The sequence below is a fragment of the Coregonus clupeaformis genome, unplaced genomic scaffold, assembly GCF_020615455.1.
Source record: "Coregonus clupeaformis isolate EN_2021a unplaced genomic scaffold, ASM2061545v1 scaf0984, whole genome shotgun sequence".
NCBI lineage: Eukaryota > Metazoa > Chordata > Actinopteri > Salmoniformes > Salmonidae > Coregonus > Coregonus clupeaformis.
In genome coordinates this window covers 53859-125477 of record NW_025534438.1, presented here as the reverse complement: position 1 = coordinate 125477, position 71619 = coordinate 53859, and the positions used below count along the sequence as shown (strand labels likewise).

The window sequence follows — 71619 nt, the reverse complement described above, 5'->3', positions numbered from 1 at the left end:
CCCTTCTCCCCCGCTTGCTCAGTTTGTCCGGGCGGCCAGCTCTAGGAAGAGTCTTGGTGGTTCCGAACTTCTTCCATATAAGAATGATGGAGGACACTGTGTTCTTGGGGACCTTCAATGCTGCATAACTTTTTCGGTACCCTTCCCCGACACAATCCTGTCTCGGAGCTCTTCCCCAGATCTGGGCCTTGACATAATCCTTCGACCTCATTGCTTGGTTTTTGCTCTGACATGCACTGTCAACTGTGGGACCTTATATAGACAGGTGTGTGCCTTTCCAAATCATGTCCAATCAATTGAATTTACCACAGGTGGACTCCAATCAAGTTGTAGAAACATCTCAAGGATGATCAATGGAAACAGGATGCACCTGAGCTCAATTTCGAGTCTCATAGCAAAGGGTCTGAATACTTATATAAATAAGGTATTTCTGTCTTTTTATTTTTAATACATTTGTAAACATTTACAAAAACCTGTTTTCGCTTTGTCATTATGGGGTATTGTGTGTAGATTGATGAGGAAACACATGTAGTTAATCCATTTTAAAATAAGGCTGTAACGTAACAAAATGTGGAAAAAGTTAAGGGGTCTGAATACTTTCCAAATGCACTGTACAAACCAATGGCTTGAGGGCCAGTCGACATGGTTTACTGTTGGACTAGTCCTGATTATAAAAGGCTGTCTTCAAGAACAATGGCATCTCCTCCAGGACTTGATGTAGATTAGCCTGGTTCTGAATGCCATCTCCTCCAGGACTTGATGTACATTAGCCTGGTTCTGAATGACATCTCCTCCAGGACTTGATGTAGATTAGCCTGGTTCTGAATGCCCCAATGACATCTCCTCCAGGACTTGATGTACATTAGCCTGGTTCTGAATGACATTTCCTCCAGGACTTGATGTAGATTAGCCTGGTTCTGAATGACATCTCCTCCAGGACTTGATGTACATTAGCCTGGTTCTGAATGCCCCAATTACATCTCCTCCAGGACTTGATGTACATTAGCCTGGTTCTGAATGACATTTCCTCCAGGACTTGATGTAGATTAGCCTGGTTCTGAATGACATCTCCTCCAGGACTTGATGTACATTAGCCTGGTTCTGAATGCCCCAATGACATCTCCTCCAGGACGTGATGTAAATTAGCCTGGTTCTGAATGCCCCAGCCTGTTTTTCTACGTCTGTGAAAACCGACCCTAAATATGAATGAAACAGTAGTGGTGTGATGTGTTCATTGATTCAGGTTGTTATTGTTACAGAATGTGTTCTTAATGCAAAGATTAACAATACAATGAAGACTTTTACTGTAGGTCACTCTGAAAGAAGTCTGTTTCTAAATGTCTGAAATGTAAATGTGAATGAACAAATGTAGTTATTTTGTAACCTGCCTCTCTCAGGTGCTGTGTTAGGGGCAGGGCGTCCGGCTGAGAGCAGTCTGACTGGTTCTACAGAGCAGCAGCTGGGTTCTGTACGGACAGAGTTTGTGAGACGAGTGTCAGGACCTGTCCTGGAAGGTCTGCTGGACGGACTCCTGCAACACACAGTCATCAACCAGGAGGAAATGGAGTCAGTAAAGGTGATAGCTGAGAGGGCAGAGAAGGCACGTGACATCATCGACATGGTGTTGAGAAAAGGAACTGACGCATGTTCCAGGATGATAATCCTTCTTGGGGAGCTGGACCCCTGTCTTTGGACACAGCTTCAGATCTAAAGTTGTAGCCAACCCCTGGGTGTGGGGAGACCAGGCAGGGTGGTTCAACATGGTCTTGGTGTCTGTTGCTTTAATTCAGGCTCCTAAAAATGTACAGAAAATGTAAATCAAACATGACCACTATAATAGCAATAAACTAACCAAAGGTCCAGCCACACAGCCTCTCTCCTTCTGCAGCCTCCTGGAGGTGTGGATCTTCTAGCAGGAGGGTCAGTTAGTCCTCCACTAGGTACCTAGCTGGACCCCTATCTAGCAGGAGGGTCAGTTAGTCCTCCACTAGGTACCTAGCTGGACCCCTATCTAGCAGGAGGGTCAGTTAGTCCTCCACTAGGTACCTAGCTGGACCCCTATCTAGCAGGAGGGTCAGTTAGTCCTCCACTAGGTACCTAGCTGGACCCCTATCTAGCAGGAGGGTCAGTTAGTCCTCCACTAGGTACCTAGCTGGACCCCTATCTAGCAGGAGGGTCAGTTAGTCCTCCACTAGGTACCTAGCTGGACCCCTATCTAGCAGGAGGGATCAGTTAGTCCTCCACTAGGTACCTAGCTGGACCCCTATCTAGCAGGAGGGTCAGTTAGTCCTCCACTAGGTACCTAGCTGGACCCCTATCTAGCAGGAGGATCAGTTAGTCCTCCACTAGGTACCTAGGTATGGACCCCCTATCTAGCAGGAGGATCAGTTAGTCCTCCACTAGGTACCTAGCTGGACCCCTATCTAGCAGGAGGGTCAGTTAGTCCTCCACTAGGTACCTAGCTGGACCCCTATCTAGCAGGAGGATCAGTTAGTCCTCCACTAGGTACCTAGCTGGACCCCTATCTAGCAGGAGGGTCAGTTAGTCCTCCACTAGGTACCTAGCTGGACCCCTATCTAGCAGGAGGGTCAGTTAGTCCTCCACTAGGTACCTAGCTGGACCCCTATCTAGCAGGAGGGTCAGTTAGTCCTCCACTAGGTACCTAGCTGGACCCCTATCTAGCAGGAGGGTCAGTTAGTCCTCCACTAGGTACCTAGCTGGACCCCTATCTAGCAGGAGGATCAGTTAGTCCTCCACTAGGTACCTAGCTGGACCCCTATCTAGCAGGAGGGTCAGTTAGTCCTCCACTAGGTACCTAGCTGGACCCCTATCTAGCAGGAGGGTCAGTTAGTCCTCCACTAGGTACCTAGGTATGGACCCCTATCTAGCAGGAGGATCAGTTAGTCCTCCACTAGGTACCTAGCTGGACCCCTATCTAGCAGGAGGGTCAGTTAGTCCTCCACTAGGTACCTAGCTGGACCCCTATCTAGCAGGAGGATCAGTTAGTCCTCCACTAGGTACCTAGCTGGACCCCTATCTAGCAGGAGGGTCAGTTAGTCCTCCACTAGGTACCTAGCTGGACCCCTATCTAGCAGGAGGATCAGTTAGTCCTCCACTAGGTACCTAGCTGGACCCCTATCTAGCAGGAGGGTCAGTTAGTCCTCCACTAGGTACCTAGCTGGACCCCTATCTAGCAGGAGGATCAGTTAGTCCTCCACTAGGTACCTAGGGATGGACCCCTATCTAGCAGAACATGTTGATACAACTCTGTCTCTCTCTCACACCAACACACCTACCTACCTGATGTCTGTGTATTTTAAACTTTAGATTTTAAATTTCATTGTATACGTATTGTAAACATGTATTGTATACGCATTGTAAACATGTATTGTATACGCATTGTAAACATGTATTGTATATGCATTGTAAGCATGTATTGTATACGCATTGTAAACATGTATTGTATACGCATTGTAAACATGTATTGTATACGCATTGTAAACATGTATTGTATACGCATTGTAAACATGTATTGTAAACATGTATTGTAAGCATGTATTGTATACGCATTGTAAGCATGTATTGTATACGCATTGTAAACATGTATTGTATACGCATTGTAAACATGTATTGTATACGCATTGTAAACATGTATTGTAAACATGTATTGTAAGCATGTATTGTATACGCATTGTAAGCATGTATTGTATACGCATTGTAAACATGTATTGTATACGCATCGTAAACATGTATTGTATACGTATTGTAAACATGTATTGTATACGTATTGTAAACATGTATTGTATACGCATTGTAAACATGTATTGTATACGCATTGTAAACATGTATTGTATACGCATTGTAAACATGTATTGTATACGCATTGTAAGCATGTATTGTATACACATTGTAAGCATGTATTGTATACGTATTGTAAGCATGTATTGTATACGCATTGTAAGCATGTATTGTATACGTATTGTAAGCATGTATTGTATACGTATTGTAAGCATGTATTGTATACGCATTGTAAACATGTATTGTATACGTATTGTAAACATGTATTGTATACGCATTGTAAACATGTATTGTATACGCATTGTAAACATGTATTGTATACGCATTGTAAACATGTATTGTATACGCATTGTAAACATGTATTGTATACGCATTGTAAACATGTATTGTATACGCATTGTAAACATGTATTGTATACGCATTGTAAACATGTATTGTATAGGCATTGTAAGCATGTATTGTATACGCATTGTAAGCATGTATTGTATACGCATTGTAAACATGTATTGTATACGCATTGTAAACATGTATTGTATACGCATTGTAAGCATGTATTGTATACGTATTGTAAACATGTATTGTGATGTTATTGGAATTGACTTACTGTATTTGCATACTCACTGTGAATGTGTCCGGGAAAATGGCTCTGAGAATTTGGCATTCAACTTAAAACCACAGAAATGTATTTTATGAATATATTGTACAGTGTTGGCCTGATAGAGGTTAATGAGAGGGGCTGGATATCAACACAACCACCTCAGTCTATCAGCAGTTTTCTCAGTGAGAGCACATTGACCATTGACAGACATAAGGAGCTGTTCAACCTCTCACCCCTTTACCAATGACTTGAGAGTGGCTGAAGGACATATAAGGAGCTGTTCAACCTCTCTCCCCTTTACCAATGACTTGAGAGTGGCTGAAGGACATATAAGGAGCTGTTCAACCTCTCTCCCCTTTACCAATGACTTGAGAGTGGCTGAAGGACATATAAGGAGCTGTTCAACCTCTCTCCCCTTTACCAATGACTTGAGAGTGGCTGAAGGACATATAAGGAGCTGTTCAACCTCTCTCCCCTTTACCAATGACTTGAGAGTGGCTGAAGGACATATAAGGAGCTGTTCAACCTCTCACCCCTTTACCAATGACTTGAGAGTGGCTGAAGGTCCAATCAGCCCCCATCTATACACAATGTTTTACTAAATGTTTTATAACGTTGTTTTTTTCTATGTGTATCTACCTGCCCAGGGACTACAGCTAAATCTGGCACATTTACAGAAATGTTGATTGATGTGCAGTATCCCTGTCAAATACATGTTGTACATGTCAATTAAAAGGAATGTATTGTGACTTAGAATGTTGTTTAACAATATGGAAAAAAGCAATAAAGTCAACCGCCTTTATAGCACAAATAATATTATAGCACTGACATTTGTTAACAGCATTGAAAGTAATTACATTTACATTTTTAGTCATTTAGCAGACGCTCTTATCCAGAGCGACTTACAGGAGCAATTAGGGTTAAGTGCCTTGCTCAAGGGCACATCGACAGATTTTTCACCTAGTCGGCTCGGGGATTAGAACCAGCGACCTTTTGGCAGTAATGATTACTAGACAGTTGTCATGGTAACAGCAGTAATACAAAAAACATTATTTATGATGCTACTATTAATAATAATAATAATAATAATATTATAATAATCAATTTTAGAAAACACTTTAAAATCCCATCGTTAATTAGATTAGATGAGTTTATTAGTCACATGGAGAGGGACGCAAAATCTTATGCTCTGGGCTCCAACAGCGCAGGTCAAAATAAATCAAATCAAATCAAGAGAAGTGAATGAGACCGTTGAGGCCGTTGGGTGGTGTGGGCAGGGTAAGAGTCTGTTGGCTGGTGGGGGGGCAGGGTAAGAGTCTGTTGGGTGGTGGGGGCAGGGTAAGAGTCTGTTGGGTGGTGGTGGGGGGCAGGGTAAGAGTCTGTTGGGTGGTGGGGGCAGGGTAAGAGTCTGTTGGGTGGTGGGGGCAGGGTAAGAGTCTGTTGGGTGGTGGGGGCAGGGTAAGAGTCTGTTGGGTGGTGGGGGCAGGGTAAGAGTCTGTTGGGTGGTGGGGGGCAGGGTAAGAGTCTGTTGGGTGGTGGAGGCAGGGTAAGAGTCTGTTGGGTGGTGGTGGGGGGCAGGGTAAGAGTCTGTTGGGTGGTGGTGGGGGCAGGGTAAGAGTCTGTTGGGTGGTGGTGGGGAAAGAGTAAGAGTCTGTTGGGTGGTGGTGGGGGCAGGGTAAGAGTCTGTTGGGTGGTGGTGGGGGCAGGGTAAGAGTCTGTTGGGTGGTGGTGGGGGGCAGGGTAAGAGTCTGTTGGGTGGTGGTGGGGGGCAGGGTAAGAGTCTGTTGGGTGGTGGTGGGGGCAGGGTAAGAGTCCGTTGGGTGGTGGTGGGGGCAGGGTAAGAGTCCGTTGGGTGGTGGTGGGGGCAGGGTAAGAGTCCGTTGGGTGGTGGTGGGGGCAGGGTAAGAGTCCGTTGGGTGGTGGTGGGGGCAGGGTAAGAGTCCGTTGGGTGGTGGTGGGGGCAGGGTAAGAGTCTGTTGGGTGGTGGGGGCAGGGTAAGAGTCTGTTGGGTGGTGGGGGGGCAGGGTAAGGGTCTGTTGGGTGGTGGGGGGCAGGGTAAGAGTCCGTTGGGTGGTGGGGGGCAGGGTAAGAGTCTGTTGGGTGGTGGGGGCAGGGTAAGAGTCTGTTGGGTGGTGAGGGCAGGGTAAGAGTCTGTTGGGTGGTGGGGGCAGGGTAAGAGTCCGTTGGGTGGTGGGGGCAGGGTAAGAGTCCGTTGGGTGGTGGGGGGCAGGGTAAGAGTCCGTTGGGTGGTGAGGGCAGGGTAAGAGTCCGTTGGGTGGTGGTGGGGGCAGGGTAAGAGTCTGTTGGGTGGTGGGGGCAGGGTAAGAGTCCGTTGGGTGGTGGTGGGGGCAGGGTAAGAGTCTGTTGGGTGGTGGGGGCAGGGTAAGAGTCTGTTGGGTGGTGGGGGCAGGGTAAGAGTCCGTTTGGTGGTGGGGGCAGGGTAAGAGTCTGTTGGGTGGTGGGGGGCAGGGTAAGAGTCTGTTGGGTGGTGGTGGGGGCAGGGTAAGAGTCTGTTGGGTGGTGGTGGGGGCAGGGTAAGAGTCTGTTGGGTGGTGGGGGCAGGGTAAGAGTGTGGTCCTCTGTAGCTCAGCTGGTAGAGCACGGCGCTTGTAACGCCAAGGTAGTGGGTTCGATCCCCGGGACCACCCATACACAAAACATTTATGCATGCATGACTGTAAGTCGCTTTGGATAAAAGCGTCTGCTAAATGGCATATTATTATTATTATTATAAGAGTCTGTTGGGTGGTGATGGGGGCAGGGTAAGAGTCTGTTGGTTGGTGGGGGCAGGGTAAGAGTCCGTTGGGGAATGCCCACAGGGGGAGCAGCAGGGGGGGTGATATGTGAATGAAACAGTAATAAAGCAGAATAATATGTAGATATTTACTCCATTGGGGGGTGTGGCTAGGGTAAATGAGGAAGTGATCCATGGTGGCCATCAGTAACAACAAACCAGGTATGGTTTTATTTACATTTACATTTACATTTTAGGGGGGTAGAAGGATTCCTTTATCCTATCCCAGGTATTCCTTAAAGAGGTGGGGTTTCAAATGTCTCCGGAAGGTGGTGAGTGACTCCGCTGTCCTGGCGTCGTGAGGGAGCTTGTTCCACCATTGGGGTGCCAGAGCAGCGAACAGTTTTGACTGGGCTGAGCGGGAACTATGCTTCCGCAGAGGAAGGGGAGCCAGCAGGCCAGAGGTGGATGAGCGCAATGCCCTCGTTTGGGTGTAGGGACTGATCAGAGCCTGAAGGTACAGAGGTGCCGTTCCCCTCACTGCTCCATAGGCAAGCACCATGGTCTTGTAGCGGATGCGAGCTTCAACTGGAAGCCAGTGGAGTGTGCGGAGGAGGGGGTGACGTGAGAGAACTTGGGAAGGTTGAACACCAGACGGGCTGCGGCATTCTGGATGAGTTGTAGGGGTTTAATGGCACAGGCAGGGAGGCCAGCCAACAGCGAGTTGCAGTAGTCCAGACGGGAGATGACAAGTGCCTGGATTAGGACCTGTGCCGCTTCCTGTGTAAGGCAGGGTCGTACTCTCCGAATGTTGTAGAGCATGAACCTGCAGGAGCGGGTCACCGCCTTGATGTTGGCGGAGAACGACAGGGTGTTGTCCAGGGTCACGCCTAGGCTCTTCGCACTCTGGGAGGAGGACACAGCGGAGTTGTCAACCGTGATGGCGAGATCATGGAACGGGCAGTCCTTCCCCGGGAGGAAGAGCAGCTCCGTCTTGCCAGGGTTCAGCTTGAGGTGGTGATCCGTCATCCATACTGATATGTCTGCCAGACATGCAGAGATGCGATTCGCCACCTGGTTATCAGAAGGGGGAAAGGAGAAGATTAGTTGTGTATCGTCAGCGTAGCAATGATAGGAGAGACCATGTGAGGATATGACAGAGCCAAGTGACTTGGTGTATAGGGAGAAAAGGAGAGGGCCTAGAACTGAGCCTTGGGGGACACCAGTGGTGAGAGCACGTGGTGCGGAGACAGCTTCTCGCCACGCCACTTGGTAGGAGCGACCGGTCAGGTAGGACGCAATCCAGGAGTGAGCCGCGCCGGAGATGCCCAGCTCGGAGAGGGTGGAGAGGAGGATCTGATGGTTCACAGTATCAAAGGCAGCAGACAGGTCTAGAAGGACAAGAGCAGAGGAGAGAGAGTTAGCTTTAGCAGTGCGGAGAGTCTCCGTGACACAGAGGAGAGCAGTCTCAGTTGAATGACCAGTCCTGAAACCTGATTGGTTTGGATCAAGAAGGTCATTCTGAGAGAGATAGCAAGAGAGTTGGCTAAAGACGGCACGCTCAATAGTTTTGGAAAGAAAAGAGAGAAGGGATACTGGTCTGTAGTTGTTGACATCAGTGGGGTCGAGTGTTGGTTTTTTGAGAAGGGGAGCAACTCTCGCTCTCTTGAAGACGGAAGGGACATGGCCGGCGGTCAAGGATGAGTTGATCAGCGAGGTGAGGTAGGGGAGAAGGTCACCGGAGATGGTCTGGAGAAGGGAGGAGGGGATGGGGTCAAGCGGGCAGGTTGTTGGGCGGCCTGCAGTCACAAGTCGCAGGATTTTATCTGGAGAGAGAGGGGAGAAAGAAGTCAAAGCATAGGGTAGGGCAGTGTGAGCAGGACCAGCAGTGTCATTAGACTTAACAAACGAGGATCGGATGTCGTCAACCTTCTTTTCAAAGTGGTTGACGAAGTCATCCACAGAGAGGGAGGAGGGGGGGATTCAGGAGGGAGGAAAATGTGGCAAAGAGCTTCCTAGGGTTAGAGGCAGATGCTTGGAATTTAGAGTGGTAGAAGGTGGCCTTAGCAGCAGAAACAGATGAAGAAAATGTAGAGAGGAGGGAGTGAAAAGATGCCAGGTCGGTAGGGAGTTTAGTTTTCTTCCATTTCCGCTCCGCTGCCCGGAGCTCTGTTCTGTGAGCTCGCAGTGAGTCATCAAGCCACGGAGCAGGAGGGGAGGACCGAGCCGGCCGGGAGGATAGGGGACACAGAGAGTCAAAGGATGCAGAAAGGGAGGAGAGGAGGGTTGAGGAGGCAGAATCAGGAGATTGGAGGGAGAAGGATTGAGCAGAGGGAAGAGATGATAGGATGGAAGAGGAGAGAGTAGTGGGAGAGAGAGAGCGAAGGTTGCGGCGGCGCATTACCATCTGTGTAGGGGCAGAGTGAGTAGTGTGGGAGGAGAGCGAGAGAGAAAAGGAAACAAAGTAGTGGTCGGAGACTTGGAGGGGAGTTGCAGTGAGATTAGTAGAGGAGCAGCATCTAGTGAAGATGAGGTCAAGCGTATTGCCTGCCTTGTGAGTAGGGGGGACGGTGAGAGGGTGAGGTCAAAAGAGGAGAGGAGTGGAAAGAAGGAGGCAGAGAGAAATGAGTCATATGTGGACATAGGGAGGTTGAAATCCCCCAAAAACTGTGAGGGGTGAGCCATCCTCAGGAAAGGAACTTATCAAGGCGTCAAGCTCGTTGATGAACTCTCCAAGGGAACCTGGAGGGCGATAGATGACAAGGATATTAAGCTTAAATGGGCTAGTGACTGTGACAGCATGGAATTCAAATGAGGAGATAGACAGATGGGTTAGGGGAAAAATTGAGAATGTCCACTTGGGAGAGATGAGGATTCCTGTACCACCACCCCTCTGACCAGATGCTCTCGGGGTATGCGAGAACACATGGTCAGACGAGGAGAGAGCAGTAGGAGTAGCCGTGTTTTCAGTGGTGATCCATGTTTCCGTCAGCGCCAGGAAGTCGAGGGACTGGAGGTTGGCATAGGCTGGGATGAAGTCAGCTTTGTTGGCAGCAGAACGGCAGTTCCAGAGGCTGCCTGCGACCTGGAACTCCAGGTGAGGGGTGCGTGCAGGGACCACCAGGTTAGAGAGGCAGCAGCCGCGCGGTGTGGTGCGTTGTTTGTGTAGCCTGTGCAGAGAGGAGAGAACAGGGATAGGCAGAGGCATAGTTGACAGGCTGTAGCAAATGGCTACAAAAATGCAGAGGAGATCGGAATGAAATGAGCTAAGCATCTGGGAGAGGAGAGAGGGGGGCCTCCCTCACCAAAAACTTCTACCTCAGAAACTAAAATTGTTTCACTGAACCACCCGAACAAAAACTCTCCCAACTTCCACCTTTAGAAATCAGAAATTGTTGTGAACCACAGTTGTTCAATGTTTAAAGGAATAGACTCAACCCACTTTATTCAGCTAGCTAACTATGACACCATAGCTGACTAGCATGCTAGCATCCAATAACACACAGTTTACTTTACATTTTTCTCCCCTCTTATCATAGTTTTGTTTTTGTCCTGTTGTGTTCTAAAATACAATTCTGGTACAAACTTCCCAAAAATACTAATGTGTTGTTTGTTAAACTTTTATTTTCTAGTTTATTTTATGCACTTTGAGATTATTCTTGTTTTCAAAATAATGATTATTATTACTATTCATTACATCATACATAGGCGCTAATCTGTACATAAACCATGCAAGGGATCATTTCCACGCAAAGTGTGAGATTTATCAATATAAATGTTAGTTTGAGAGTGTTCAGCCCCATGACCACGATCAGTGCCAAGTGGTGGAATAAGGGAACTGCTTGTCAAGCGTAGAATGGGGAAAGGGAGATACATAGTAGGTTGTACAACTGAATGAATGAATTCAACTGAAATGTGTCTTCCGTATTTAACCCCTCTGAATCAGAGAGGTGCTGGGTCTGCCTTAATCGACATCCACGTCATCGGCGCCCGGGGAACAGTGGGTTAACTGTTCAGGGGCAGAACGACAGATTTTTACCTGGTCAGTTTGGGGATTCGATCCAGCAACCTTTCGGTTACTGGCCCAACGCTCCTACCCGCCAGGCGACCTGCCGCCCCAAAATATACTGTATGTTGAAAATGTGTGAAATTGTGAAAGTAATAATGACATTATTTTATGTAATTATATTGACATTGTGAATTCATGCAACATGTCTTGACAGGCTATAAATAATTTGACCACATCAGTGCATTTGTAACGTTAATAATCCATATAAAGTACAGTCATTTGTTAAATTAGAGGTACGTGTGAAAGTGAAACTATTGTGTAAATCCTATAAAAGACTAAGATAATGGAAATCCAATGAGAGATGGCTGATCTGCTCTGTTGGAAGATCTGGCACAGCTGCATTTCACAGAGAGCACGTTTTTAGAGACAGGTAGGACTTTTTAGCAGAAAGTACAGATTGGCTCATCAGATATCGTTTCCCAAAACCAATCTTATAGGATCATTGAGAGGATTTAAGACCTACTTTAGAAAGGCAAACCCATGCCATTCGGGTGCACGTCAAAGTGTTATCCATCCTCGGGTTTTTGGCAACAGGGCACTTTTCAGCCGGAGCTTGCTGATCGGCCAGCGGCATCTCACATCCCTCGAAGAGTCAATGTTTTGGATGCAATCATCAGCAAAAGGTACTGTAACATACAATTTCCACCATCGCGCAACAGGTAAAGAGGGGTTTCTTTGCATCAATGGGTATTTTGGGGGGTTTGCAGAGTCATTGTATATCATTGGTTACCCATCCTATCATGTTACCACACAGATATGACCGTCTAGCGTCCTTCTGCCAAACCTGGGTGTTGTCACAGGGCCCTCCCTTGGTAACACTGCAAAACATCACTAAATCAAATCCTGAAATAAAAGAATAAAAACCCACTTTTACGAGATAAAATATGAATTTATGAGCTGACTACTTGCATTAAGTGTATGAAGACTTTACATTACATACATATATACTATAAACCTATACGTGGTGAACCCGCCCACTGTGTTGAAATAGGAAGTACATTTATAAGGAAGTAGAGGAAAAAATGGACGCTATCGGTCGAAGAAAAATGTTTCTGAGGTTTGTAGCGTTCTTTTACAATTTGATGTAGAAAATTGTTTTGTAAAAGTTAGGCCATCGCAGAGAGAGGTGATTTAGGGGGTAAGACATCCGCAGAATTGTTAAGTCATTAAAATACTGATTTCAACGTTCAATGTCGATCATTTTAGGCTTACTTACATTGTCGCTGATTCATATTGATTAGCCTAGTCAATATGAATCAATGTTATATTATAGGCTACAGGGCTATGAGGTAGGGTATGGGCGATTGACTGCACATGATCGTGATTATTATATTTGCGCTCTTTCACTTCCCGGAGAAAGACGTGTTTCAGGTAAACTAGTTTCTATGAAAAAAAGTCAGTCTCGTCAATTCGGCGAAGTAAAAGTGACGTGCAGCAATGGGCATTGAAACGTTTTTTTTTTCCGAGTACCAAGTTGCACTGAAGTCGAAAGTCGGAGAGTTCCCAGTTGTTCCCAACGCAGCATTAGGTTGAGAAAGATTTGTGGTGACACAGCTCAGAAAGGTGGTCAACTGTTTTGCTCACTTCAGGTGGGTGGTCACTAGTTACCACAGACACAAAGTCAGAAGGCCTGCTTACGGGACCAATCATTAGGTTGCGGGCAACGCTGCATTCTCCAACTGGCATATCTCCAGTTCAAGTTTTGAGGACCAAATAACGAAATACATTCGGGAACAAGAATTGGCAACGTCACAAAAATTCAGAACATTAGGAAAATACTAAAGTATTGGGCAAAAGGGTAAGTTGACGTTTTAATTTTTTAGATAACTAGTATTTAACTTTTGCTATTCTCATCTAACATGAGCTAGCTAGCAAGCATAAGGGTTTGCCAAACAGTGTGGCATGAGATACACTACATGACCAAAAGTATGTGGACACTTCCTTGTCGAACATCTCATTCCAAAATCATGGGCATTAATATGGAGTTGGTCCCCCCTTTGCTTCTATAACAGCATCCACTCTTCTGGGAAGGCTTTACACTAGATGTTGGAACATTGCTGTGGGGACTTGCTTCCATTCAGCCACAAGAGCTTTAGTGAGGTCGGGCACTGATGTTGGGCGATCAGGCCTGGCTCGCAGTCGCCGTTTCAATTCATCCCAAAGGTGTTCGATGGGGTTGAGGGCAGGGCTATGTGCAGGCCAGTCAAGTTCTTCCACACCGATCTCGACAAACCATTTCGGTATGGACCTCGCTTTGTGCACGGGGCACTGTCATGCTGAAACAGGAAAGGGCCTTCCCCAAACTGTTGCCACAAAGCTGGAAGCACAGAATCATCTAGAATGTCATTATATGCTTTAGCGTTAAGATTTCCCTTCACTGGAACTAAGGGGCCTACCCCGAACCATGAAAAACAGTACGCCAAACCCAAATTTGTCCATCGGACTGCCAGATGGTGAAGCGTGATTCATCACTCCAGAGAACATGTTTCCACTGCTCCAGAGTCTAATGACGGCGAGCTTTACACCACTCCAGCCGACGCTTGGCATTGCGCATGGTGATCTTAGGCTTGTGTGCAGCTGCTCGGCCATGGAAACCCATTTCATGACGCTTGTGCTGACGTTGCTTCCAGAGGCAGTTTGGAACTCGATAGTGAGTGTTGCAACCGAGGACAGACGATTTTTACGCGCTACTCGCTTCAGCACTCGGCGGTCCCGTTCTGTGAGCTTGTGTGGCCTACCACTTCACAATAACAGCACTCACAGTTGACTGCCGCAGCTTTAGCAGGGCAGAAATTTGACGAACTGACTTGTTGGAAAGGTGGCATCCCATGACAGTGCCACGTTGAAAGTCACTGATATCTTCAGTAAGGCCATTCTACTGCCAATGTTTGTCTATGGAGATTGCATGGCTGTGTGCTCGATTTTATACACCTGTCAGCAACGGGTGGGGCTGAAATAGCCAAATCCACTAATTTGAAGGCGTGTCCACATACTTTTGTGTGTGTGCATGTGTGTGTATGTATGTATGTATGTATGTATGTACAGTTGAAGTCGGAAGTTTACATACACTTAGGTTGGAGTTATTAAAACTTGTTTTTCAACCACTCCACAAATGTCTTGTTAACAAACTGTAGTTTTGGCAAGTCGGTTAGGACATCTACTTTGTGCATGACACAAGTAATTTTTCCAACAATTGTTTACAGACAGATTATTTCACTTATAATTCACTGTATCACAGTTCCAGTGGGTCAGAAGTTTACATACACTAAGTTGACTGTGCCTTTAAACAGCTTGAAACATTCCAGAAAATGATGTAATGGCTTTAGAAGCTTCTGATAGGCTAATTGACATCATTTTAGTCAATTGGAGGTGTACCTGTGGATGTATTTCAAGGCCTACCTTCAAACTCAGTGCCTCTGCTTGACATCATGGGAAAATCAAAAGAAATCAGCAAAGACCTCAGAAAATTGTAGTCCTCCACAAGTCTGGTTCATCCTTGGGAGCAATTTCCAAACGCCTGAAGGTACCACGTTCATCTGTACAAACAAAAGTACGCAAGTATAAACACTATGGGACCACGCAGCCGTCATACCGCTCAGGAAGGAGACGCGTTCTGTCTCTTAGAGATGAACGTACTTTGATGCGAAAAGTGCAAATCAATCCCAGAATAACAGCAAAGGACCTTGTGAAGATGCTGGAGGAAACAGGTACAAAAGTATTGATGTCCACAGTAAAACAAGTCCTATATCGACATAACCTGAAAGGCCGCTCAGCAAGGAAGAAGCCACTGCCCCAAAACCGCCATAAAAAAGCCACACTACGGTTTGCAACTGCACATGGGGACAAAGATCGTACATTCTAGAGAAATGTCCTCTGGTCTGATGAAACAAAAATAGAACTGTTTGGCCATAATGACCATCATTATGTTTGGAGGAAAAAGGGGGTGGCTTGCAAGCCGAAGAACGCCATCCCAACCGTGAAGCACGGGGGTGGCAGCATCATGCTGTGGTGGTGCTTTGCTGCAGGAGGGACTGGTACACTTCACAAAATAGATGGCATCATGAGGAAGGAAAATTATGTGGATATATTGAAGCAACATCTCAAGACATAAGTCAGGAAGTTAAAGCTTGGTCGCAAATGGGTCTTCCAAATGGACAATGACCCCAAGCATACTTCCAAAGTTGTGGCAAAATGGCTTAAGGACAACAAAGTCAAGGTATTGGAGTGGCCATCACAAAGCCCTGTCCTCAATCCTATAGAAAATGTGTGGGCAGAACTGAAAAAGCGTGTGCGAGCAAAGAGGCCTACAAACCTGACTCAGTTACACCAGCTCTGTCAGGAGGAATGGGCCAAAATTCACCCAACTTATTGTGGGAAGCTTGTGGAAGGCTACCGGAAACATTTGACACAAGTTAAACAATTTAAAGGCAATGCTACCAAATACTAATTGAGTGTATGTAAACTTCTGACCCACTGGGAATGTGATGAAAGAAATAAAAGCTGAAATAAATCACTCTCTACTATTATTCTGACATTTCACATTCTTAAAATAAAGTGGTGATCCTAACTGACCTAAAGACAAGGAATTTTTACTAGGATTAAATATCAGGAATTGTGAAAAACTGAGTTTAAATGTATTTGGCTAAGGTGTATGTAAACTTCCGACTTCAACTGTATTCATGTTTAAGTTATTTTGATTATATTTATATTATTATTATATCATTTATATTATACATCTTCAGTAAGGCCATTCTACTGCCAATGTTTGTCTATGGAGATTGCATGGCTGTGTGCTCGATTTTATACACCTGTCAGCAACGGGTGTGGCTGAAATAGCCGAATCCACTAATTTGAAGGGGTGTCCACATACTTTTGTATGTATGTATGTATGTATGTATGTATGTATGTATGTATGTACAAAAAAGTATGTGTGTACCTTGTTGTCAGGGACGCTAGGGAAGAAGGGAGGAGGATAGCGTGTGATGGTTGTTCCACCAATTGAGGACCTTTTTGAGTAGTGTAACCTTTACTCCACCTAATCTTAACATTCTGTCAAAGAGTTCAACTTAATAAAAACATGTTTTCTCAACTCAAGATGTTAAATATGTAAAATGAATAAATTGCTATAGGTAGTGCCAAATAAAGTAACAGTGTTGAAGTTATAATCTAAAATCAGCCAAAAATCAGCCAATTTCAAAACTTGAAATTTCTGTGAAACTGTGTACGTTTTTACTTGTGAATTTTGAAAATAAAAATAACCACTTTACATTTAGAACGGTTGGTTTTATTACAGCTAATAAAATAAAATCAATGATGGATCACTGGATAAAAGAAATGCACGTCTCTCGTCTACCCCTGCAAGTCGGTCAGCATACGCGTCATAACACTCATCTGATTGGAGGCTTTGTGGCTGTGGTAACTAGTGACGACACTTCAGGTGCGCTTGATTTAACTTAGCCGGTGCGCTGTTGCGCATCGCGAGCCACGGCCTCAATGATTGCTCTGCACACACAAACTTGCTAACTAACTAGCTAGCTAGCGCTGGTCGAACATTAGGTAAGCCAACTCTCTGAAGTTCAAAGACCTTCAAAGTTCCTTCCACAGGTGGTGAAGTAATTAAATGTTGAGCTAAATAAAATAAAAATAGAGAGATTTCAGAGGTTTAAAAAAAGGAACAGAAAGGAACAATAGAAACTGTTACTTTTTTTTGGGTTTGAACCGGTTCAGAACTTAATTTTGCTGTTCTAAACAGTGGAACAGAACAAAATAAATTATGGTTCTGTTCAGAACAAAACAATTGGAAAATAATTTCAGTTCCAACCCCAGGTTGTTACATTTTAACTGACAAATGCTGTTATCAAGGTCATTTCACTTAGCAGATGACGTCGTTGTGTGAACTCTGTGACAGTAAAAGTCTTGTCATTGTTAATGGTTCTTCAACAATGTTCAGAAATATTGACTGTTCTGTTATTTCTTATTGTAGCTGAGTGAGCTGTGACTTACATCTAAAATGAGTCTCTCTGGGGAGAGAGAGGAGGGGACCACTGCCTCTAAAATGAGTCTCTCTGGGGAGAGAGAGGAGGGGACCACTGCCTCTAAAATGAGTCTCTCTGGGGAGAGAGAGGAGGAGACCACTGCCTCTAAAATGAGTCTCTCTGGGGAGAGAGAGGAGGGGACCACTGCCTCTAAAATGAGTCTCTCTGGGGAGAGAGAGGAGGGGACCACTGCCTCTAAAATGAGTCTCTCTGGGGAGAGAGAGGAGGGGACCACTGCCTCTAAAATGAGTCTCTCTGGGGAGAGCGAGAAGAGAATCACTGCCTCTAAGAGGAAGTATTCTGAAACAGAGGAGGGGGCCACTGCCTCTAAAAAGAGTCTGCCTCAAGACACCAGTTCTAAGAGGTAAGAGATCAATTGTAAATATATACAGTTATTTTAAAGATGTACAACTAATTAAAGAGAAGTGTTTCCAAGTTACATAACAGGTAGGTAGGGCTGTGGCGGTCATGAAATGTTGTCAGCCGGTGATTGTCAAGCAAATAACTGCCGGTCTCACGGTAATTGGCCGTTAATGAACATAAACACATTTAGCATCTCCTGGCTTCCACACACAGCCTACAAGCCACTGATGCAGACCTTTGGAACATCTACATTTAAAAAAGTATAATAAATCCATGTAATATAGCCTACACCATCACAATAAATCCATTATTTATTTTAGATAGGTCTAAAATAACATGATATGAAGAAAATGTAGTCTATTTCAGAAGAACAGAATGGCATACTCTGAGTTGTCCTTATGTTAGGCCCTGATCTGGCTATGCCATATGGCTGTGGGCTACACTAGTTCATTTAGCAGACAAGATTGGCTTAGAATTCCATGGCATTATTTTATAGTATGAAGAATACAATTGAACATAGCTGAATAAAATAGAACATATATTTTCTCCAAACGATTTGAGGGAGTGCGCACATGCGGCTATTCTGTGTTGAGCGGTTAACAAAGAAACAGGTACTCCTGTATGCTTAATGTAGAGTTATTTATCTACTTTAGTTGTGATACAAACGTTGGGCCATATGTTTTGATTTTTAAAAAATTCTAAGGCTGCATGATGAGACTCTCTAATGATGATTTGAAAAAAGGTATCATGAAATGCATGAGCTCTGCTCTGTTTTTTTGCGCAGGCTGTACACACTTCATCAGTCTCTCATTCACAATTTGACAAACACTTGATATTCCTCGAATTTCCTGGCTGCATCCCCATTGTGTGGCCGTAATGCACCCTAAACAAATCCATGCCTTTTGTGGCCAGTGGCCGTTGTGCCCTTGGCTGAATATAATAATTATAATTCCATTCTCCCGGCTGCGTGCAGAAGCACCTCTCACTCACATGGCCCTCCGTCATGTGATCCGGTCTTTCTCACAGGCTCAAGTGAAGACCGACACATCGGGGACAGAACTGCGCATGTCCAATTCCGAGGCGCATATTGAAGATATTGGAAGAACTGTCCACAATTTATTTTCGTCAGCCAACAAGATGAGTAGGCCTAACGAACAGCAAAAGCACTAGCCTATGTCAATCTACAATCCCCATAGTACAAAAGTTGACCTGTTCTGTGCGAGAAATAAATATTCCAAAAAACGGTCTGGGATCGTTGTGGGATGCGATAGATCCCAAATTAATACAACCACTAGCATCAAAAAACCTGTTTTAAGCAATGAGCCTGACGCAACAGATGAGAACGTTTAGCTTAAAATGTTGAAAAGCTATTAGACTATTTATTCATTTCAGGGTACTAGGAGGTAACTAGCCCCCTGGGCTAACTTCTCCCCCCCGTAATTCACATTAAGACCATAAGATGTCGCCAAAATATTTTTCCAACACTTTCCCTGGCTGCCACTGCTTTTGCTCAACAAAAAATGTCCTCTATGTCATCACAACTTTTGGAGATATTTCAACAAAACGATTTTGTGGTAAATTGATCAAATTTTTTTAAATGGTAGAAGTTGGAGATGTATTCCAATGAAGTTAGATCTATATTTGTTTTTTAAATATACAAGTAGGTAAGCCTTAAGATTAAATAATCCACTTGTTTAGAGAGAAAAATGTAGATAATCTTTGAGTAAAGTAGTAATATGTTGGATAAGTGTGTTGGGGGCAACTCGCCCAGGGGGGCTAGTTACCCCTTTATGGTTATGAATGTGTTTCTACCTGTCATCTAGACATTGACTAGCCCAGTTAGTGCTAGTTTATGCTAACTTGCTAGCTAGCAACTTCACTAGCAGTAAATGCTAGGAGTGCTAGCTAGCAACCTTACTACCAGATCGTCTGAGGTAACATACATTAAAAAGAAAACGTAACTTGATTGCAATTGTAAATGTTTCCACTAGGGACTGATAGCTTTACAATTAATGTTACTTTATAACCTTTTAGCTATTTTACATAGAATTTTATGTCATATAGCTAGATAGCTAGCTACGTTTTTAAGAGAGAGCTTTTCAATTGGCATCTATCCCCCTGTTTTCAGTCACAGGTGGGGACTGGATTAGATGTGAGCAGTGAAGGAGGTGGGCTCATGAGTTGTGTTCCAATTTTACTGCGGATAGTTTTATTTGTGACCTATGTACAAATTAAAATCGTGCAATAGCAGAGCATAAGCGAGTTGACACATCAATGTTACACTGAGTTAAGTTATTGTTATTAAATGTTATATTCCAATGTTATTAGTTATATTCCATTCCAATATTATATTCCAATGAATTTTTTTTTTTTTATGAGTTAAAAACAACTATTGAAAACCTTTTGCTCCTGAATGTACTTTTAAAGACTGCTGGGATTTAAAATCTTGCATTATTCAAATCATATTTAGTTATAATTGTACATAATGGATTGTTTGGAAAAGGAACAACAAAGAAAGAACAAAGAAAATTAAAGGTGAGTTAAAAAGAGGGATTTTACATCAATCTCCCCAGGGCGGATATGAATGCTGACATGTTCAACACCATTTCCCCCCCATATTTTATTTAAATAATTAAAATAAGACAACTAGACTTAGCTTTGAAGTGTAACTTACTAAAGAATTTCTAAATAAAATGGATTAAATGGATTTTAACACACTTGTGTGATCATCGTCTACCCTCAGACCCCTTGACTTTTTCCACATTTTGTTACGTTACAGCCGTATTCTAAAATTGATTAAATTAGTTTTTACCCCCTCATCAATCTACACACAATACCCCAAAATGACAAAGCAAAAAAACAGGTTTTTAGAAATTGTAGCAAATTTATTTAAAAAAATACAAATATTCAGACCCTTTACTCAGTACTTTGTTGAAGCACCTTTGACATATATTACAGCCTTGAGTCTTCTTGGGTATGACACTATTTATTTTATTTTATTTTTATTTCACCTTTATTTAACCAGGTAAGCCAGTTGAGAACAAGTTCTCATTTACAACTGCGACCTGGCCAAGATAAAGCATAGTAGTGCGATAAAAACAACAACACAGAGTTACATATGGGGTAAAAATACATAAAGTCAAAAAAAAATACAACAGAAAATATATATACAGTGTGTGCAAATGTAGCAAGTTATGGAGGTAAGGCAATAAATAGGCTATAGTGCAAAATAATTACAATTAGTATTAACACTGGAATGCTAGATGTGCAAGAGATTATGTACAAATAGAGATACTGGGGTGCAAAATAAATAACAATATAGGGATGAGGTAGTTGGGTGGGCTAATTTCAGATGGGCTGTGTACAGGTGCAGTGATCGGTAAGGTGCTCTGACAACTGATGCTTAAAGTTAGTGAGGGAGATAAGAGTCTCCAGCTTCAGAGATTTTTGCAATTCGTTCCAGTCATTGGCAGCAGAGAACTGGAAGGAATGGCGGCCAAAGGAGGTGTTGGCTTTGGGAATGACCAGTGAGATATACCTGCTGGAGCGCAGACTACGGGTGGGTGCTGCTATGGTGACCAATGAGCTAAGATAAGGCGGGGATTTGCCTAGCAGTGATTTATAGATGGCCTGGAGCCAGTGGGTTTGACGACGAACATGTAGTGAGGACCAGCCAACAAGAGCGTACAGGTCACAGTGGTGGGTAGTGTATGGGGCTTTGGAGACAAAACGGATGGCACTGTGATAGACTACATCCAATTTGCTGAGTAGAGTGTTGGAGGCTATTTTGTAAATGACATCGCCGAAGTCAAGGATCGGTAGGATAGTCAGTTTTACGAGGGCATGTTTGGCAGCATGAGTGAAGGAGGCTTTGTTGCAAAATAGGAAGCCGATTCTAGATTTAACTTTGGATTGGAGATTCTTAATGTGAGTCTGGAAGGAGAGTTTACAGTCTAACCAGACACCTAGGTATTTGTAGTTGTCCACATACTCTAGGTCAGACCCGTCGAGAGTGGTGATTCTAGTCGGGTGGGCGGGTGCCAGCTGCGTTCGATTGAAGAGCATGCATTTAGTTTTACTAGTGTTTAAGAGCAGTTGGAGGCTACTGAAGGAGTGTTGTATGGCATTGAAGCTCGTTTGGAGGTTTGTTAACACAGTGTCCAATGAAGGGCCAGATGTATACAAAATGGTGTCGTCTGCGTAGAGGTGGATCTGAGAGTCACCAGCAGCAAGAGCGACATCATTGATATACACGGAGAAAAGAGTCGGCCCAAGAATTGAACCCTGTGGCACCCCCATAGAGACTGCCATAGGTCCAGACAACAGGCCCTCCGATTTGACACACTGAACTCTATCTGAGAAGTAGTTGGTGAACCAGGAGAGGCAGTCATTTGAGAAACCAAGGCTATTTAGTCTGCCAATAAGAATGCGGTGGTTGACAGAGTCGAAAGCCTTGGCCAGGTCGATGAAGACGGCTGCACAGTACTGTCTATTATCGATCGCGGTTATAATATCGTTTAGGACCTTGAGCGTGGCTGAAGTGCACCCATGACCAGCTCGGAAACCGGATTGCATAGCGGAGAAGGTACGGTGGGATTCGAAATGGTCGGTGATCTGTTTGTTAACTTTTCTAGAGTGTCACCCCCTTTGAAGAGGGGGATGACCGCGGCAGCTTTCCAATCTCTGGGGATCTCAGACGTTACGAAAGAGAGGTTGAACAGACTAGTAATAGGGGTTGCGACAATTTCGGCGGCTAGTTTTAGAAAGAAAGGGTCCAGATTGTCTATCCCAGCTGATTTGTAGGGGTCCAGATTTTGCAGCTCTTTCAGAACATCAGCTGTCTGAATTTGTGTGAAGGAGAAGCGGGGGGGGCATGGGCAAGTTGCAGCGGAGGGTGCAGAGTTGGTGGCCGGGGTAGTGGTAGCCAGGTGGAAAGCATGGCCAGCCGTAGCAAAATGCTTGTTGAAATTCTCGATTATTGTAGATTTATCGGTGGTGATAGTGTTTCCTAGCCTCAGTGCAGTAGGCAGCTGGGAGGAAGTGCTCTTATTCTCCATGGACTTTACAGTGTCCCAAAACTTTTTGGAGTTAGTGCTACAGGATGCAAATTTCTGTTTGAAAAAGTTAGCCTTTGCTTTCCTGACTGCTTGTGTATATTGGTTCCTAACTTCCCTGAAAAGTTGCATATCGCGGGGGCTATTTGATGCTAATGCAGTACGCCACAGGATGTTTTTGTGCTGGTCAAGGGCAGTCAAGTCTGAGGAGAACCAGGGGCTATATCTGTTCTTCGTTCTGTATTTTTTGAATGGGGCATGTTTATTTAAGATTGAGAGGAAATTACTTTTAAAGAACAACCAGGCATCCTCTACTGACAGAATGAGATCTATATCCATCCAGGATACCTGGGCCAGGTCAATTAGGAAGGCCTGCTCGCTAAAGTGTTTTAGGGAGCGTTTGACAGTGATGAGGGGTGGTCGTTTGACCGCGGACCCGTTACGGACGCAGGCAATAAGGCAGTGATCGCTGAGATCCTGGTTGAAGACAGCGGAGGTGTATTTAGAGGGTAAGTTAGTCAGGATGATATCTATGAGGGTACCCATGGTTACGGATTTAGGGTTGTACCTGGTAGGTTCGTTGATAATTTGCGTGAGATTGAGGGCATCTAGTTTGGATTGTAGGATGGCCGGGGTATTAAGCATATCCCAATTTAGGTCACCAAGCAGTACGAACTCTGAGGATAAATGGGGGGCGATCAATTCACATATGGTGTCCAGGGCACAGCTGGGGGCTGAGGGGGGTCTGTAGCAAGCAGCAACAGTGAGAGACTTATTTCTGGAAAGGTGGATTTTTAGAAGCTTGGCACACCTGTATTTGGAGAGTTTCTCCCATTCTTCTCTGCAGATCCTCTCAATCTCTGTCAGGTTGAATGGGGAGCGTCGCTGCACAGGTATTTTCAGGTCTCTCCAGAGATGTTCTATCGGGTTCAAGTCCTGGCTCTGGCTGGGCCACTCAAGGATATTCAGAGACTTGTCCCGAAGCCACTCCTGCATTGTCTTGGCTGTGTGCTTAGGGTAGTTGTCCTGTTGGAAAGTGAACCAGTCTGAGGTCCTGAGCTCTCTGGAGCAGGTTTTCATCAAAGATCTCTCTGTACTTTGCTCCGTTCATCTTTCCCTCGATCCTAACTAGTCTCCCAGTCCCTGCTGCTGAAAAACTTCCCCACAGCATGATGCTCCCACCACCATGCTTCACTGTAGGGATGGTGCCAGGTTTCCTCCAGGCGTGACGCTTGGCAATCCGGCCAAAGAGTTCAATCTTGGTTTCATCAGACCAGAGAATCTTGTTTCTCATGGTCTGAGAGTCCTTTTGGTGCATTTTGGCAAACTCCAAGCGGGCTGTCATGTGCCTTTTACTGAGGAATGGCTTCCGTCTGGCCACTCTACCATAAAAGCCTGATTGGTGGAGTGCTGCAAAGATGGTTGTCCTTCTGGAAGGTTCACCCATCTCCACAGAGGAACTCTGGAGCTCTGTCAGAGTGACCATCGGGTTCTTGGTCACCTCCCCTGACCGAGGCCCTTTTCCCCCGATTGCTCAGTTTTGGCCAGGTGGTCAGCTCTAGGAAGAGTCTTGGTGGTTCCAAACTTCTTTCATTTAAGAATGATGGAGGCCACTGTGTTCTTGGAGACCTTCAATGCTGCATAAATGTTTTGGTACCCTTCCCCAGATCTGTGCCTCGACACAATCCTGTCTCGGAGCTCTACGGACAATTCCTTCGACCTCATGGCTTGGTCTTTGTTGTGACATGATCTGTCAACTGTGGGACCTTTTATATAGGCAGGTGTGTGCCTTTCCAAATCATGTCCAATCAATTTAATTTACCACAGGTGGACTCCAATCAAGTTGTAGAAACATCTCAAGGATGACCAATGGAAACAGGATGCACCTGAGCTCAATTTTGAGTCTCATAGCAAAGGGTCTGAATAGTTATGTAAATAAGGTATTTCAGTTTTTTTATTTTTTATACATTTGCAAACATTTTCTAATAACCTGTTTTTGCTTTGTCATTATGGGGAATTGTGTAGATTGAGAAAAATAAGAAGTATTTAATCAATTTTAGAATAATGCTGTAACATAACAAAATGTGGAAAAAGGGAAGGGGTTTGAATACTTTTCCGAATGCACTGAATACTAAATAATGTGTGAAATTCGTTTTGATTTAGAATGGACCATTATCATGCACCTGTCTCAAAGCAGCGGGGAAAAAATACATGTAATCTATGCACTTAAATAAAATAGAATGGAGGACGCTTTTCACATGGTTAATTTTCATGCCAGCCAGGTAGGCTATACTCCCGTTGTAAAGAGAAGCAATGTGCTTAATATTAGGAAAAGTTGATAAATAAATATTGTAGGCCTAGCATATAGAAAGCTGATGGGATCCTCCTCTATTTAATAGAGGCCATCACTCTGTTGCAATTGCATAGCCTATAAGAAATTAGCGCAACATGAGTTCATGGGCTCTCATGAAGTGTTTGACTAGATTTTCGATTACATTTGCATTGATGTCAGAGTGATTAGAGGGACAATAGAGTGCTGAGTACCAGGCAGTTAGCAAGTTTGGTAGGCTACTAATGACCATCAGCAGCATCAGAGCTTGGAGAAGCCTAATTACCATGACTAAATGGTCACGTGGAATTCAACTACCGTCATGACTCATGACCCCCGGTGTGGCGGTAATACGGTCCCCGTAATAGCCCTGCACATAGGCCTATATCATTAAGTCAAACGTTGAAAAAAATCTAATTGCAAACTGTAGCTTTAAAAGAAGGTAACCGCCCTCTTCCGCCCCCCCCCTGGAAGCCTCTTCCCCAGAGCAAAGAATCTGTATCACAAGCTAGGTTGCTATCCAATTGGCAACACATTTTCATGTGAATATTCTAAAATCAGCATGAAAGGAATATATCCTCACTGCGGTGGCGGTCGGCTTGGTCCTTCTGCCGATGAATGGCCATCTGGAGATGGACATGGGCGGCGTCCCAGACCTGTCCAGCCCTGCGGAACCACTCGTCGACAGCAGGCGCGTCGGTCTGGCTGGGTGTCCAAGGGGCCAGGGCCGGCTGGTACCCCAGGACGCACTGGAAGGGAGTGAGCCCTGTGGAGGAGTGAACGAGGGAGTTCTGGGCATATTCTGCCCAGGGAAGAAACCTTGCCCACTCACCCTGCCGGTCCTGACAGTGGCAACGAAGAAACCTCCCCAGCTCCTGGTTCATGCGCTCCACCTGCCCATTCGACTGAGGCCTATACCCGGAAGTGAGGCTGGCCGTGGCCCCGATCTTCTCCAGGAAAGCCTTCCACACTCGGGAGGTGAATTGGGGGCCACGGTCCGAGACAATGTCCTCCGGAAGTCCATAATGCTGGAAGACCTGTTGGAACAGGACCTCAGCGACCTGGAGAGCAGAAGGAAGACCAGTTAGTGGCAAAAAACGCATGATTTGGAGAAACGATCTACGACCACCATGACTGTGGTGAAGCCGTCAGAACGTGGAAGGTCGGTGACAAAGTCTATGGACAGGTGTGACCAAGGTTGCTGAGGCACTGGAAGAGGAACTAGTTTGCCTGCCGGGGCGTTCCGAGGTGTCCTCGTTTGGGCACATACGGAACAGGAGTTGACATAGCGGGAGACATCAGAAGCCAAGGTGGGCCACCATTATTTTTGGGCTAGAGAATGCAGGGTGCGCATAATACCAGAGTGCCCTGCCGTAAGGGTGGTGTGCGCCCAGATCAGCAGGCGGTCACGGACACTGGTGGGTACATACACGCGACCCGGAGGGGCGTTGGCAGGCGCTGGGTCCTCCTGAGCCGCCAGGCGGATGTCTTCGTCCACATCCCAAACGACAGGAGCAACGATGAGAGACGAGGGCAGGATCCCCCAGATCCTTCCTTTCTCCGGTATGGTGCATCCTGGAGAGTGCGTCGGCCTTCACATTCTGGGATCCTGGGCGGTAGGACAGAATGAATTGGAAGCGAGTGAGAAATTGGGCCCACCTGGGTTGACGAGAGTTCATCCGTTTTTCTGCCCGTATGTGCTCCAAATTCCGGTGGTCAGTAAGAATCCGGAATGGATGGACTGCGCCCTCCAGCCAGTGTCTCCATTCCTCCAGAGCGAGGACCACCGCCAACAGCTCCCTGTCTCCAACTACATAGTTCCTCTCTGCGGGGCTAAGCTTTTTAGAGAAAAAGGCACAGGGATAAATTTTCTCTGGCTTACTGTGCCGCTGGGAGAGGACCGTACCCACGTCCACCTCCAGGATGAAAGGACGAGATGGATCTGGGTGTTTTAGGATGGGTGCTGTGGTGAACCTCTCCTTCAGCCTCTTGAAGGCAGCGTCAGCCTCAGGGTTCCAGGCCAGCTTCTGAGGCCCACCCTTCAGGAGAGAGGTGAGCGGGGTGGCTATGGAGCTGAAGGACCTGATGAAACCCCTCCAGCTCCATGGCTTGATGACTCATTGCGAGCTCACAGAGCAGAGCTCTGGGCAGCTGAGCGGAAATGGAAGAAAACTAGACTCCCTGCGGACCTGGCATCTTTTCACTCCCTCCTCTCTACATTTTCTTCATCTGTTTCTGCTGCTAAGGCCACTTTCTACCACTCTAAATTCCAAGCATCTGCCTCTAACCCTAGGAAGCTCTTTGCCACATTCTCCTCCCTGCTGAACCCCCCCCTCCCCCTCCTCCATCTCTGTGGATGACTTCGTCAACCATTTTGAAAAGAAGGTTGACGACATCCGATCCTCGTTTGTTAAGTCAAATGACACTGCTGGTCCTGCTCACACTGCCCTACCCTATGCTTTGACTTCTTTCTCCCCTCTCTCTCCAGATAAAATCTTGCGACTTGTGACGGCAGGCCGCCCAACAACCTGCCCGCTTGACCCTATCCCCTCCTCCCTTCTCCAGAACATCTCCGGTGACCTTCTCCCTTACCTCACCTCACTGATCAACTCATCCTTGACCGCTGGCTATGTCCCTTCCGTCTTCAAGAGAGCGAGAGTTGCACCCCTTCTCAAAAAACCAACACTCGATCCCTCTGATGTCAACAACTACAGACCAGTATCCCTTCTTTCTTTTCTCTCCAAAACTATTGAGCGTGCCGTCTTTAGCCAACTCTCTTGCTATCTCTCTCAGAATGACCTTCTTGATCCAAACCAGTCAGGTTTCAAGACTGGTCATTCAACTGAGACTGCTCTTCTCTGTGTCACGGAGGCTCTCCGCATTGCTAAAGCTAACTCTCTCTCCTCTGCTCTTGTCCTTCTAGACCTGTCTGCTGCCTTTGATACTGTGAACCATCAGATCCTCCTCTCCACCCTCTCCGAGCTGGGCATCTCCGGTGCGGCTCACTCTTGGATTGCGTCCTACCTGACCGGTCGCTCCTACCAAGTGGCGTGGCGAGAAGCTGTCTCCGCACCACGTGCTCTCACCACTGGTGTCCCCCAGGGCTCAGTTCTAGGCCCTCTCCTATTCTCCCTATACACCAAGTCACTTGGCTCTGTCATATCCTCACATGGCCTCTCCTATCATTGCTACGCTGACGACACACAACTAATCTTCTCCTTTCCCCCTTCTGATAACCAGGTGGCGAATCGCATCTCTGCATGTCTGGCAGACATATCAGTATGGATGACGGATCACCACCTCAAGCTGAACCTTGGCAAGACGGAGCTGCTCTTCCTCCCGGGGAAGGACTGCCTGTTCCATGATCTCGCCATCACGGTTGACAACTCCGTTGTGTCCTCCTCCCAGAGTGCGAAGAGCCTTGGCGTGACCCTGGACAACACCCTGTCGTTCTCCGCTAACATCAAGGCGGTGACCCGATCCTGTAGGTTCATGCTCTACAACATTCGGAGAGTACGACCCTGCCTTACACAGGAAGCGGCACAGGTCCTAATCCAGGCACTTGTCATCTCCCGTCTGGATTACTGCAACTCGCTGTTGGCTGGGCTCCCTGCCTGTGCCATTAAACCCCTACAACTCATCCAGAATGCCGCAGCCCGTCTAGTGTTCAACCTTCCCAAGTTCTCTCCACGTCACCCCGCTCCTCCGCACACTCCACTGGCTTCCAGTTGAAGCTCGCATCTGCTACAAGACCATGGTGCTTGCCTACGGAGCTGTGAGGGGAACGGCACCTCCGTACCTTCAGGCTCTGATCAGTCCCTACACCCAAACGAGGGCATTGCGTTCATCCACCTCTGGCCTGCTGGCTCCCTACCTCTGCGGAAGCATAGTTCCCGCTCAGCCCAGTCAAAACTGTTCGCTGCTCTGGCACCCCAATGGTGGAACAAGCTCCCTCACGACGCCAGGACAGCGGAGTCACTCACCACCTTCCGGAGACATTTGAAACCCCACCTCTTTAAGGAATACCTGGGATAGGATAAAGTAATCCTTCTACCCCCCTTACCCCAACCCCCCAAAAAAAAAAAAAAAAAAAATTAATACAATTATATAACAAAAACAAAAATATATATATAAAATTAAAACATTGTAAAGTGGTGATCCCACTGGCTATAAGGTGAATGCACCTATTTGTAAGTCGCTCTGGATAAGAGCGTCTGCTAAATGACGTAAATGTAAATGTAAATTTAGGCCACCATAGGGAGTGGTTCTATCACCCGTTATACACCTTTGTATTGCTTATGAAGACTGTATGTATGCTATATAAAGCCTTTATAAGTTGTATTTAGTTTAATCACAGTCTATCCTTCTGCTTTACCAACAGCAGAGACCATGGTGGAGAGTGTTGTATCAAGTCTGGACCTGAGAACACCAGAGACCATGGTGGAGAGTGCTGTATCAAGCCTGGACCTGAGAAATGTGAGTGTTAACTGATTTAATTGTTTTTCAATCAAAATAATTTTAAAGCGTTCATTATACTTGAGTCCCAGGCAAGGAACACAATCATGATCTATTTGGTCAAAACAAACTTAAATGTAGAGTCAGCAATATGATGTAGATGCACAAAGTAAATAGCAATGTGGGTCAATTTCTGCAACAACTACAGTGAGGGAAAAAAATATTTGATCCCCTGCTGATTTTGTACGTTTGCCCACTGACAAAGACATGATCAGTCTATAATTTTAATGGTAGGTTTATTTGAACAGTGAGAGACAGAATAACAACAACAAAAATCCAGAAAAATGCATTTCAAAAATGTTATAAATTGATTTGCATTTTAATGAGGGAAATAAGTATTTGACCCCCTCTCAATCAGAAAGATTTCTGGCTCCCAGGTGCCTTTTATACAGGTAACGAGCTGAGATTAGGAGCACACTCTTAAAGGGAGTGCTCCTAATCTCAGTTTGTTACCTGTATAAAAGACACCTGTCCACAGAAGCAAGCAATCAATCAATCAGATTCCAAACTCTCCACCATGGCCAAGACCAAAGAGCTCTCCAAGGATGTCAGGGACAAGATTGTAGACCTACACAAAGCTGGAATGGGCTACAAGACCATCGCCAAGCAGCTTGGTGAGAAGGTGACAACAGTTGGTACGATTATTTGCAAATGGAAGAAACACAAAATAACTGTCAATCTCCCTCGGCCTGGGGCTCCATGCAAGATCTCACCTCGTGGAGTTGCAATGATCATGAGAATGGTGAGGAATCAGCCCAGAACTACAAGGGAGGATCTTGTCAATGATCTCAAGGCAGCTGGGACCATAGTCACCAAGAAAACAATTGGTAACACACTACGCCGTGAAGGACTGAAATCCTGCAGCGCCCGCAAGGTCCCCCTGCTCAAGAAAGCACATATACAGGGCCGTCTGAAGTTTGCCAATGAACATCTGAATGGGTGGGTGAAAGTGTTGAGGTCAGATGAGACCAAAATCGAGCTCTTTGGCAATAACTCAACTCGCCGTGTTTGGAGGAGGAGGAATGCTGCCTATGACCCCAAGAACACCATCCCCACTGTCAAGCATGGAGGTGGAAACATTATGCTTTGGGGGTGTTTTTCTGCTAAGGGGACAGGACAACTTCACCGCATCAAAGGGACTTAGGACGGGGCCATGTACCTTTCAATCTTGGGTGAGAACCTCCTTCCCTCAGCCAGGGCATTGAAAATGGGTCGTGGATGGGTATTCCAGCATGACAATGACCCAAAACACATGGCCAAGGCAACAAAGGAGTGACTCAAGAAGAAGCACATTAAGGTCCTGGAGTGGCCTAGCCCATAGAAAATCTGTGGAGGGAGCTGAAGGTTCGAGTTGCCAAACGTCAGCCTCGAAACCTTAATGACTTGGAGAAGATCCCTCCTGAGACGTGTGCAAACCTGGTGGCCAACTACAAGAAACGTCTGACCTCTGTGATTGCCAACAAGTCATGTTTTGCAGAGGGGTCAAATACTTATTTCCCTCATTAAAATGCAAATCAATTTATAACATTTTTTACATGCTTTTTTCTGGATTTTTTTGTTGTTATTCTGTCTCTCACTGTTCAAATAAACCTACCATTAAAATTAGACTGATCATGTTTTGTCAGTGGGCAAACGTACAAAATCAGCAGGGGATCAAATACTTTTTTCCCTCACTGTAAGGGCATTAGAGCGCGATGCTAAACTTCTCAGCTGTTTTGGTCCCGTGACTACCACGCTGTAAGAGAGTGAAGAGAACCCGTGCACATGGGCAGATACTGTGTGTGACTGTGTGAGAGAGAAATAAGGCATCTTGCTCATCACAATATCTGCGGTGGTGCTCGTACAACATCATTTAGCTGACTCTACCTTTTAAGCTCTCATCCTGGGATCTACCAGAAATCAGGCCCCCGACATCTCCAAAACATGGACCAGAATCATGTTGTTTCCTGCTTCCACAAACATTCATTAATATACACTGTGTGCTAATGAGACTGTTGCTAACATATATAGATTTTTATTACAAGTCTATTTAATAATTATTAATTAGTTATTACATGAGATTGTCCATTTTAAATAACTACTTTTGACTTCAGGGATTCCTCAGAGCTGTAAGACTTGTGACCATGTTGAGGTAAGTCATAATGTCAATTCTTACTTTTACATACCTTCAGGAGTCAGGCACAGTCTGAAAGCCAGGTGTGTACTGACCAACCATTCATACTGGGATATAGACAGTCCTGTGTTCTGCTTTAGTAATATATACACAGTCTGAAAGCCAGGTGTGTACTGACCAACCATTCATACTGGGATATAGACAGTCCTGTGTTCTGCTTTAGTAATATAAACACAGTCTGAAAGCCAGGTGTGTACTGACCAACCATTCATACTGGGATATAGACAGTCCTGTGTTCTGCTTTAGTAATATAAACACAGTCTGAAAGCCAGGTGTGTACTGACCAACCATTCATACTGGGATATAGACAGTCCTGTGTTCTGCTTGTAGGAATGCAGGATTTTAGCTGTTGTCATATTTTGTCATTAGACAGTTTAATTGGATAAATCACCAGCATTCCATGTAACATTGAATAAAGACATTAGATTAGTTACTTTGGTTAATGGGCCAGTTTCCCGGACACAGATTAAGCCTAGTCCTGGACCTTAAATAACTTTCTATTGAAACTTCCATTGATCATGCTTTAAGTCCAGCACTAGACTCAATCTGTGTCCAGGAAACTGGCCCCATATGTATAACTGACATGCTTGTCCTTGTTCAGGACTCCACACACTGGCTTCAGATTGAACCCTTGACTTCCACTGTCCAGGGAGTGACAATGTTCAGGTAAAATAACTACTTTTAACATTTCATTCCACTTGCTAGTGTATTTCCCCATTACCTTTGGGAATAGGCTTCTAATCCAACCTCTCCATTTGACGATTGACCCTCTCTACCATATCTTGTTGTTGCCCTCAGGCACAGGACACCCAAAGGGCGTTATGAGTGCACAGTGTCTGGGCTCCACTGGGTGTGTGACAGAGATGTCATTCTGAAGTATCACTTCAGGAACTGGTATCCCTATAGTCACCTTCTGAAAGACATGCAGTACGGACAAGGTGGTCCATTGCTGGACATCACTATGGAGTTAGGTGAACTGGAGGAAGTTCATCTGCCACACTTTGTCTGTTTAGGTAAAACCATATTGACATAGTATTCAGAAAGACATTTCCATGTAACTGAGTTTCACTTCCTGAATGAATGAATGAATATTCTGGGAGTTTGAGTTTACTGTGATCTGATACTGCATATTCTTTGTGTTTTAGTTGGATGAATAATACAATATTTGTCTTTCTGTCTCCTTTTTATTGTGTTGTTCAGGGACCAACCCTTCCCTGAGGAATGAGATGAAGATTCTTCATGTAGAGGAACATGGAGTGTCTTTTGAGGAAGTGCATGAGGTCACCAGATTCCATGCTAAGATTCTCCATCCCAAGTTCTCAGTTATCTCTGTTATACTGAGCTATATCTTTTCGTGGAACATAGATGTCCACTGTGAGCTGATGCTCTATATGACAGTGAAAAAGCAAACACTAATTCCACGCCTATACCTGTTCCCCAGTAACCCCAGCCAAATACAGGTGAGGTACCATTATTTTAGAGGTGACCTTAACTAAGCAGTGGTACGGTTTATGTTGACACTCATAACATGAAGATAATAGTGTGTTGCTAGTTTTCTGAATAATGTTTGAATAAGACTATACATTGACTGGCTGTGTATTCCATGCCTCGTTTCGCAGGCTGTGGAACAACAGGAAAAGTCTCAAGGGTCTTCAAGGGTTCTCATCTCAAGACCAGAGCAGGCCTTCAAACTGAATAGTTACTTCAGACTGAACATTCCCTGTTCTACCGCCATCAATCCACAGGTACAGTTTTAGTAGACTAAGAACATGAATCTGACATTTAAGTCACATTTCTATCCATTGCTCTCTGTCGCTCGATGGCTCTCAATTCACATGGCTTTATTGGCATGGGAAACATATGTTTACATTGCAAGCAATCTCTCTCTCGTTCTCTCCATCTCTCTCCAGAAGATTCATCTCATACATAGAGACTCCACACCAAGCTTTTTCAAGGCGGTTGTGAAAATGACAGGGGTTGACATTGAGATGGAGTTATTCGGTGATGATGAGAGGATTGCATGGAAAGAAGTGGTATCACAAGGTAGGAGCATATGTCAATCATAACTTTGTACTTTTGTAACAGATGCTATTTAGAGTGATATAACCTCATTTTGTTTATCTTTCAGATGAATACATTACTGCCACCCATTCAACAAGTAAGTAAACATGAGTTACAGTGCATTCGGAAAGTATTCAGACCCCTTGAATTGTTCCACATTTTGTTACGTTACAGCCTTATTATAAAATTGATTAAATCGTTTTTTCCCCCTCATCAATCTGCACACAACACCCCATAATGACAAAGCAAAAACAGGTTTTAGACATTTTTGCAAATGTGTATATATAAAATAAAATCACATTTACATAAGTATTTAGACCCTTTACTCAGTACTTTGTTGAAGCACCTTTGGCAGCGATAACAGCCTCGATTCTTCTTGGGTATGATGCTAGAAGCTTGGCACACCTGTATTTGGGGAGTTTCTCCCATTCTTCTCTGCAGATCCTCTCAAGCTCTGTCAGGTTGGATGGGGCGCGTCGCTGCACAGCTATTTACAGGTCTCCAGAGATGTCCGATCGGGTTCAAGTCCAGGCTCTGGCTGGGCCACTCAAGGACATTCAGAGACTTGTCCCGGAGCCACTCCTGCGTTGTCTTGTCTGTGTGCTTAGGGTCGTTGTCCTGTTGGAAGGTGAACCTTCGCCCCAGTCTGAGGTCCTGAGCGCTCTGGAGCAGGTTTTCATTAAGGATCTCTCTGTACTTTGCTCCATTCATCTTTCCCTCGATCCTGACTAGTCTCCCAGTCCCTGCCACTGAAAAACATCCCCACAGCATGATGCTGCCACCACCATGCTTCACCGTAGGGATGGTGCCAGGGTTCTTCCAGATGTGACGCTTGGCATTCAGGCCAAAGAGTTCAATCTTGGTTTCATCAGACCAGAGAATCTTGTTTCTCATGGTCTGAGAGTCCTTTAGGTGCCTTTTGGCAAACTCCAAGCGGGCTGTCATGTGTCTTTTACTGAGGAGTAGCTTCCGTCTGGCCACTCTACCATAAAGGCCTGATTGGTGGAGTTCTGCAGAGATGGTTGTCCTTCTGGAAGGTTCTCCCATCTCCACAGAGGAGCTCTGGAGCTCTTTCAGAGTGACCATCAGGTTCTTGGTCACCTCCCTGACCAAGGCCCTTCTCCCCCGATTGCTCAGTTTAGCCAGGCGGCCAGCTCTAGGAAGAGTCTTGGTGGTTCCAAACTTCTTCCATTTAAGAATGATAGAGGCCACTGTGTTCTTTGAGACCTTCAATGCTGCAGAACTGTTTCGGTACCCTTCCCCAGATCTGGGCCTCGACACAATCCTGTCTCGGAGCTCTACGGACAATTCCTTCGACCTCATGGCTTGGTTTTTGCTCTGACATGCACTGTCAACTGTGGGACCTTATATAGACAGGTATGTTCCTTCCCAAACATGTCCAATCAATTATATGTACCACAGGTGGACTCCAATCAAGTTGTTCAAACATCTCAAGGATGATCAATGGAAACAGCATGCACCTGAGCTCAATTTCAAATATCATAGCAAAGGGTCTGAATACTTATTTCGATAAGGTATTTCTGTTTTGGAATATTTTTATTCTGTATATTTTGTATTCTTCTGTTCACTCTGTCATTTAAGTCATTATTGTGGAGTCACTACAATGTTGTTGATCCATCCTCAGTTTTCTCCCATCACAGACATTGAACTCTGTAGCTGTTTTAAAATCACCAATGAACTCATGGTGACATCACTAACAGTTTCCTTCCTGTCCTGCAGCTCAGTTCAGAAGGACGACTGCATCTTTGATGTGTCTGGGTGGTTTAATACATCACCCACAGGATAATTATTAACTTGACCATGCTTAAAGAGAGATTCAATGTCTGATTTGTTATTGTTACCCATCTACCAATCACTGCCCTTCTTTATGAGGCTTTCTAAAAGATCCCTGGTCTTTGTATATAGTTGAATCTGTGCTTGAAATGCGATACTTGACTGAGGGACCTTCCAGATGTTGAATGTATGGGGGACAGGCCCACTTTGACAATAGAGTATTCTGAGTAGATTGTTGAGAAAACATTAATAAGGGCATCTATTTTCAATGACTTCTCAATAAACCTAATAGGAAAAACTATTATTTCAATTTTTTTATTTTAAATTGACTGACTTTAATTGGAATTGACCACAACCCTGGAGTCGGCTCTATACAATAAATGACTATCAGAGGAATGATAACTGGAGAGACTGGAAGATGTAGAAACAGCTGCTGTTAACCCTAAAGCCATATTAATTTAATTGACCCCCCCTTCAGCATTAACAGTCCCTGACATTCCTGCTGAGGAGTTTCTGAAGAAACACTGGGCTAAACTAATTCAGCGAACCAAAAACTCAATGCCAATAGCAGATGATCTGTGGTCAAAGAACATGATTGGTGAAGAAGAGCACTCCAGAATAACAGCTGAAACAACTGAACAGGACCGAATGAGAAAACTACTGAAAGCAGTCATCCCCAAAGGACCAGAAGTGACGGGAGCTTGTCTCAAAGCTCTCGTTGAACATGAAAACCATCTTGTTAGGGACTTGAGTGAATCTAGGTAAGACAGTTTTCTTTGCTCCCTCCCTTGAATATGTGTAATGATTAAAATGTAGGTCAAATAAAAACACAGCTACCCAGATCAAAGAGGAACTGTTTTTCCAGAATGGAAGCATGTTTTTGTGTTTCTGTCTGTAATAAATGACTGTTATCTTATTGTAGTTACATCATAGGACCATCATCACATCATTATCTCAGGTGGAACTCCCCCTTCTCCTCCATACTTTCTGATCTCTCTCTCACCTTCTCCTCCATACTCTCTGATCTCTCTCTTCCCTTCTCCTCCATACTTTCTGATCTCTCTTCCCTTCTCCTCCATACTTTCTGATCTCTCTCTTCCCTTCTCCTCCATACTTTCTGATCTCTCTCTTCCCTTCTCCTCCATACTTTCTGATCTCTCTCTTCCCTTCTCCTCCATACTTTCTGATCTCTCTCTTCCCTTCTCCTCCATCCTCTTTCTTGTAGAACCTAATCTGAAGACGCTGAGGCCTGTCTCCTAGTCTGTGGACTAAGACACTTCTTCACCTCGTCAAGCCAGTGCTACAGCATGAAGCTGGCTAGACAATGACACTTCTTCACCTCGTGAAGCCAGTGCTACGGCATGAAGCTGGCTAGACAAAGACACTTCTTCACCTCGTCAAGCCAGTGCTACGGCATGAAGCTGGCTAGACAAAAACACTTATTCACCTCGTCAAGCCAGTGCTACGGCATGAAGCTGGCTAGACAAAAACACTTATTCACCTCGTCAAGCCAGTGCTACGGCATGAAGCTGGCTAGACAAAGACACTTCTTCACCTCGTCAAGCCAGTGCTACAGCATGAAGCTGGCTAGACAAAGACACTTCTTCACCTCGTCAAGCCAGTGCTACAGCATGAAGCTGGCTAGACAAAGACACTTCTTCACCTCGTCAAGCCAGTGCTACAGCATGAAGCTGGCTAGTCAAAGACACTTCTTCACCTCGTCAAGCCAGTGCTACAGCATGAAGCTGGCTAGTCAAAAACACACCACCACGTTGACATCTTGACCTTCCTTAGATCCTTTATGGGATTGCAACTCACTCTGTCTGAAGGAAGGAAGGGAGGAAATGGCCTCAATAAAGGGGATACCTGAGAGGGCAGAGAAGGCACGTGACATCATCGACATGGTGTTGAGAAAAGGAACTGAGTCATGTTCCAGGATGATAAACCTTCTTGGGAAGATGGACTCTCTGTCTTTGTACACAGCTTCAGATCTACAGTTGTAGCCAACCCCTGGGTGTGGGGAGACCAGGCAGAATAGACAGGCAGGGTGGTTCAACATGGTCTTGTTGTCTGTTGCTTTAATTCAGGCTCCCGAAAATGTACAGAAAATGTCAATCAAACATGACCACTATAATAGCAATAAACTAACCAAAGGTCCAGCCACACAGCCTCTCTCCTTCTGCAGCCTCCTGGAGGTGTGGATCTTCTAGCAGGAGGGTCAGTTAGTCCTCCACTAGGTACCTAGCTGGACCCCTATCTAGCAGGAGGGTCAGTTAGTCCTCCACTAGGTACCTAGGTATGGACCCCTATCTAGCAGGAGGGTCAGTTAGTCCTCCACTAGGTACCTAGCTGGACCCCTATCTAGCAGGAGGATCAGTTAGTCCTCCACTAGGTACCTAGCTGGACCCCTATCTAGCAGGAGGGTCAGTTAGTCCTCCACTAGGTACCTAGCTGGAGCCCTATCTAGCAGGAGGGCCAGTTAGTCCTCCACTAGGTACCTAGCTGGACCCCTATCTAGCAGGAGGGTCAGTTAGTCCTACACTAGGTACCTAGCTGGACCCCTATCTAGCAGGAGGGTCAGTTAGTCCTCCACTAGGTACCTAGGGATGGACCCCTATCTAGCAGAACATGTTGATACAACTATGTCTCTCTCTCACACCAACACACCTACCTACCTGATGTCTGTGTATTTTAAAGTTTAGATTTTAAATTTCATTGTATACGCATTGTAAGCATGTATTGTATACGCATTGTAAACATGTATTGTGATGTTATTGGAATTTACTTACTGTATTTGCATACTCACTGTGAATGTGTCCGGGAAAATAGCTCTGAGAATTTGGCATTAAACTTAAAACCACAGAAATGTATTTTATGAATATATTGTACAGTGTTGGCCTGATAGAGGTTAATGAGAGGGGCTGGATATCAACACAACCACCTCAGTCTATCAGCAGTTTTCTCAGTGAGAGCACATTGACCATTGACAGACATAAGGAGCTGTTCAACCTCTCACCCCTTTACCAATGACTTGAGAGTGGCTGAAGGACATATAAGGAGCGGTTCAACCTCTCTCCCCTTTACCAATGACTTGAGAGAGGCTGAAGGACATATAAGGAGCTGCTCAACCTCTCACCCCTTTACCAATGACTTGAGAGTGGCTGAAGGACATATAAGGAGCTGTTCAACCTCTCACCCCTTTACCAATGACTTGAGAGTGGCTGAAGGACATATAAGGAGCGGTTCAACCTCTCTCCCCTTTACCAATGACTTGAGAGAGGCTGAAGGACATATAAGGAGCTGTTCAACATCTCACCCCTTTACCAATGACTTGAGAGTGGCTGAAGGACATATAAGGAGCTGTTCAACCTCTCTCCCCTTTACCAATGACTTGAGAGTGGCTGAAGAACATATAAGGAGCTGTTCAACCTCTCTCCCCTTTACCAATGACTTGAGAGTGGCTGAAGGACATATAAGGAGCTGTTCAACCTCTCACCCCTTTACCAATGACTTGAGAGTGGCTGAAGGACATATAAGGAGCTGTTCAACCTCTCTCCCCTTTACCAATGACTTGAGAGTGGCTGAAGGACATATAAGGAGCTGTGCAACCTCTCTCCCCTTTACCAATGACTTGAGAGTGGCTGAAGGACATATAAGGAGCTGTTCAACCTCTCTCCCCTTTACCAATGACTTGAGAGTGGCTGAAGGACCAATCAGCCCCCATCTATACACAATGTTTTACTAAATGTTTTATAACGTTGTATTTTTCTATGTGTATCTACCTGCCCAGGGACTACAGCTAAATCTGGCACATTTACAGACATGTTGATTGATGTGCAGTATCCCTGTCAAATACATGTTGTACATGTCAATTAAAAGGAATGTATTGTGACTTAGAATGTTGTTTAACAATATGGAAAAAAGCAATAAAGTCAACTGCCTTTATAGCACAAATAATATTATAGCACTGACATTTGTTAACAGCATTGAAAGTAATGATTACTAGACAGTTGTCATGGTAAAAGCAGTAATAGAAATAACATTATTTATGATGCTACTATTAATAATAATAATAATAATAATATTATAATAATCAATTTTAGAAAACACTTTAAAATCCCATCGTTAATTAGATTAGATGAGTTTATTAGTCACATGGAGAGGGACGCAAAATCTTGTGCTCTGGGCTCCAACAGCGCAGGTCAAAATAAATCAAATCAAATCAAGAGAAGTGAATGAGACAATCTAAAGATGATAATAATATGTAGACATTTACAACTGGGTGGTGGTGGGGGGCAGGGTAAGAGTCTGTTGGGTGGTGGGGGCAGGGTAAGAGTCTGTTGGGTGGTGGGGGCAGGGTAAGAGTCCGTTGGGTGGTGGGGGCAGGGTAAGAGTCCGTTGGGTGGTGGGGGCAGGGTAAGAGTCCGTTGGGTGGTGGGGGGCAGGGTAAGAGTCCGTTGGCTTGGCTGGTGGGGGCAGGGTAAGAGTCCGTTGGCTTGGCTGGTGGGGGGCAGGGTAAGAGTCTGTTGGGTGGTGGGGGCAGGGTAAGAGTCTGTTGGGTGGTGGGGGCAGGGTAAGAGTCCGTTGGGTGGTGGGGGCAGGGTAAGAGTCCGTTGGGTGGTGGGGGCAGGGTAAGAGTCTGTTGGGTGGTGGGGGCAGGGTAAGAGTCTGTTGGGTGGTGGGGGCAGGGTAAGAGTCCGTTGGCTTGGCTGGTGGGGGCAGGGTAAGAGTCCGTTGGCTTGGCTGGTGGGGGCAGGGTAAGAGTCTGTTGGGTGGTGGGGGCAGGGTAAGAGTCTGTTGGGTGGTGGGGGCAGGGTAAGAGTCTGTTGAACGACTTGTTCATTTTTGACCATATCTGGTTAATTAGGGGCGTTTCTAAATGCTAAATAGCCAAAGTAATACACAAGAACTGAGGCTGAGAACAACTGGTATTTATCAATGGCGACCTCCTACGTTTGCGTCATAGGATTGGTTGATACATCACACTTTTTCTATGCATACCAACATTTAAAATAGCGTTTATAAGTAGTATTTTAGGATAGTTTCTACACAATATTTATAAATTGATAAATGTGCACAAAAGCATTGAGATGTGTAAACTTGGCGCATTCATGTTTGCAGTTATAAATCAGACCTGTTGTAAAACGGTGCCTGCATGAACTAGCGTTATGAAATACACTCATCATCAATCTTTTATGGTGACAATAACGCCCTTATTTGCTGTATACTTTGGAAGGATTGGAATTAGGCACAGTATATCTAAAGGAAATATCCATGGCGAACTTGATCAAATGTCTTTGAAGATGTTGGCAGAATGTTTTATTTTACAGTGACATTTGCTGTAGGTCTATCTGACCGTTTCTGAAAGACAAAAACAATTGCAAATTGTTGTGGACCTGTAAACAGATCGTTTGAATGCAGTAATGTTTTAATAGGCCCAATTAAATGAGAAATGCGCATGGTAATTTGTTGTATGGCTACATCGGGAATATGAACTCATCATGGCCAGAAAAGGTGAGGAATTTATTATGCAATGATTATGATAATGTATTATGTTTATAAATGAAATATTGTCTACGCAAGAAATGTCACATTACATCATTCAGACGTCGCCTACAAACGTCAACGGAAAAGGTGAATCGTCTGTTCTAACGTTAAACTGCGCTTCGGATCGCATAGAGCAAAATCGGCTGCTGGAAATACTGTAGCTGATCTATTTACTACTGTGAAGTGGGTCCTATTAAATGAGAGATGGGACGAATGGTAGCCAATCCTAACTTGTTGTAGGCCTATAGGCTATTTGGCGAGTATAGGCTTTGTTCTGCAATAACAGGCAATGTATGCCTATTTCTAATTATTTTAGAATGTAAAGATAAATGGATTTTCACTAGCAGCAAATGATTGCATCTTGTTATTGTATTTAGCTAGGCCTACCTGTTATTTTGTTCTGAATAAGAGTCTCGTCATATATTCCCTATTTGCACAAAAATTTACTAGGCTACTTTAGCCTTCTTAATATGCAAGACTTCAACCACTAGAAACTGCGCACGCATGGTCTAAAGTTTGCAGGAGGATTAGCAAATTCTCAGGTCAAATTCCGTGAAAACTGGAACATGCATGTTTTGTGGCATATTTTGTGTGTAGGCAACGTTTATAAATGAGACCCCTGGTATTATAGAGCAAAATACTTGAAATAGCTTATCTTTACTGCTGTGAAGTGGGTCCAATTAAACGAGAGATGGTTGGAACAGTAACCTTGTTGTAGGTCTATATGCTACCACGTGAGTATGAAACCATCACTGAAAAGGTGAGGAATTTATTATGCAATGATCATGGAAACGAAATAAATAATAGCCTAGGAAATATCTGTCTATTTGTAATTATCTAACGGCAAATGATTGCATCTTGTTATCAACCTTTTTATTGTTATGAATAAGCTTGTCCATCATATTCTCCATTTACACAAAATACTAATCGACTTGCCTGTGTGTGATGATTTTGCGGATACAGGCTGTGTTGGTATTTACATACGTGTGTGTTTTGGACGTGTGTTTGCCAGACCTTACCGAAAAAGTATTTGTTTTCTTTCTGGACGCCAGCAGGTATTGAACTAACCCTGTCTCCCGAGTGGCGCAGTGGTCTAAGGCACTGCATCACAGTGCTAGCTGTGCCACTAGAGATCCTGGTTCGAATCCAGGCTCTGTCGTAGCTGGCCGCGACCGGGAGACCCATGGGGGCGGCACACAAGTCGTCCAGGGTAGGGGAGGGAATGGCCGGTAGGGATGTAGCTCAGTTGGTAGAGCATGGCACTTGCAACGCCAGGGTTGTGGGTTTGATTCCCACGGGGGCCAGTATGAAAAAAATATATTAAAAAAATAATGAATGCACTGGATAAGAGCGTCTGCTAAATGACTAAAATGTAACCTCTTTTCAGACTCCTCCTCCTCCCCCTCTTCCTCCTCCTGCTCAGACTCCTCTTCCTCCGACTCCTCCTCCTGCTCAGACTCCTCCTCCTCATCTCTTTAGACAGGGCTCCAGATGTTGTAGTAACAACCTCCCCCTGACTCTGGAAGACCACATGCTAAGCTGGAGTTAGTAGAACATGTTGTCCCAAATGGAACCCTATTCCCTTTATAGTGCACTACTTTAGACCTGGAACCCTATTCCCTTTATAGTGCACTACTTTAGACCTGGAACCCTATTCCCTTTATAGTGCACTACTTTAGACCTGGAACCCTATTCCCTTTATAGTGCACTACTTTAGACCTGGAACCCTATTCCCTTTATAGTGCACTACTTTAGACCTGGAACCCTATTCCCTTTATAGTGCACTACTTTAGACCTGGAACCCTATTCCCTTTATAGTGCACTACTTTAGACCTGGAACCCTATTCCCTTTATAGTGCACTACTTTAGACCAGCCAGCCAGCCAGCCTGAAAAAAATAAAAATGGCTGGCTGGCTGGCTGAAAAAAATAAAAATAATTTATGCACTCACTAACTGTAAGTTGCTCTGGATAAGAGCGTCTGCTAAATGACGTGTGTGTGTGTGATGTTGCCCTTCATGGAGATAGATTCAGTCCAAATGATGATGAGAATCCCAGATTATCTCATTGAGAAGTCAATCTACCTGGGTGTCTTGGATGTTGGAAATGTTAAAAGGTTCAGTGGGGAAACTAGTAGACTGGATTACTGGAAAGTTTTATGAGACATTTGCCTGGTTGCAAAAATGCTGATAGTTTGTCTAATTTCAGTTTGTGTGACAAAACATGGTACCATCTTAACCGCTGAGAAATAACTGTTTGAAGCTGGTGTACAAAACAGAAAGTCAAAAGATGCCAAAAAGAAACTTAATGAGGTAATCGGCAGTTGCTAAATCCATTTTTTGACCTATAAATTAATGATACAGTATGTACCCATTGATTCTTGAAGAATCTAACTTATAAATGCCTCATGAGCTCAGTTCAACTGTCATACCCCATCAGAACCCAGAATCTAACTTATAAATGCCTCATGAGCTCAGTTCAACTGTCATACCCCATCAGAACCCAGAATCTAACTTATAAATGCCTCATGAGCTCAGTTCAACTGTCATACCCCATCAGAACCCAGAATCTAACTTATAAATGCCACATGAGCTCAGTTCAACTGTCATACCCCATCAGAACCCAGAATCTAACTTATAAATGCCTCATGAGCTCAGTTCAACTGTCATACCCCATCAGAACCCAGAATCTAACTTATAAATGCCACATGAGCTCAGTTCAACTGTCATACCCCATCAGAACCCAGAATCTATCTTATAAATGCCTCATGAGCTCAGTTCAACTGTCATACCCCATCAGAACCCAGAATCTAACTTATAAATGCCTCATGAGCTCAGTTCAACTGTCATACCCCATCAGAACCCAGAATCTAACTTATAAATGCCTCATGAGCTCAGTTCAACTGTCATACCCCATCAGAACCCAGAATCTAACTTATAAATGCCTCATGAGCTCAGTTCAACTGTCATACCCCATCAGAACCCAGAATCTAACTTATAAATGCCTCATGAGCTCAGTTCAACTGTCATACCCCATCAGAACCCAGAATCTAACTTATAAATGCCTCATGAGCTCAGTTCAACTGTCATACCCCATCAGAACCCAGAATCTAACTTATAAATGCCTCATGAGCTCAGTTCAACTGTCATACCCCATCAGAACCCAGAATCTAACTTATAAATGCCTCATGAGCTCAGTTCAACTGTCATACCCCATCAGAACCCAGAATCTAACTTATAAATGCCTCATGAGCTCAGTTCAACTGTCATACCCCATCAGAACCCAGAATCTAACTTATAAATGCCTCATGAGCTCAGTTCAACTGTCATACCCCATCAGAACCCAGAATCTAACTTATAAATGCCACATGAGCTCAGTTCAACTGTCATACCCCATCAGAACCCAGAATCTATCTTATAAATGCCTCATGAGCTCAGTTCAACTGTCATACCCCATCAGAACCCAGAATCTAACTTATAAATGCCTCATGAGCTCAGTTCAACTGTCATACCACATCAGAACCCAGAATCTAACTTATAAATGCCTCATGAGCTCAGTTCAACTGTCATACCCCATCAGAACCCAGAATCTAACTTATAAATGCCTCATGAGCTCAGTTCAACTGTCATACCCCATCAGAACCCAGAATCTATCTTATAAATGCCTCATGAGCTCAGTTCAACTGTCATACCCCATCAGAACCCAGAATCTAACTTATAAATGCCTCATGAGCTCAGTTCAACTGTCATACCCCATCAGAACCCAGAATCTATCTTATAAATGCCTCATGAGCTCAGTTCAACTGTCATACCCCATCAGAACCCAGAATCTAACTTGTAAATGCCTCATGAGCTCAGTTCAACTGTCATACCCCATCAGAACCCAGAATCTAACTTATAAATGCCTCATGAGCTCAGTTCAACTGTCATACCCCATCAGAACCCAGAATCTAACTTATAAATGCCTCATGAGCTCAGTTCAACTGTCATACCCCATCAGAACCCAGAATCTAACTTATAAATGCCTCATGAGCTCAGTTCAACTGTCATACCCCATCAGAACCCAGAATCTAACTTATAAATGCCTCATGAGCTCAGTTCAACTGTCATACCCCATCAGAACCCAGAATCTAACTTATAAATGCCTCGTGAGCTCAGTTCAACTGTCATACCCCATCAGAACCCAGAATCTAACTTATAAATGCCTCATGAGCTCAGTTCAACTGTCATACCCCATCAGAACCCAGAATCTAACTTAGAAATGCCTCATGAGCTCAGTTCAACTGTCATACCCCATCAGAACCCAGAATCTAACTTAGAAATGCCTCATGAGCTCAGTTCAACTGTCATACCCCATCAGAACCCAGAATCTAAGCTTGTTTTACTTTGTTTGTAAACAAAGTACATGTAAACAAACACTGTATAGCCTCAACATGGTTAAAACTATAATGTTGATATCATGGATGGTCAGTCCATGCATCCGTAGCTCTGTCTATGAATTTAAGAGTGGTTCCATTTCTCCAGCCCCCATCCCTCAGATTTTAACAGAAACAGTGGCGGATATAACGTGTTCTTATTGTTTCAACTGCTGATTGGCACTTTAAGGATGGGAAGCATAGAAGTAGCACACATAGAACAGATCTACCGTTTATCAGACCTGCTTTCAACCAGAAGACAGATCTATAACTGACGTGAATTTGATCTGGTCGCCCACAAAGCTACATATTGCGCCTTTTAATTAGCATGGTCATGTGATGAGGATAACAGACTGTCTCATTGAGAAGGCAGATCACCTGCGTTTTACACAAGCAGCCCAATTCTGATATTTTTCCTGTTAATTGGCAAAATAAGCTGATCTGATTGGTCAAAAGCCAATGAGTGAAAGAAAAGAACCCAGAATTGGGCAGCCTGTGTAAACACAGCCATAGGGACCTGTAAAGTCCACACTGAAGTTGTACAACTGATGTAGGACTACAACGTGTCAGTTAGTTCATTAACAAATAATGACTTCATTTGAATGACGTTATTCTGGCTCAGCCTTTTTCAAAGCTCTCCTCCAGGGCCCCCAGGAGGTGCATGTTTTAGTTTTTGGTCCTAGAACTAACACCTTAGATTCAACTAATTAACTTTATCATCAAGCCCTTGGTTTTTTGTATCGGGTGTGTTAGTGCTAGGGCCATTTTATTTTGTATCTACCTGCCCAGGGACTACAGTTGAAAACTAGCTAGCTGGCTAAATCTGACACCTTTACTGAAATGTTGATTGATGTGCAGTATCCCTGTCAAATTCATTTCATAGATCAAATTAAAAGGAATGGAATGTTTCTATGTGTCTGTCTATCTGTGTATGTGAATTTGTAAAACATGAGGGAAAAAAAAAAAGGTGACCCTCCCCTATACCCCAAATTACCCTCACTCCTAGGACAGACCACAGCCTTTAGATATGGAGTTTTAGAAACTGTTCGTTGTTTTGTAAACATTACATGGCAAAGTAGCCAGAAGGTTGTGGATTCGCAGACCACCACGGACAATGGTAGGGGTGAAGAAAAGATAGCTTTTATAAAAGGCATTTCATGCAATTCTTTGTCATTTTACATGACTGGAGACAAGCAGAATCTATTTTAATACCACAACAGAGCATGACAACGAATGAGCGCACGCTGCAGCACCGGAGACGTTTTGATTTCTATACAGGCTGTTCACCGGAGACGTTTTGATTTCTATACACGCTGTTCACCGGAGACGTTTTGATTTCTATACAGGCTGTTCACCGGAGACGTTTTGATTTCTATACAGGCTGTTCACCGGAGACGTTTTGATTTCTATACAGGCTGTTCACCGGAGACGTTTTGATTTCTATTCAGGCTGTTCACCGGAGACGTTTTGATTTCTATTCAGGCTGTTCACCGGAGACGTTTTGATTTCTATACAGGCTGTTCACCGGAGACGTTTTGATTTCTATACAGGCTGTTCACCGGAGACGTTTTGATTTCTATACAGGCTGTTCACCGGAGACGTTTTGATTTCTATTCAGGCTGTTGTTAAGAAAGAGGATAGTCTAAGTTTTGGAACAGTGCTAAAGTTGTATTTAAACTGTAAAAAAAATAAGTGCAACAGAACCAGTTACAACTGAAGTATTTGATCATCAATGAATTTGCAAAAAAAATAAATGTTGTTGTTTAACACAGCAGCCGCGTATCATGAGGTAGGCCTTTATGCACTTGTAACTTTATTTCATTTGGGAAACTATCATTTTCTAATTTATTCCATGATATTGTTGTTACGAAATAGATTTGTGTTGACTGTGATTAGCGCATGGGAACAATAAAGCATCTGCTAGGCTAAATTAACAAATTAGGCATACCTAGCTAACCACATGATTCTCAAACCAAACACTGGCCAAACTCATGTTTCTAAAAGTGAATTCAAAGGCTGTGTAGAATGACTGTATAGCCTAATAAGGCATTTTTTAAGTGATATTTGTTTGATTTAATTTTATATAGCATAAATGCTAACTGTATAGGCATGATGTTGAAGTGTTGTTGTTGAAATGCGCTCCTGCCAGCCTGTAGTCTCCTCGGCTATAGAAAGTTGTAGCACAGCCTCTGAATGTCATAGAGACAAACCAATGATATTGTAACGACCCTGTATTGTGTTCTGTGTTCATGGATGTGTTATCGTTCTCATGGGTACTAGCAGGGGTTAAATATGCCAGGACAGATGGAAAGGTTGGGGGGTATGATGGGTAATCCCGCGGGATTTTGGGAATGATTAAATAGGGGTTACGGTCTCATATCTCTTCTCTTCGGTTCGGGACCCTTGATTTTGACATGTTCTATTTGTGTATGTTCGAGGTTTAGCGGCGTGGGTTGTGGCCTGAACAATAGCCCATTTAGGAATAAACCTGTGTTCTGCCTGTACACCTGGTGCCCGTCTCTCTTTTACTTTATGACCCAGCTGGGTCATTACAATATTCTATATGCAACACAAATCCCTCTGTAACTGCCTCTGTCGCCAGTTTATTTCATGTATTAGCACTTTAGTTTATTTCATGTATTTGCACTTTTTATTATTTAATTTCTTCTGAATTGTACGTTTACAGCAAGACGGAACTAATTATTGGTTCCGCCCGAGTGTTGTCACCCGAGCGCCTTTAGCGACGCACCGAGGAAACTTTACTGCAAAAAGCGAATTATTTTTCCATTGTTATCGTGTTTAAGTGCATACTTACAAAGAAAGTATACAGAAGAAGATAAAGGACATTTAAAAGGATGTTTAGCACCTCTGTGTGATAAGCAGCAATGAGGTTTGTTGACTATTTATTTTGCTATGAGGGTGTTTGTGTTTACGTGCGTCATTTTTTGGTGTAAAATATACATAAAGTGTCTAGCTGTATGTGCTTGATTATAACGCCAGATGTGTGAGACATGCATATGGCATTATTTTGTTAATGTATTTTTCTTTCTTTAAACCAGTTCTCACGGGTTGACCAGCATTAAAGCCCTGTATTCAAATCAAGACCTCTTGCCTCATGCCTGTCACTGGAGGAGCTACAGTGAGTGTTAACTGATAGTTTTAAAATCAAAATACGATTAAAGCGTTCTTGAATCCCAGGCAAGGAACACAATCATGATCTAACTCTAAATCAGGCCCCCAACATCTCCAAAACATGGACCAGAACAATGTTGTTTCCTGCTTCCACAAACATTCATTAATATAACACTAATGTCAGATTATGGTATGATAATGAGTGTACATTCTGAGACTGTTGCTCACTTACATTCATTTTTATTACAAGTCTGTTTAATATTTATTAATTCATTATTACATGAGATTATCCGTTTTAAATAACAACTACTTTTGACTTCAGGGATTCCTCAGAGCTGTAAGACTTGTGAACATGTTGAGGTAAGTCATAATGTCAATTCTCACTTTTACATACCTTCAGGAGTCAGGGACAGTCTGAAAGCCAGGTGTGTACTGACCAACCATTCATACTGGGATATAGACAGTCCTGTGTTCTGCTTTAGTAATATAATCACAGTCTGAAAGCCAGGTGTGTACTGACCAACCATTCATACTGGGATATAGACAGTCCTGTGTTCTGCTTTAGTAATATAAACACAGTCTGAAAGCCAGGTGTGTACTGACCAACCATTCATACTGGGATATAGACAGTCCTGTGTTCTGCTTTAGTAATATAAACACAGTCTGAAAGCCAGGTGTGTACTGACCAACCATTCATACTGGGATATAGACAGTCCTGTGTTCTGCTTTAGTAATATATACACAGTCTGAAAGCCAGGTGTGTACTGACCAACCATTCATACTGGGATATAGACAGTCCTGTGTTCTGCTTTAGTAATATAAACACAGTCTGAAAGCCAGGTGTGTACTGACCAACCATTCATACTGGGATATAGACAGTCCTGTGTTCTGCTTTAGTAATATAAACACAGTCTGAAAGCCAGGTGTGTACTGACCAACCATTCATACTGGGATATAGACTGTCCTGTGTTCTGCTTTAGTAATATAAACACAGTCTCAAAGCCAGGTGTGTACTGACCAACCATTCATACTGGGATATAGACAGTCCTGTGTTCTGCTTTAGTAATATAAACACAGTCTGAAAGCCAGGTGTGTACTGACCAACCATTCATACTGGGATATAGACAGTCCTGTGTTCTGCTTTAGTAATATAAACACAGTCTGAAAGCCAGGTGTGTACTGACCAACCATTCATACTGGGATATAGACAGTCCTGTGTTCTGCTTTAGTAATATAATCACAGTCTGAAAGCCAGGTGTGTACTGACCAACCATTCATACTGGGATATAGACAGTCCTGTGTTCTGCTTTAGTAATATAATCACAGTCTGAAAGCCAGGTGTGTACTGACCAACCATTCATACTGGGATATAGACAGTCCTGTGTTCTGCTTTAGTAATATAAACACAGTCTGAAAGCCAGGTGTGTACTGACCAACCATTCATACTGGGATATAGACAGTCCTGTGTTCTGCTTTAGTAATATAAACACAGTCTGAAAGCCAGGTGTGTACTGACCAACCATTCATACTGGGATATAGACAGTCCTGTGTTCTGCTTTAGTAATATAAACACAGTCTCAAAGCCAGGTGTGTACTGACCAACCATTCATACTGGGATATAGACAGTCCTGTGTTCTGCTTTAGTAATATAAACACAGTCTGAAAGCCAGGTGTGTACTGACCAACCATTCATACTGGGATATAGACAGTCCTGTGTTCTGCTTTAGTAATATAAACACAGTCTGAAAGCCAGGTGTGTACTGACCAACCATTCATACTGGGATATAGACAGTCCTGTGTTCTGCTTTAGTAATATAAACACAGTCTGAAAGCCAGGTGTGTACTGACCAACCATTCATACTGGGATATAGACAGTCCTGTGTTCTGCTTTAGTAATATAAACACAGTCTGAAAGCCAGGTGTGTACTGACCAACCATTCATACTGGGATATAGACAGTCCTGTGTTCTGCTTTAGTAATATAAACACAGTCTGAAAGCCAGGTGTGTACTGACCAACCATTCATACTGGGATATAGACAGTCCTGTGTTCTGCTTGTAGGAATGCAGGATTTTAGCTGTTGTCATACCAGCATTCCATGTTAGACAGTTTAATTATTCCATGTAACATTGAATAAATACAGTGGGGGAAAAAAAGTATTTAGTCAGCCACCAATTGTGCAAGTTCTCCCACTTAAAAAGATGAGAGAGGCCTGTAATTTTCATCATAGGTACACGTCAACTATGACAGACAAATTGAGAAACAAAAATCCAGAAAATCACATTGTAGGATTTTTTATGAATTTATTTGCAAATTATGGTGGAAAATAAGTATTTGGTCACCTACAAACAAGCAAGATTTCTGGCTCTCACAGACCTGTAACTTCTTCTTCAAGAGGCTCCTCTGTCCTCCACTCGTTACCTGTATTAATGGCACCTGTTTGAACTTGTTATCAGTATAAAAGACACCTGTCCACAACCTCAAACAGTCACACTCCAAACTCCACTATGGCCAAGACCAAAGAGCTGTCAAAGGACACCAGAAACAAAATTGTAGACCTGCACCAGGCTGGGAAGACTGAATCTACAATAGGTAAGCAGCTTGGTTTGAAGAAATCAACTGTGGGAGCAATTATTAGGAAATGGAAGACATACAAGACCACTGATAATCTCCCTCGATCTGGGGCTCCACGCAAGATCTCACCCCGTGGGGTCAAAATGATCACAAGAACGGTGAGCAAAAATCCCAGAACCACATGGGGGACCTAGTGAATGACCTGCAGAGAGCTGGGACCAAAGTAACAAAGCCTACCATCAGTAACACACTACGCCGCCAGGGACTCAAATCCTGCAGTGCAGACGTGTCCCCCTGCTTAAGCCAGTACATGTCCAGGCCCGTCTGAAGTTTGCTAGAGTGCATTTGGATGATCCAGAAGAGGATTGGGAGAATGTCATATGTCATATGGTCAGATGAAACCAAAATAGAACTTGTCGTGTTTGGAGGACAAAGAATGCTGAGTTGCATCCAAAGAACACCATACGTACTGTGAAGCATGGGGGTGGAAACATCATGCTTTGGGGCTGTTTTTCTGCAAAGGGACCAGGACGACTGATCCGTGTAAAGGAAAGAATGGGGCCATGTATCATGTGATTTTGAGTGAAAACCTCCTTCCATCAGCAAGGGCATTGAAGATGAAACGTGGCTGGGTCTTTCAGCATGACAATGATCCCAAACACACCGCCCGGGCAACGAAGGAGTGGCTTCGTAAGAAGCATTTCAAGGTCCTGGAGTGGCCTAGCCAGTCTCCAGATCTCAACCCCATAGAAAATCTTTGGAGGGAGTTGAAAGTCCGTGTTGCCCAGCGACAGCCCCAAAACACCACTGCTCTAGAGGAGATCTGCATGGAGGAATGGGCCAAAATAATAATTTATAATTATAATAATAATTATAATATAATTATAATTGGTCATTTATCCAGAGCGACTTACAGGAGCAATTAGGGTTAAGTGCCTTGCTCAAGGGCACATCGACAGATTTTTCACCTAGTCGGCTCGGGGATTAGAACCAGCGACCTTTCGGTTACTGGCACAACGCTCTTAACCACTAAGCTACCTGCCCCCCCCAGGTTAAAATACCAGCAACAGTGTGTGAAAACCTTGTGAAGACTTACAGAAAACGTTTGACCTGTGTCATTGCCAACAAAGGGTATATAACAAAGTATTGAGAAACTTTTGTTATTGACCAAATACTTATTTTCCACCATAATTTGCAAATAAATTCATAAAAAATCCTACAATGTGATTTTCTGGATTTTTTCCCCTCATTTTGTCTGTCATAGTTGACGTGTAGCTATGATGAAAATTACAGGCCTCTCTCATCTTTTTAAGTGGGAGAACTTGCACAATTGGTGGCTGACTAAATACTTTTTTCCCCCACTGTACATTAGATTAGTTACTTTGGTTAATGGGCCAGTTTCCCGGACACAGATTAAGCCTAGTCCTGGCCCTTAAATAACTTTCTATTGAAACTTCCATTGATCATGCTTTAATTCCAGCACTAGACTCAATCTGTGTCCAGGAAACTGGCCCCATATGTATAACTGACATGCTTGTCCTTGTTCAGGACTCCACACACTGGCTTCAGATTGAACCCTTGACATCCACTGTCCAGGAAGTGACAATGTTCAGGTAAAATAACTACTTTTAACATTTCATTCCACTTGCTAGTGTATTTCCCCATTACCTTTGGGAATAGGCTTCTAATCCAACCTCTCCATTTGACGATTGACCCTCTCTACCATATCTTGTTGTTGCCCTCAGGCACAGGACACCCAAAGGGCGTTATGAGTGCACAGTGTCTGGGCTCCGCTGGGTGTGTGACAGAGATGTCATTCTGAAGTATCACTTCAGGAACTGGGAACCCTACAGTCAACTTCTGAAAGACATGCAGTACGGACAAGGTGGTCCATTGCTGGACATCACTATGGAGTTAGGTGAACTGGAGGAAGTTCATCTGCCACACTTTGTCTGTTTAGGTAAAACCATAAAGAAATAGTATTCAGAAATACATTTACATGTAACTGAGTTTCACTTCCTGAATGAATAAATGAATATTCTGTGAGTTTGAGTTTACTGTGATCTGATACTGCATATTCTTTGTGTTTTAGTTGGATGAATAATACAATATTTGTCTTTCTGTCTCCTTTTTATTGTGTTGTTCAGGGACCAACCCTTCCCTGAGGAATGAGATGAAGATTCTTCATGTAGAGGAACATGGAGTGTCTGTTGAGGAAGTGCATGAGGTCACCAGATTCCATGCTAAGATTCTCCATCCCAAGTTCTCAGCTATCGCTGTTATACTGAGCTATATCTTTTTTTGGAACGTAGATGTCCACTGTGACGTGGTCCTCTATATGGCAGTAAAAAAGGCAACAGTAATTTCACGGCTGTACATGCTCCTCAGAAACTCCAGTCAGAAAGAGGTGAGGCACCATCATTGAAGTGACAACAGTATATTGAAACTTACTAAAGGAAAGCTGATAGGTTGTTGAAAATCTATAGATTACAAAGTTACAAAATCTATTTCTGTCTCATTCATTTGAAGAGCCAGTAGACGGCACTCTTCTCTCTGTTCGAAGGAGAACCCAATGCCCCGGGGCAGTGAAGGGGACATTGCCCCGTGTAAGGTGCTGTCTTTCGCATGGGACGTTAAACATGTTTCCTGACTCTCTGTGAACACTAAAGATCCCATGGCACTTATCGTAAGAGTAGGGGTGTTAACCCCGGTGTCCTGGCTAAATTCACTATCTGGCCCTCATACCATCATGGCCACCTAATCATCCCCAGCTTCCAATTGGCTCAATCATCCCCTTTCCCCTGTAACACTTCCCGAGGTCATTGCTGTAAAAGAGACTCTCTTCTCAATCAATTACCTGGTAAAATAAGGGTAAAATAAGGGTAAAATAGTGTACCCATTTTTTTGATGTTGACAAAAAAGGATTGCTCAGTGAGCTGCATGTTGTGTGAATTATTAGACTACATTGTTCAGACTGACTACTACACTGCTCATTTTGTAGGCTGTTCGGGACCGGGAGAAACATCAGGTGTCCCAAGGATATTCAGAATTGGTCCTGTCAAGTCCAAACGGGTCCTTAAAGCTGAACAGTTGGTTTGCAGTCAAGAATCCCCATTCCTCCTCCATCAATCCAGAGGTGCAGTTTTAGCAAGCTGAGGACATGAATCTGTCATATTATATATGAATAACTGGAATATCATTCTATTTCTTTCTCTCTCTCTCTGTCTGTTGTCTCAATCGTTGCACCATATGACCTTCTACAGAAGATTCAGCTATTACCTGCAGACACCACACCAAGCTGTTGTAAGATGGTTATGAGAAACACAGGGGTTGACATTGAGATGGAGTTAATCGGGGATGATGAGAGGACAGTATGGAAATCAGTGGTATCAAAAGGTAAGAAATACTATACGTGAACACTATGTCAATTTTTACATTTTTACATTTTTAGTCATTTAGCAGACGCTCTTATCCAGAGCGACTTACAGTTAGTGAATACATATATTTTTTTTTTCATACTGGTCCCGGGGGGGAATTGAACCCACAACCCTGGCGTTGCAAACGCCATGCTCTATCAACTGAGCTACATCCCTGCCGGCCATTCCCTCCCCTACCCTGGACAACGCTGGGCCAATTGTGCGCCACCCATGAGTCTCCCGGTCGCGGCCGGCTGCAACAGAGCCTGGATTCGAACCAGGATCTCTAGTGGCACAGCTAGCACTGCGATGCAGAGCCTTAGACCACTGCGCCACTCAGGAGACTAAATGTCATTTTCTTCCAGATGCTATTAAAATGTTTTTATGATGTTTTCTCTTGTTTGTCTTTTAGATGAATACAGCAAAGACTCTCATCCAATAGGTACGTTTGTTTTTGTGGACAAGGTTTATAAAACGGGTTATAGAGCGAACGTCTCTTCAAGTTGTGATGAAGGACACTGATGAAGACCTTCATGAGTCATGTTCAGTGGGGTGATGAAGGTCTTCATGAGTCATGTTCAGTGGGGTGATGAAGACCTTCATGAGTCATGTTCAGTGGGGTGATGAAGGTCTTCATGAGTCATGTTCAGTGGGGTGATGAAGGTCTTCATGAGTCATGTTCAGTGGGGTGATGAAGGTCTTCATGAGTCATGTTCAGTGGGGTGATGAAGGTCTTCATGAGTCATGTTCAGTGGGGTGATGAAGGTCTTCATGAGTCATGTTCAGTGGGGTGATGAAGGTCTTCATGAGTCATGTTCAGTGGTGTGTATTGCTACAGAACATTCAGACAGAAACCCAGTGCCTTGCAAAAGTATCTGCATCACATTTTATTGTGTTACAAAGCGGGATTAAAGGGGATTTAATTGTAATTTTTTGTCAACAATCTACACAAAATACTCAAATGTCAAAGTGGAAGAATATTTATATATATATATTTAGATTGATAGAAATGAAATAGCTCCCTGAGTCAATACATGTTAGAAACACCTTGGCAGCCATTACAGCTGGGAGTCTTCTTGTCTAAGTCTCTAAGAGCTTTACACACCTGGATTGTACAATATTAGCCCATTATTCTTTTCATAATTCTTCAAGCTCTGTCAAGCTGTTGGGGATCGTGGCTAGACTGCAGTTTTCAAGTCTTGCCATAGATTTTCAAGCAGATTCAAGTCAAAACTGTAACTTGGCCACTCAGGAACATTCACTGTCTTCTTGGTAAGCAACTCCATTGTAGATGTGGCCTTGTGTTGTAGGTTATTGTCCTGCTGAAAGGTGAATTCCTCTCCCAGTGTCTGGTGAAAAGTAGATTGAAGCAAGTTTTCCTCTTGAATTTAGTCTGTTCTTAGCTCCATCCCATTTATTTTTATCCTGAAAAACTCCTCAGTATTTGCCGATGTCAACCATACCCATAACATGATGCAGCCACCACCGTGCTTGAAAATAAGGAGGCAGTTACTCAGTGATGTGTTGTGTTGGATTTGCCCCAAACATGAGGCTTTGCATTTAGGCCAAAAAGTGTATTCCTTTGCCGTTTCCTTTTGCAGTATTACTTTAGTACCTTGTTGCATATAAGATGCATGTTTTGGAATATTTTTATTCTGTATATTTGTGTTATTTTAGGTCATTATTGTGGAGTCACTACAATGTTGTTGATCCATCCTTAGTTTTCTCCCATCACAGCCATTGAACTCTGTAGCTGTTTTAAAATCACCAATGAACTCATGGTGACATCACTAAGCAGTTTCCTTCCTGTCCTGCAGCTCAGTTCAGAAGGACGACTGCATCTTTGATGTGTCTGGGTGGTTTAATACATCACCCACAGGATAATTATTAACTTGACCATTCTTAAAGAGAGATTCAATGTCTGATTTGTTATTGTTACCCATCTACCAATCACTGCCCTTCTTTATGAGGCTTTCAAAAAATATATACTTGAATCTGTGCTTGAAATGCGATACTTGACTGAGGGACCTTCCAGATGTTGAATGTATGGGGGACAGGCCCACTTTGACATTAGAGGATTCTGAGTAGATTGTTGATAAAACATTAATCATCTTTTTTCAATGACTTCTCAATAAACCTAATACGAAAATGTGTTATTTCAATTTTTTATTTGAAATTGACTGACTTTAATTGGAATTGACCACAACCCTGGAGTCGGCTCTATACAATAAATGACTATCAGAGGAATGATAACTGGAGAGACTGGAAGATGTAAAAACAGCTGCTGTTAACCCTAAAGCCATATTAATTTTATTGACCCCCCCTTCAGCATTAACAGTACCTGACATTCCTGCTGAGGAGTTTCTGAAGAAACACTGGGCTAAACTAATTCAGCGAACCAAAAACTCAATGCCAATAGCAGATGATCTGTGGTCAAAGAACATGATTGGTGAAGAAGAGCACTCCAGAATAACAGCTGAAACAACTGAACAGGACCGAATGAGAAAACTACTGAAAGCAGTCATCCCCAAAGGACCAGAAGTGACGGGAGCTTGTCTCAAAGCTCTCGTTGAACATGAAAACCATCTTGTTAAGGACTTGAGTGAATCTAGGTAAGACAGTTTTCATTGCTCCCTCCCTTGAATATGTGTAATGATTAAATATAGGTCAAATAAAAACACAGCTGCCCAGATCAGAGGAACTGTTTTTCCAGAATGGAAGCATGTTTTTGTGTTTCTGTCTGTAATAAATTACTGTTATCTTATTGTAGTTACATCATAGGACCATCATCACATCATTATCTCAGGTGGAACTCCCCCTTCTCCTCCATACTTTCTGATCTCTCTCTTCCCTTCTCCTCCATACTTTCTGATCTCTCTCTTCCCTTCTCCTCCATACTTTCTGATCTCTCTCTTCCCTTCTCCTCCATACTTTCTGATCTCTCTCTTCCCTTCTCCTTCATACTTTCTGATCTCTCTCTTCCCTTCTCCTCCATACTTTCTGATCTCTCTCTCTCCCCTTCTCCTCCATACTTTCTGATCTCTCTCTTCCCTTCTCCTCCATACTTTCTGATCTCTCTCTTCCCTTCTCCTCCATACTTTCTGATCTCTCTCTTCCCTTCTCCTCCATCCTCTTTCTTGTAGAACCTAATCTGAAGACGCTGAGGCCTGTCTGTGGACTAAGACACTTCTTCACCTAATCTGAAGACGCTGAGGCCTGTCTCCTAGTCTGTGGACTAAGACACTTCTTCACCTAATCTGAAGACGCTGAGGCCTGTCTCCTAGTCTGTGGACTAAGACACTTCTTCACCTAATCTGAAGACGCTGAGGCCTGTCTCCTAGTCTGTGGACTAAGACACTTCTTCACCTAATCTGAAGACGCTGAGGCCTGTCTCCTAGTCTGTGGACTAAGACACTTCTTCACCTAATCTGAAGACGCTGAGGCCTGTCTCCTAGTCTGTGGACTAAGACACTTCTTCACCTAGGAATGTATTTTGTGTGTGTGTGTCTTTGTATATACTGTGTGTGAGTTGATCTCTGATTACTGTGATTAGTTCAATGTAACGTCATATACTATACATTATAATCAGTCTGTTTTGGGTTTGCAGAATCATTGTATATCATAGGTTTTCCATCCTATCATGTTACCACACAGATGTGACTGTCTAGCTCAGCGGTTCCCAAACTTTCCCATTCTGGAGACCATCAAATCACCGTCCAAAGCTCTTGAGGACCACCATTCACGGAGTCGCTGATTTTTTTCACATCAAATATATTGCCGGTCAAATTATATTAATAGATGTGAATGTAACAAAGCCTGTAAAGGTCTATTATTATTATTATTATTATTATAAACTAGTTGCATTGTGAAAAGGAATGTAAAATTGCTTATAATACCATTAATACTCCCAACTGTTATTATTTTTGAATAATAAAATACTACAATCTAAAAAGTAATTGAGGACCACCTGCACCACCCCCCAAGGACCACAGGTTGGGAACCACTGGTCTGGAGTCCTTCTGCCAAACCTGGTTGTTGTGTCACACTGCCCTCTCCTGGTAGCACTGCAAAACATCACCTCATTAAATACAAAAATGTAATTGCAGTTTTACTAGATAGAATCTTAACTTATAGGCTGAATACTTGTATTAAGTGTATGAAGACTTTAGATGAACCTATGGGTGTTGAATCCGCCCACTGTGTTGAAACAGGAAGTCCATTTATAATGAAGTAGAGGAACGGGTCCACCTCTTATTGTAGATCAATGGTGCCGCTACTTCGCTTCACCTCCGTTCCGCCAGTATGAATAAACAAGACCTAGAAAGGATAAGGTCGTGACCTCGGCGATTTTCCTTCAAAATAAAAGTCCCGCAATGATGATTGTGATTTTTTCTATACTGAAATTCGTTACATTTTATGAGGAAATGTTAGCAGACTTAGAATGTTGTTTAACAATATGAAAAAAGCAATAAAGTCAATCGCCTTAATAGCACAAATAATACTATAGCATTGACATTTGTTAACAGCATTGAAGTAATGATTACTAGACAGTTGTCATGGTAACAGCAGTAATACAAATAACATTTATGATGCTACTATTAATAATAATAGCAATAACACTATTAATAATAATACAATTATTATAATAATCAATTTTAGAAAACACTCTAAAATCCCATTGTTAATTAGATTAGATGAGTTTATTAGTCACATGGAGAGGGACGCAAAATCTTATGCTCCAACAGTGCAGGTCAAAATAAATCAAATCAAATCAAGAGAAGTGAATGAGACCGTTGAGGCCGTTGGGTGGTGGGGGCAGGGTAAGAGTCTGTTGGGTGGTGGGGGCAGGGTAAGAGTCCGTTGGTTGGTGGGGGCAGGGTAAGAGTCTGTTGGGTGGTGGGGGCAGGGTAAGATTCCGTTGGGTGGTGGGGGCAGGGTAAGAGTCTGTTGGGTGGTGGGGGCAGGGTAAGAGTCCGTTGGGTGGTGGTGGGGGGCAGGGTAAGAGTCCGTTGGGTGGTGGTGGGGGCAGGGTAAGAGTCTGTTGGGTGGTGGTGGGGGCAGGGTAAGAGTCTGTTGGGTGGTGGGGGCAGGGTAAGAGTCCGTTGGGTGGTGGTGAGGGCAGGGTAAGAGTCCGTTGGGTGGTGGTGGGGGCAGGGTAAGAGTCCGTTGGGTTGTGGTGGGGGCAGGGTAAGAGTCCGTTGGGTGGTGGTGGGGGCAGGGTAAGAGTCCGTTGGGTGGTGATGGGGGCAGGGTAAGAGTCTGTTGGTTGGTGGTGGCAGGGTAAGAGTCCGTTGGGGAATGTCACAGGGGGAGCAGCAGGGGGGGGAGTGATATGTGAATGAAACAGTAATAAAGCAGAATAATATGTAGATATTTACTCTGTAACAATGAGACATCTCCATTGGGGGGTGTGGCTAGGGTAAATGAGGAAGTGATCCATGGTGGCCATCAGTAACAACAAACCAGGTATGGTTTTATTTACTTTACATTTTTCACCCCTCTTATCATAGTTTTGTTTTTGTCCTGTTGTGTTCTAAAATACAATTCTGGTACAAACCTCCCAAAAATACTAATGTGTTGTTTGTTAAACTTTTATTTTCTAGTTTATTTTATGCACTTTGAGATTATTCTTGTTTTCAAAATAATGATTATTATTACTATTCATTACATCATACGTAGGCGCTAATCTGTACATAAACCATGCAAGGGATCATTTCCACGCAAAGTGTGAGATTTATCAATATAAATGTTAGTTTAAGAGTGTTCAGCCCCATGACCATGAGTACGATCAGTGCCAAGTGGTGGAATAAGGGAACTGCTTGTCAAGCGTAGAATGGGGAAAGGGAGATACATAGTAGGTTGTACAACTGAATGAATGAATTCAAATGAAATGTGTCTTCCGTATTTAACCCCTCTGAATCAGAGAGGTGCTGGGTCTGCCTTAATCGACATCCACGTCATCGGCGCCCGGGGAACAGTGGGTTAACTGTTCAGGGGCAGAACGACAGATTTTTCCTTGGTCAGTTTGGGGATTCGATCCAACAACCTTTCGGTTACTGGCCCAACGCTCCTACCCGCCAGGCGACCTGCCGCCCCAAAATATACTGTATGACGAAAATGTGTGAAATTGTGAGAGTAATAATGACATTTTTTTATTTAATTATATTGACATTGTGAATTCATGCAACATGTCTTGACAGGCTATATATTTTGACCACATCAGTGCATTTGTAACGATAATAATCCATATAAAGTACAGTCATTTGTTAAATTAGAGGTACGTGTGAAAGTGAAACTATTGTGTAAATCCTATAAAAGACTGAGATAATGGAAATCCAATGAGAGATGGCTGATCTTGCTCTGTTGGAAGATCTGGCACCGCTGCATTTCACAGAGAGCACGTTTTTAGAGACGTGGCAATTTTTTGCAGAAAGTACAGATTGGCTCATCAGATATCGTTTCCCAAAACCAATCTTATAGGATCATTACGAGGATTTAAGACCTACTTTAGAAAGGCAAACCCATGCCATTCGGGTGCACGTCAAAGTGTTATCCATCCTCGAGTTTTTTGCATCTCACATCCCTCGATGAGCCAATGTTTTGGATGCAATTGTAGTGTATTAAGATTATGTCTTTGTTAATGTTTTTTAAGTGGAACTGAAAGGATGTTTATTTTAGTTCAAAAGTAGCCATTTGTAGGGTGACGCCCCAGGGGAGACAGGTGATTGGACAGCAGAGGGAGCAACCCATATTTTTGCATTCTTTATAAGTATAAGCTGGAGGCAGAGGGGGTTAGAACAGAACAGACAGATTATCTTTGGACACTGTTCTCCAGCCCTGCAGGGTCTGTAAACTTATGCTGACATCTTGTGATATAAATAAAACTTATGATCAAGGTTCAGTATGAGCGGACTCCTTTGTTTGACAGCAATAATTACCAGCATCGACAAGAGACGACACAATCATCAGCAAAACGTACTGTAACATACAATTTCCACCATCGCGCAACAGGTTAAGAGGGGTTTCTTTGCCATCAATGGGTTCCCAAATACGAACGGAGAAATAGACGGCCCCCACATCGCCATAAAAGCACCATCCCAAAACGAGTTCAACTAGGCTATGTGAACAGAGAAGGCTTCTACTCTTAATGAGCAGGTGATAGGTGATGTTATGTGCAAAAGACGCTACTGAATGTCGTGGCCAGGTGGAAAGCACGACTTGTTCATTCAGCAGAACCTTTTGGTTGTATTAAATATCTGACACTAGCACCTCTATTTCAGTCTAGGAAAAGTTTTTTCGTAGCTTATGTTGTTTCATTTCATTGTACGGCTTTGTACATTCCCCACGGACTTTAAAGGGATGATTTTGACCATATCTGGTTAATTAGGGGCGTTTCTAAATGCTAAATAGCCAAAGTAATACACAAGAACTGAGGCTGAGAACAACTGGTATTTATCAATGTTCTGAGTGTTCTAAATGTTCTAATTGTTCTGAGTGTTCTAAATGTTCTGAGTGTTCTAAATGTTCTAATTGTTCTGAGTGTTCTAAATGTTCTTAGTGTTCTAAATGTTCTGAGTGTTCTAAATGTTCTTATTGTTCTGAGTGTTCTAAATGTTCTGAGTGTTCTAAATGTTCTAATTGTTCTGAGTGTTCTAAATGTTCTGAGTGTTCTAAATGTTCTAATTGTTCTGAGTGTTCTAAATGTTCTGAGTGTTCTAAATGTTCTGAGTGTTCTAAATGTTCTGAGTGTTCTAAATGTTCTGAGTGTTCTAAATGTTCTAATTGTTTTGAGTGTTCTAAATGTTCTAATTGTTTTGAGTGTTCTAAATGTTCTGAGTGTTCTAAATGTTCTAAATGTTTAGAGTTCTAAATGTTCTGAGTGTTCTAAATGTTCTGAGTGTTCTAAATGTTCTAATTGTTTTGAGTGTTCTAAATGTTCTGAGTGTTCTAAATGTTCTAATTGTTCTGAGTGTTCTAAATGTTCTGAGTGTTCTAAATGTTCTGAGTGTTCTAAATGTTCTAATTGTTCTGAGTGTTCTAAATGTTCTGAGTGTTCTAAATGTTCTAATTGTTCTGAGTGTTCTAAATGTTCTGAGTGTTCTGAGTGTTCTAAATGTTCTGAGTGTTCTAAATGTTCTAAATGTTCTGAGTGTTCTAAATGTTCTGAGTGTTCTAAATGTTCTAAATGTTCTGAGTGTTCTAAATGTTCTAAATGTTCTGAGTGTTCTGAGTGTTCTAATTGTTCTGAGTGTTCTAAATGTTCTGAGTGTTCTAAATGTTCTAAATGTTCTGAGTGTTCTAAATGTTCTGAGTGTTCTAAATGTTCTAATTGTTCTGAGTGTTCTAAATGTTCTGAGTGTTCTAAATGTTCTGAGTGTTCTAAATGTTCTAATTGTTCTGAGTGTTCTAAATGTTCTGAGTGTTCTAAATGTTCTGAGTGTTCTGAGTGTTCTAAATGTTCTGAGTGTTCTAAATGTTCTAATTGTTCTGAGTGTTCTAAATGTTCTAATTGTTCTGAGTGTTCTAAATGTTCTGAGTGTTCTAAATGTTCTAATTGTTCTGAGTGTTCTAAATGTTCTGAGTGTTCTAAATGTTCTGAGTGTTCTAAATGTTCTAATTGTTCTGAGTGTTCTAAATGTTCTGAGTGTTCTAAATGTTCTAAATGTTCTGAGTGTTCTAAATGTTCTAAATGTTCTGAGTGTTCTGAGTGTTCTAATTGTTCTGAGTGTTCTAAATGTTCTAATTGTTCTGAGTGTTCTAAATGTTCTGAGTGTTCTGAGTGTTCTAAATGTTCTGAGTGTTCTAAATGTTCTAATTGTTCTGAGTGTTCTAAATGTTCTAATTGTTTTGAGTGTTCTAAATGTTCTGAGTGTTCTAAATGTTCTAAATGTTTAGAGTTCTAAATGTTCTGAGTGTTCTAAATGTTCTGAGTGTTCTAAATGTTCTAATTGTTTTGAGTGTTCTAAATGTTCTGAGTGTTCTAAATGTTCTAATTGTTCTGAGTGTTCTAAATGTTCTGAGTGTTCTAAATGTTCTGAGTGTTCTAAATGTTCTAAATGTTCTGAGTGTTCTAAATGTTCTGAGTGTTCTAAATGTTCTAATTGTTCTGAGTGTTCTAAATGTTCTGAGTGTTCTGAGTGTTCTAAATGTTCTGAGTGTTCTAAATGTTCTAAATGTTCTGAGTGTTCTAAATGTTCTGAGTGTTCTAAATGTTCTAAATGTTCTGAGTGTTCTAAATGTTCTAAATGTTCTGAGTGTTCTGAGTGTTCTAATTGTTCTGAGTGTTCTAAATGTTCTAATTGTTCTGAGTGTTCTAAATGTTCTGAGTGTTCTGAGTGTTCTAAATGTTCTGAGTGTTCTAAATGTTCTAAATGTTCTGAGTGTTCTAAATGTTCTGAGTGCTCTAAATGTTCTGAGTGTTCTAAATGTTCTAATTGTTCTGAGTGTTCTAAATGTTCTGAGTGTTCTGAGTGTTCTAAATGTTCTGAGTGTTCTAAATGTTCTAATTGTTCTGAGTGTTCTAAATGTTCTGAGTGTTCTAAATGTTCTGAGTGTTCTAAATGTTCTAATTGTTCTGAGTGTTCTAAATGTTCTGAGTGTTCTAAATGTTCTAAATGTTCTGAGTGTTCTAAATGTTCTGAGTGTTCTAAATGTTCTAATTGTTCTGAGTGTTCTAAATGTTCTGAGTGTTCTAAATGTTCTGAGTGTTCTAAATGTTCTAATTGTTCTGAGTGTTCTAAATGTTCTGAATATTCTAAATGTTCTGAGTGTTCTGAGTGTTCTAAATGTTCAGAGTGTTCTAAATGTTCTGAGTGTTCTGAGTGTTCTAAATGTTCTGATTGTTCTAAATGTTCTAATTGTTCTGAGTGTTCTAAATGTTCTGAGTGTTCTAAATGTTCTGAGTGTTCTAAATGTTCTAATTGTTCTGAGTGTTCTAAATGTTCTGAGTGTTCTAAATGTTCTAATTGTTCTGAGTGTTCTAAATGTTCTGAGTGTTCTAAATGTTCTGAGTGTTCTAAATGTTCTGAGTGTTCTAAATGTTCTAAATGTTCTGAGTGTTCTAAATGTTCTAAATGTTCTGAGTGTTCTGAGTGTTCTAATTGTTCTGAGTGTTCTAAATGTTCTAATTGTTCTGAGTGTTCTAAATGTTCTGAGTGTTCTGAGTGTTCTAAATGTTCTGAGTGTTCTAAATGTTCTAAATGTTCTGAGTGTTCTAAATGTTCTGAGTGTTCTAAATGTTCTAATTGTTCTGAGTGTTCTAAATGTTCTGATTGTTCTGAGTGTTCTAAATGTTCTGAGTGTTCTAAATGTTCTAATTGTTCTGAGTGTTCTAAATGTTCTGAGTGTTCTAAATGTTCTGAGTGTTCTAAATGTTCTAATTGTTCTGAGTGTTCTAAATGTTCTGAGTGTTCTAAATGTTCTAATTGTTCTGAGTGTTCTAAATATTCTGAGTGTTCTGAGTGTTCTAAATGTTCTGAGTGTTCTAAATGTTCTAAATGTTCTGAGTGTTCTAAATGTTCTGAGTGTTCTAAATGTTCTGAGTGTTCTAAATGTTCTAATTGTTCTGAGTGTTCTAAATGTTCTGAGTGTTCTGAGTGTTCTAAATGTCCTAATTTTTCTGAGTGTTCTAAATGTTCTGAGTGTTCTGAGTGTTCTAAATGTTCTAATTGTTCTAAATGTTCTAAATGTTCTGAGTGTTCTAAATGTTCTAAATGTTCTGAGTGTTCTGAGTGTTCTAATTGTTCTGAGTGTTCTAAATGTTCTAATTGTTCTGAGTGTTCTAAATGTTCTGAGTGTTCTAAATGTTCTGAGTGTTCTAAATGTTCTAATTGTTCTGAGTGTTCTAAATGTTCTAATTGTTCTGAGTGTTCTAAATGTTCTAATTGTTCTGAGTGTTCTAAATGTTCTGAGTGTTCTAAATGTTCTAAATGTTTAGAGTTCTAAATGTTCTGAGTGTTCTAAATGTTCTGAGTGTTCTAAATGTTCTAATTGTTTTGAGTGTTCTAAATGTTCTGAGTGTTCTAAATGTTCTAATTGTTCTGAGTGTTCTGAGTGTTCTAATTGTTCTGAGTGTTCTAAATGTTCTAATTGTTCTGAGTGTTCTAAATGTTCTGAGTGTTCTAAATGTTCTGAGTGTTCTAAATATTCTAATTGTTCTGAGTGTTCTAAATGTTCTGAGTGTTCTAAATGTTCTGAGTGTTCTAAATGTTCTAATTGTTCTGAGTGTTCTAAATGTTCTGAGTGTTCTAAATGTTCTAATTGTTCTGAGTGTTCTAAATGTTCTAATTGTTCTGAGTGTTCTAAATTATCTGAGTGTTCTAAATGTTCTGAGTGTTCTAAATGTTCTAATTGTTTTGAGTGTTCTAAATGTTCTAATTGTTTTGAGTGTTCTAAATGTTCTGAGTGTTCTAAATGTTCTAAATGTTTAGAGTTCTAAATGTTCTGAGTGTTCTAAATGTTCTGAGTGTTCTAAATGTTCTAATTGTTTTGAGTGTTCTAAATGTTCTGAGTGTTCTAAATGTTCTAATTGTTCTGAGTGTTCTAAATGTTCTGAGTGTTCTAAATGTTCTGAGTGTTCTAAATGTTCTAATTGTTCTGAGTGTTCTAAATGTTCTGAGTGTTCTAAATGTTCTAATTGTTCTGAGTGTTCTAAATGTTCTAATTGTTCTGAGTGTTCTAAATGTTCTGAGTGTTCTAAATGTTCTAAATGTTCTGAGTGTTCTAAATGTTCTGAGTGTTCTAAATGTTCTAAATGTTCTGAGTGTTCTAAATGTTCTAAATGTTCTGAGTGTTCTGAGTGTTCTAAATGTTCTGAGTGTTCTAAATGTTCTAATTGTTCTGAGTGTTCTAAATGTTCTGAGTGTTCTGAGTGTTCTAAATGTTCTGAGTGTTCTAAATGTTCTAAATGTTCTGAGTGTTCTAAATGTTCTGAGTGCTCTAAATGTTCTGAGTGTTCTAAATGTTCTAATTGTTCTGAGTGTTCTAAATGTTCTGAGTGTTCTGAGTGTTCTAAATGTTCTGAGTGTTCTAAATGTTCTAATTGTTCTGAGTGTTCTAAATGTTCTGAGTGTTCTAAATGTTCTGAGTGTTCTAAATGTTCTAATTGTTCTGAGTGTTCTAAATGTTCTGAGTGTTCTAAATGTTCTAAATGTTCTGAGTGTTCTAAATGTTCTGAGTGTTCTAAATGTTCTAATTGTTCTGAGTGTTCTAAATGTTCTGAGTGTTCTAAATGTTCTGAGTGTTCTAAATGTTCTAATTGTTCTGAGTGTTCTAAATGTTCTGAGTGTTCTAAATGTTCTGAGTGTTCTGAGTGTTCTAAATGTTCTGAGTGTTCTAAATGTTCTGAGTGTTCTGAGTGTTCTAAATGTTCTAATTGTTCTGAGTGTTCTAAATGTTCTGAGTGTTCTAAATGTTCTAATTGTTCTGAGTGTTCTAAATGTTCTGAGTGTTCTAAATGTTCTGTGTGTTCTAAATGTTCTAATTGTTCTGAGTGTTCTAAATGTTCTAATTGTTCTGAGTGTTCTAAATGTTCTGAGTGTTCTAAATGTTCTAAATGTTTAGAGTTCTAAATGTTCTGAGTGTTCTAAATGTTCTGAGTGTTCTAAATGTTCTAATTGTTTTGAGTGTTCTAAATGTTCTGAGTGTTCTAAATGTTCTAATTGTTCTGAGTGTTCTAAATGTTCTGAGTGTTCTAAATGTTCTGAGTGTTCTAAATGTTCTAATTGTTCTGAGTGTTCTAAATGTTCTGAGTGTTCTAAATGTTCTAATTGTTCTGAGTGTTCTAAATGTTCTGAGTGTTCTGAGTGTTCTAAATGTTCTGAGTGTTCTAAATGTTCTAAATGTTCTGAGTGTTCTAAATGTTCTGAGTGTTCTAAATGTTCTAAATGTTCTGAGTGTTCTAAATGTTCTAAATGTTCTGAGTGTTCTGAGTGTTCTAATTGTTCTGAGTGTTCTAAATGTTCTAATTGTTCTGAGTGTTCTAAATGTTCTGAGTGTTCTGAGTGTTCTAAATGTTCTGAGTGTTCTAAATGTTCTAAATGTTCTGAGTGTTCTAAATGTTCTGAGTGCTCTAAATGTTCTAATTGTTCTGAGTGTTCTAAATGTTCTGAGTGTTCTAAATGTTCTGAGTGTTCTAAATGTTCTAAATGTTCTGAGTGTTCTAAGTGTTCTAAATGTTCTGAGTGTTCTAAATGTTCTGAGTGTTCTAAATGTTCTGAGTGTTCTAAATGTTCTAATTGTTCTGAGTGTTCTAAATGTTCTGAGTGTTCTAAATGTTCTAAATGTTCTGAGTGTTCTAAATGTTCTGAGTGTTCTAAATGTTCTAATTGTTCTGAGTGTTCTAAATGTTCTGAGTGTTCTAAATGTTCTGAGTGTTCTAAATGTTCTAATTGTTCTGAGTGTTCTAAATGTTCTGAGTGTTCTGAGTGTTCTAAATGTTCTGAGTGTTCTAAATGTTCTGAGTGTTCTGAGTGTTCTAAATGTTCTAATTGTTCTGAGTGTTCTAAATGTTCTGAGTGTTCTAAATGTTCTGAGTGTTCTAAATGTTCTAAATGTTCTGAGTGTTCTAAATGTTCTGAGTGTTCTAAATGTTCTGAGTGTTCTAAATGTTCTAATTGTTCTGAGTGTTCTAAATGTTCTGAGTGTTCTGAGTGTTCTAAATGTTCTAATTTTTCTGAGTGTTCTAAATGTTCTGAGTGTTCTGAGTGTTCTAAATGTTCTAATTGTTCTAAATGTTCTAAATGTTCTGAGTGTTCTAAATGTTCTAAATGTTCTGAGTGTTCTGAGTGTTCTAATTGTTCTGAGTGTTCTAAATGTTCTAATTGTTCTGAGTGTTCTAAATGTTCTGAGTGTTCTAAATGTTCTGAGTGTTCTAAATGTTCTAATTGTTCTGAGTGTTCTAAATGTTCTGAGTGTTCTAAATGTTCTAATTGTTCTGAGTGTTCTAAATGTTCTGAGTGTTCTAAATGTTCTAATTGTTCTGAGTGTTCTAAATGTTCTAATTGTTCTGAGTGTTCTAAATGTTCTGAGTGTTCTAAATGTTCTGAGTGTTCTAAATGTTCTAATTGTTCTGAGTGTTCTAAATGTTCTGAGTGTTCTGAGTGTTCTAAATGTTCTGAGTGTTCTAAATGTTCTAAATGTTCTGAGTGTTCTAAATGTTCTGAGTGCTCTAAATGTTCTGAGTGTTCTAAATGTTCTAATTGTTCTGAGTGTTCTAAATGTTCTGAGTGTTCTGAGTGTTCTAAATGTTCTGAGTGTTCTAAATGTTCTATTTGTTCTGAGTGTTCTAAATGTTCTGAGTGTTCTAAATGTTCTGAGTGTTCTAAATGTTCTAATTGTTCTGAGTGTTCTAAATGTTCTGAGTGTTCTAAATGTTCTAAATGTTCTGAGTGTTCTAAATGTTCTGAGTGTTCTAAATGTTCTAATTGTTCTGAGTGTTCTAAATGTTCTGAGTGTTCTAAATGTTCTGAGTGTTCTAAATGTTCTAATTGTTCTGAGTGTTCTAAATGTTCTGAATATTCTAAATGTTCTGAGTGTTCTGAGTGTTCTAAATGTTCAGAGTGTTCTAAATGTTCTGAGTGTTCTGAGTGTTCTAAATGTTCTAATTGTTCTGAGTGTTCTAAATGTTCTGAGTGTTCTAAATGTTCTAATTGTTCTGAGTGTTCTAAATGTTCTGAGTGTTCTAAATGTTCTGTGTGTTCTAAATGTTCTAATTGTTTTGAGTGTTCTAAATGTTCTAATTGTTTTGAGTGTTCTAAATGTTCTGAGTGTTCTAAATGTTCTAAATGTTTAGAGTTCTAAATGTTCTGAGTGTTCTAAATGTTCTGAGTGTTCTAAATGTTCTAATTGTTTTGAGTGTTCTAAATGTTCTGAGTGTTCTAAATGTTCTAATTGTTCTGAGTGTTCTAAATGTTCTGAGTGTTCTAAATGTTCTGAGTGTTCTAAATGTTCTAATTGTTCTGAGTGTTCTAAATGTTCTGAGTGTTCTAAATGTTCTAATTGTTCTGAGTGTTCTAAATGTTCTGAGTGTTCTGAGTGTTCTAAATGTTCTGAGTGTTCTAAATGTTCTAAATGTTCTGAGTGTTCTAAATGTTCTGAGTGTTCTAAATGTTCTAAATGTTCTGAGTGTTCTAAATGTTCTAAATGTTCTGAGTGTTCTAAATGTTCTGAGTGTTCTAAATGTTCTAATTGTTCTGAGTGTTCTAAATGTTCTGAGTGTTCTGAGTGTTCTAAATGTTCTGAGTGTTCTAAATGTTCTAAATGTTCTGAGTGTTCTAAATGTTCTGAGTGTTCTAAATGTTCTAATTGTTCTGAGTGTTCTAAATGTTCTGAGTGTTCTAAATGTTCTGAGTGTTCTAAATGTTCTAAATGTTCTGAGTGTTCTAAATGTTCTAAATGTTCTGAGTGTTCTAAATGTTCTGAGTGTTCTAAATGTTCTGAGTGTTCTAAATGTTCTAATTGTTCTGAGTGTTCTAAATGTTCTGAGTGTTCTAAATGTTCTAAATGTTCTGAGTGTTCTAAATGTTCTGAGTGTTCTAAATGTTCTAATTGTTCTGAGTGTTCTAAATGTTCTGAGTGTTCTAAATGTTCTGAGTGTTCTAAATGTTCTAATTGTTCTGAGTGTTCTAAATGTTCTGAGTGTTCTAAATGTTCTAAATGTTCTGAGTGTTCTAAATGTTCTGAGTGTTCTAAATGTTCTGAGTGTTCTGAGTGTTCTAAATGTTCTAATTGTTCTGAGTGTTCTAAATGTTCTGAGTGTTCTAAATGTTCTGAGTGTTCTAAATGTTCTAAATGTTCTGAGTGTTCTAAATGTTCTGAGTGTTCTAAATGTTCTGAGTGTTCTAAATGTTCTGAGTGTTCTAAATGTTCTGAGTGTTCTGAGTGTTCTAAATGTCCTAATTTTCTGAGTGTTCTAAATGTTCTGAGTGTTCTGAGTGTTCTAAATGTTCTAATTGTTCTAAATGTTCTAAATGTTCTGAGTGTTCTAAATGTTCTAAATGTTCTGAGTGTTCTGAGTGTTCTAATTGTTCTGAGTGTTCTAAATGTTCTAATTGTTCTGAGTGTTCTAAATGTTCTGAGTGTTCTAAATGTTCTGAGTGTTCTAAATATTCTAATTGTTCTGAGTGTTCTAAATGTTCTGAGTGTTCTAAATGTTCTAATTGTTCTGAGTGTTCTAAATGTTCTGAGTGTTCTAAATGTTCTAATTGTTCTGAGTGTTCTAAATGTTCTAATTGTTCTGAGTGTTCTAAATGTTCTGAGTGTTCTAAATGTTCTGAGTGTTCTAAATGTTCTAATTGTTCTGAGTGTTCTAAATGTTCTAATTGTTCTGAGTGTTCTAAATGTTCTGAGTGTTCTAAATGTTCTAAATGTTTAGAGTTCTAAATGTTCTGAGTGTTCTAAATGTTCTGAGTGTTCTAAATGTTCTAATTGTTTTGAGTGTTCTAAATGTTCTGAGTGTTCTAAATGTTCTAATTGTTCTGAGTGTTCTGAGTATTCTAATTGTTCTGAGTGTTCTAAATGTTCTAATTGTTCTGAGTGTTCTAAATGTTCTGAGTGTTCTAAATGTTCTGAGTGTTCTAAATATTCTAATTGTTCTGAGTGTTCTAAATGTTCTGAGTGTTCTAAATGTTCTGAGTGTTCTAAATGTTCTAATTGTTCTGAGTGTTCTAAATGTTCTGAGTGTTCTAAATGTTCTAATTGTTCTGAGTGTTCTAAATGTTCTAATTGTTCTGAGTGTTCTAAATGTTCTGAGTGTTCTAAATGTTCTGAGTGTTCTAAATGTTCTAATTGTTTTGAGTGTTCTAAATGTTCTAATTGTTTTGAGTGTTCTAAATGTTCTGAGTGTTCTAAATGTTCTAAATGTTTAGAGTTCTAAATGTTCTGAGTGTTCTAAATGTTCTGAGTGTTCTAAATGTTCTAATTGTTCTGAGTGTTCTAAATGTTCTGAGTGTTCTAAATGTTCTAATTGTTCTGAGTGTTCTAAATGTTCTGAGTGTTCTAAATGTTCTGAGTGTTCTA

At 42.1% G+C, this 71619-nt stretch overlaps 2 protein-coding genes across 5 annotated transcripts in view; both read left to right on the top strand.

The window, feature by feature from the left end:
- LOC121562891 (NACHT, LRR and PYD domains-containing protein 1 homolog) overlaps nt 1-1982 on the top strand; it is an 11350-nt gene extending 9368 nt beyond the window's left edge. For both annotated transcript variants that reach the window (XM_045217256.1, XM_045217255.1), the window contains exon 12: nt 1398-1982. In XM_045217256.1, the coding sequence (XP_045073191.1) occupies nt 1398-1711 (314 nt within the window). In that variant the 3' untranslated portion in view covers nt 1712-1982. The remainder of the gene's footprint in view (nt 1-1397) is intronic.
- A 15444-nt stretch (nt 1983-17426) lies between these two features.
- LOC121566427 (NACHT, LRR and PYD domains-containing protein 1 homolog) lies at nt 17427-57786 on the top strand. 3 transcript variants are annotated; one of them, XM_045217258.1, is made up of 11 exons: nt 17427-17598; nt 29365-29456; nt 31589-31626; nt 32270-32334; nt 52933-53147; nt 53335-53594; nt 54189-54323; nt 54451-54583; nt 55016-55045; nt 56933-57215; nt 57747-57786. In XM_045217258.1, the coding sequence occupies exons 1-11, from the start codon at nt 17435-17437 to the stop codon at nt 57751-57753; spliced, it is 1422 nt and encodes a 473-aa protein (XP_045073193.1). In that variant the 5' UTR covers nt 17427-17434; the 3' UTR covers nt 57754-57786. The 3 variants fall into 3 exon arrangements, with proteins under 3 accessions (XP_045073193.1, XP_045073192.1, XP_041709576.2); XM_045217257.1 differs by having other exon boundaries at nt 29362-29456; XM_041853642.2 differs by lacking the exons at nt 52933-53147; nt 53335-53594; nt 54189-54323; ... (2 more) ...; nt 56933-57215; nt 57747-57786 and adding exons at nt 32467-32681; nt 32869-33128; nt 33288-33413; ... (2 more) ...; nt 36002-36284; nt 36749-36788 and having other exon boundaries at nt 29362-29456.
- The last annotated feature ends 13833 nt before the right edge of the window (nt 57787-71619 follow it).

What these genes read in the sequence shown, in the direction of transcription:
- LOC121566427 (XM_045217257.1), top strand. Translation starts at nt 17,435, where the DNA reads ATGAGTCTCTCTGGGGAGAGAGAGGAGGGGACCACTGCCTCTAAAATG. An exon ending in AGACTTGTGACCATGTTGAG is followed by an intron (nt 31,627 to 32,269) that starts GTAAGTCATAAT and finishes GTCCTTGTTCAG; the next exon opens with GACTCCACACACTGGCTTCA. An exon ending in CAAAGACTCTCATCCAATAG is followed by an intron (nt 55,046 to 56,932) that starts GTACGTTTGTTT and finishes CCCCCCCTTCAG; the next exon opens with CATTAACAGTACCTGACATT.